Source organism: Hyaena hyaena, unplaced genomic scaffold (assembly GCF_003009895.1).
Source record: "Hyaena hyaena isolate Hyena2069 unplaced genomic scaffold, ASM300989v1 scaffold_38, whole genome shotgun sequence".
NCBI lineage: Eukaryota > Metazoa > Chordata > Mammalia > Carnivora > Hyaenidae > Hyaena > Hyaena hyaena.
The window spans coordinates 3,388,360-3,444,520 of NW_024080670.1; the positions used below are offsets into that span (position 1 = coordinate 3,388,360).

The following is a 56,161-nucleotide window of genomic DNA, read 5'->3' on the forward strand; positions in this document are numbered from 1 at the left end:
TGAGTGAGAGAGAGCACTCGCGTGTCCACGCACACACGAGCATGAGCAGGGGAGGACAGAGGATATAAAACTGGCTCTGAGCTGACAGCAGTAAGCCTGACACAAGGCTTAAAGTCACAAACTGTGAGATTATGACCTGAGCCGAAGTCAAAGGCTCAAGTGACTGAGCCACCCAGGTCCCCCTGCACTTTAAGATAATATACATTTGACTAGGCTGTCTCACAGTATCTCACCCATTCTCTGAAACCAGGAAACTCAATGTATAAAACAATTTGATAAAATTCTAGACATTGATCCTGTTCTATTTTTCTTAGAAGCTTGATGTCCAAACTAGAAACTAAGAAACATATAACCTAAACCAAGCAGGTACTGTTAAAAATGAGGATGGCCACCAAATATTAATGGATTTAAGAAGCCATCAACTGAAGGATACATAATTACGTATGTTCTATGAGTCATCAATAATAAAATGCACTGCAATTTCAGAAGTATTCAAGTATGCAAAAATGTGTATTTTAGAATTAATGAAATATAAAAATCAGTGAATTATCTTACATTTTCTATGCCAAGGCACCACTCCAACATAGCATTTTATTTCTACCTCATCTCTTCTCATTAAAATGTAGTGACCAATAAGGAGAATCTAAGACAGGGCTCTCTCCCTCTCCCTGCTCATTCTCTCTCTCTTAAATGAATAAATAAATAAAGGATATTTTTTAAGAACCTGTCTCTCAGGGGATGTATGGCTGGCTCAGTTGGTAGAGCGTGCAACTCCTATTCTCAGGGTTGTGAGTTCCAGTCCTATGTTGGGTGTAAATTACTTAAAGATAAAAATCTTTATAAAAAAATTGTCTTTCAGGATTTTCCCATCAAAAGAGGTCTGAACACACTTAAAATCATAAGTTTCCTTTCTAAGAGTTAATGCTTGTAAGAAAACAACTTCAGTTCTCCTAAGGCAACAGACCCCAACCCCGACAACTGCACTGTGGAATCAGTAATCATTTATCTGATGACAAGAGAGCATTCACTATTGAAAAATTAGGAGATTAGATCTAGTTAACAAAACAAACAGGACTCTTTACTGACAACATATATTAAAAGGTCTGAGTAGGGATGCCTGGATGTCTCAGTTGGTTAAATGTCTGGCTCTTGACTTGGATCAGGTCATGATCTCACAGTTCGTGGGTTCTGGTCCCACATCTGGCTCTGTGCTGGCAGTGCAGAGCCTGCTTGGGATCCTCTCTCTCTGCCCCTCCCCTGCTCGCATTCTCTTTCTAAATAAATACATAAACTTAAAAAAAATATTTTTAAATGAAAGGGTTGAGTATGGGCACCTGGGTGACCCAGTCAGTTAAGCGACAGGCTCTTGCTTTCAGCGCAGGTTGTGATCTCGAGTTTCATGTGTTTGTTGGGCTCTGCACTCAAAGTGCTTGGGACTCTCCTTCTCTCTCTGCCCCTCCCCCGCACACACATGCTTCTCTCTCTCTCTCTCACAATAAACTTAAAAAAAAAAAAAAAAAAAAGAGGGGTGCCTGGGTGGCTCAGTCAATTAAGCGTCCGACTTCAGCTCAGGTCGTGATCTCGCAGTTTGTGGGTTTGAGCCCTGCGACCGGCTCTGTGCTGACAGCTCAGAGCCTAGATCCTGCTTCAGATTCTGTATCTCCCTCCTCCCCCCCCCCCCCCCCCCGTTCATGCTCTGTCTGTTTCTCAATAATAAATACATGTTAAAAAAAAAAAGGATTCTCTCCCCCTTTGCCTCTGCCCCTCCCCCCTTCTCAAAAAATAAAAAACGGTATATACTTGAACTTTACAAAGGATAGCTTCTGATTTGCACAGAATGGACTGGATACCTACTATAAAACACATAGCTAACAATGGGGCTAACAGTACATCAAAATTAATGGAAAGAAACTTATCATTAATTGAAGGCATTTGTATGTCTGAGCTAATAAATCAAATCACTCTTGATCATTCATCTTTCAATTTCAAAAAGCCTGGGCATCACTGGGCCTTCATTTATCCACATTTGCTTTCAGAACTTAGGTCTCTAGCTAGCTAGGTAGCCCAGAAGAAACTACGAAGACCACTGCCCACACTCAAGGACCTGCTGACAGAGCCCAAAATTCCTGGTTTTGTTTAATTCAACCTGTGGGTTTTGGTTACACCAAAATCTGTAGTTTTTGCTTTAAAAAAAAAAAGATTTTAGGGCACCTGGGTGGCTCAGTCGGTTAAGTGTCCGACTTCGGCTCAGGTCATGATCTCACGGTTCATGGGTTCGAGCTCCACGTCGGGCTCTGTGCTGACAGCCAGCTCAGAGCCTGAGGCCTGCTTCTGATTTCTGTGTCTCCCTCTCTGTCTGGCCCTCCCCCACTCATGCTCTGTCTCTCTCAAAAATAACCAAACATTAAAAAAAAAAGAAAAAAAAAGATTTTATTTTTAAATAATCTCTACACCTAACATGGGGCTCAAACTCACAACCTGGAGATCAAGAGTCACATGTTCTACCAACTGAGCCAGTCAGGTACCCCATGCTTTTTTTTTTCTTTCTGAGAGAAAGAGAGAGAGAATGAATCTTAAGCCAGCTCCCTTCCCAGCTAAGAGCCCTCATGACCTCATGACTATGAGATCATGACCTGAGCAGAAATCAAGAGTCAAAAGCTTAAACAACTGAGCTGAGCCACCCAGGAGCCTCAACCTTTTTTTTTTTTTAAATAAAATGTCCTGTAAGAGTATTTCTCAACACATACTTGATACTCAGGTCACATACAACAAAATCACCTGGAAACAACATAGCAATACCACAGAATCCTGGTCACAACTTGGAGCTACTGTTTCTCAAAGAAAAGGCACTGGAAATCTGCATTTTATTTTATTTTATTTATTTATTTATTTATTTCTAGGAGAGAGAGAGAGACAGCGTGAGCAGGGGAGAGTCAGAGAGAGAGGGAGATACAGACTCTGAAATTGGCTCCAAGCTCTGAGCTGGCAGTCAGCACAGAGCCCGATGCGGGGCTCGAACCAACGAACCGCGAGATCATGACCTAAGCGAAGGTCGGACGTTTAACCGACTAAGCCACCCAGGCACCCCTGGAAATCTGCATTTTAAAATGACCACACAAATGAATTCCTACATCACCATTGCTCTAGGCTATCAATTTATTTCAGAGGAGCAGGTACAAGACTTGGTACAGACCCTCTCTGCCTTTTATGTTTGATATACAGTATTAGCCTTTTTTTTTGGTGGAGAGAGGGGGAGAGGAAGATCTGCTAACTAAACAAGATTAGAGAGCACTGTCCTAAAGCAGTAACTTTTATACTAAAAAAAAAAAAAAAAAAAAAAAAAAAAAAAAAAAAAAGGTGTCCCTTTAGAAATTAAAATTTTTATTGGCAAAAAAGAACTGTTTTTAATTGGCAAAACCATGTCATATGCCTTTTGTTATGTCAAAAAGAGGGGTGCCTGGGTGGCTCAGTCGGTTGAGCATCGGACTTCGGCTCAGGTCATGACCTCATGGTTGGTGAGTTCAAGCCCCACATCAGGCTCTGTACTGACAACTCAGAGCCTGGAGCCTGCTTTGGATTCTGTCTCTCTCTCTCTCTCTCTGCCTCTCTACTGCTCATGCTCTATGTCTCAAAAATAAATAAACATTAAAAAGAAACAAAGTATTCCTGAAGCCAAGACTACACTGTATGTTAACGAGAATAATAATTTTAAAAAGAAACAAAATACATACTCTAGTGTCTCTCATTTATTTGCACAATAAATAAGTCTGAGCTAAGTATTTGGAGGAGAAACCAAAGCACAGAAACTAAGTACTCTGCCTCAAAGTTAAAGTTTTAAAAATTTATTGAGGGATGCCTGGGTGGCTCAGTCAGTTGAGCATCAGACTTGATTTCAGCTCAAGTCATGATCCCAGGATCCTGGGATCGAGCCCCATGTCAGGCTCCACACTAAGTGTAGGGCCTGTGTAAGATTCTCTCTCTTCTCCCTCTGCCTCCTCCCCCGCCTGCACTCTCTCTGTCTCGAAAATAAAAATAAACAAATAAAAGTAAAAATAAAAAAGTTTATTGACTTTCAGCCTGATGTTCTAGCAGACAACATAGAGCTCCATTCCTAAAAGCACTGGAGTCCATGGAAACTGGAAATTCTCTTCCCTAGAGAGATCCATGTGATTGATTGGAGACCTTTGGGTGAAAGCTACTAGGAGATTAGGAAGAGCCTCTACGATTGATTCCTTTTGGTAGAAAACTGAGCCACAGCCAACCTACTCTGAAATAGTTCTCTTGAGAAACACAGCGATATTCCACAGCGACATAATAAATAAAAGTGGCCACCATCCCTGGATGCCCAGACTCCATGGACGAGGTGCATACCTCTCCCGTGAACTGAGATGTGAGCTTCACGATAAGCTTTTCGAATGGCAGCTGCTGTGTTTTTTTAGCACATGTTCGCCACTCAGACTTTTACAGACACACTAACCAAGGAACACAAGAGTGTTCAATATTCAAACGGTCTGCCAAACCCCATGACCTTCCCCAAACATTTGGTGATTTAAGCGTATTGTTCTATTTCTGGCCAGCGCCAGCTCTATCAACATACACAAGTCTACAGGCTTCAGAGCCACCTCAGTACGACTCTGAGAAGGACTCACATTTGGAGAAACAGGTCTGAAGGGTAAAGCAAACTGAGGTCACTTACAAATCAGCAGGCACCAGGCACAGACTTTAAGTTTTCTCTTAGTCCGGCCCTCCAGACATTTCAAACAGAAGGTTGCCGCTCAGGGTAATCCCAACTGTTGTAACGCGCTTTCCAGAAAAAAAAGGAAAAATTACTCTGACAGCCGCCCTGAGCAAAGCGCTGCCTGGGAACCGGAGCGTCATTCCTTCCATCTTCAGATCTGAGTCTGCTAGGTCCCCCAGGATGACCGAAGCATCTTCCAGGCAAAGCAAACCCTTTCCTTCCCTTGTTCCCGTTCACCGAAGAGGGTGCCTTACCTGGCGGGAGCTAAACTCTACCCAACCTCCACAGTGACTGTGAAATAAACAAAAGAAAAGGCAGGCAGGTGACCAGGACGCTGCCGGCCAAAACCTCTAAGGAGGAAAAAGCAAACTCAGAAGTCCAGGAAAAGCTCCAAAGGGGTTCCCGGAAAGGGGGGAGGGGGGTTGCTCAGTGGGTCAAGCATCTGCCTTGGGCTCAGGTGATGAGCTCAGGGAGCGTGAGCCCCACTTCTCTCTCCATCTCCCTCTGCCCCTCAAGGGATTCTTTCTCTCTGCCCCTCACTCACTTGCACCCTCTCTCTCTCTCTCTCTCTCTCTCTCGAGGAATAACTTAATAATAATTATTGTACATATGTATAATGACAAGCATATGTATGATAATAAATGTATGATAAGGGCGCCTGGGTGGCTTAGTCGGTTAAGCGTCCCACTCTCATTTGGGTCATGATCTCGCGGTTCGTGGGTTCCAGCCCCGCGTCGGGCTCTGTGCTGACTGCCAGCTCAGAGCCTGGAACCTGTTTCAGAGTCTGTGTCTCCCTCTCTCTCTGACCCTCCCCTGCTCATGCTGTCTCTCTCTCTCCTAGAAATAAGTAAAAATATTTAAAAAAATGTATGATAATGATAACAATAACATACATGTTTGGAGGAGGAAGAGGAGGAGGAGGAGAAGGGGAAAATCTAAGATGGGCCATGTCTGTGAACATGTACTGAGCGTCTAGCACACGCTCTTCGCGGTGCTGAGGCCACAGGAGCGCGGACGGCAGAAAAGTGGGGACGCCGGGCCGTGCTGGCACCGCAAGAGACACGGATGTTGAATGTCAGGACGGGGGAAGGCAGGGGCAGCTGGGAGTCACTTCGGGCGGGAACGCGGGGGACGGAGGTGTGGCGACACGGTTGGAGCTTCCGAGTGGGACAGACTGCGGTCTGAAAGCCCACGTTCCCACGCAGCCCTCGGGGTGGGGGGGGGGGGGGCCTGGGAGTCACATCCGTGAGCGAGACGGTGCCTCGGGGACTCGGGCGAATGCACGCAGATGACGCCTAGGGTCGGGCGCTACTCAGCGCTCCCTAAACTAAGAGCAGTCTCTCTCTTTTCGAACATTTCATCTTGTCGTCCCCCAAGTCCAGGACTGTGCCTGGGACCCCGGCATGGATTCGGGCCCGTCGCCGGGTGCAGTCCACGCCCGAGAAAATGGATAGATGGATGAATGAAAGGCTGCGCGGGGAGAAAGAGGGCAGGAACTGCAGGGAGGTGGCTCGGCGACACACGAAACAGACCGCCGAACGAGCGCATGGAGGAGCCCGGGAACGTCGCCCAGGCAGGGCACCCGAGGCCGCGGCGGGAACGGGGGTGGGGACTCCCCCGGGCGACCGCGAAGCGCCCCGTCGCGCCTCGAGGGAGCGTCACGCCAAGACGAGGAAGCGCGGGGGGAGGGGCGGGGAGCCGAGGAACGCACCCGTGGGGAGGGACGAGGGAGGGACGCCGGCGCCGAGGGAAGGGGGTGAGGCACCAGCCCCGTCTTGGAGAAGTCGCCTCAGATCCCCGCGCGCGCGGGGACCGTTTGGACGTAACCGCCTCCCGTCTCGGCGCCCGTCCCCCTGGCCGGGCTTCGCCCCGCTACCGCGGCCACAGCTCGCCCGCAAGTCCCGCCCGGCTTCCGCTCGACTTGGACCCCGCGCCTCACAGCCACCCCCGCCGACTCGGCCCGCTCCGCACCTCACACACGGCCCGCCGGCGGCCGCCGCCATCTTCGCGCGCGCGCGCCCCAGCCCCGCCCCCAGACGCCACACCCACGTGACCGTTCGCCTCAGGCCGGGCTGTGGGCGGTGCTTTTTCGTCACGTGACGGCGGGCGGGGCCAAGATGGCGAAGCCTAGAGAGGTGAGGATCCCGCGGCGAGGGCATTCGAGGTTGTAGAGAAAGCGGCCAAGTGGCAACGTCTACGCCCTAGGTGGGAGGCATTGGAGGGTGCCTGGGCGCCAGTTCTCAAGCCTCAACGAGGGGCCTGCCTGCAGTGGAGCGTCCCTCCTCGCAGCTGGAGAACGGAGAGGGAAGGTGCTGGCTGTGTGAAGCTCGTCGCTGTCGGCCTGGCGGGGCTTGAGGGACCCAGCAGCCAAGACGTCGCTAGTTACCCCGGTTTCCCCGGGGCCCCAGGTCTAGAGACATGACCCGAGAGTACGCTCCCCCGGCCTCGGGGACCGGCGCTCCGCTGAGCGGGTCGGTGCTGGCAGAGGCAGCAGTAGTGTTCGCAGTGGTGCTAAGCATCCACGCAGCAGTGTGGGACCGATACTCCTGGTGCGCCGTGGCCCTCACAGTGCAGGCCTTCTACGTCCAGTACAAGTGGGATCGGCTGCTCCAGCAGGGAAGCGCCGTCTTCCAGTTCCGCACGTCCGCAAACAGCGGCCTGCTGCCCGCGTCGATGGTCATGCCTTTACTCGGACTGGTCATGAAGGAGCGATGCCAGTCCGTGGGGAACCCATACTTTGAGCGCTTTGGAATTGTGGTGGCAGCCACTGGCATGGCGGTGGCCCTCTTCTCTTCAGTATTGGCGCTGGGCATCACCCGCCCAGTGCCCACCAACACTTGTGTCCTCTCGGGCTTGGCCGGAGGTATTATCATTTACATCATGAAGCACTCACTGAGTGTGGGCGAGGTGATAGAGGTCCTCGAGGTACTGCTCATCTTCGTGTACCTCAACATGATCCTTCTGTACCTGCTGCCCCGCTGCTTTACCCCCGGGGAGGCCCTGCTGGTACTGGGTGGCATCAGCTTCGTGCTCAACCAGCTCATCAAGCGCTCTCTGACTGTGGTGGAAAGCCAGGGTGACCCAGTGGATTTCTTCCTGCTGGTGGTGGTGGTGGGGATGGTGCTTATGGGCATCTTCTTCAGCACTCTCTTTGTCTTCATGGACTCAGGTACCTGGGCTTCCTCCATCTTCTTCCACCTCATGACCTGTGTGCTGGGCCTTGGTGTGGTCCTGCCCTGGCTGCACCGGCTCATCCACAAGAACCCTCTGCTCTGGCTTCTTCAATTCCTCTTCCAAACAGAGACCCGCATCTACCTTCTAGTCTACTGGTCTCTGCTGGCCACCTTAGCCTGCCTGGTGGTGCTTTACCAGAATGCCAAGCGGCCGTCCTCTGAGTCCAAAAAGCACCAGGCCCCCACCATTGCCCGGAAGTATTTCCACTTCATTGTGGTGGCCACCTACATCCCAGGTATCATCTTTGACCGGACACTGCTCTATGTAGCTGCCACTGTATGTCTGGCGGTCTTCATCTTCCTGGAGTACGTGCGCTATTTCCGCATCAAGCCCCTGGGCCACACGCTGAGGAGCCTGCTCTCCCTTTTCCTGGATGAACGAGACAGTGGACCACTCATCCTGACACATATCTACCTGCTCCTGGGCATGTCTCTTCCCATTTGGCTGGTCCCCAGACCCTGCACACAGAAGGGTAGCTTGGGGGGAGCGAGGGCCCTGGTTCCCTACGCAGGGGTGTTGGCTGTGGGTGTGGGCGACACCGTGGCCTCCATCTGCGGCAGCACCATGGGGGAAATCCACTGGCCGGGAACCAAAAAGACTTTTGAGGGGACCATGACCTCTATATTTGCCCAGATCATTTCTGTAGCTCTGATCTTAATCTTTGACAGTGGAGTGGACCTAAACTATAGCTATGCTTGGATTTTGGGCTCTATCAGCGTCGTGGCTCTCCTAGAAGCGTACACGACGCAGATCGACAATCTCCTCTTGCCTCTCTACTTACTGATATTGCTGATGGCCTAGCTGCTGTGCAGCAGTGACAGAGGAAGCAGGGACATGGGGGACAATGAACGGTCCCTGCAGCACCCAGCCACTCGGGCATGAAGAGCCAAGGGGTGAGAAGCAGATTGGGTTTTTCAGTTGATTTGGATTCAAAATAAAAATCAAAGCTCTTCTAGTTTTAGTTCTTCTGATATTTAAAAAGAAAACAAGTCTTTTTTTTTTTTTTTCTTTTTAAAGAAACTGACTTTTTTTTATGTTTGTTTTTGAGAGAGAGACAGCAGGGGAGGGGCAGAGAGAGGGAGACACAGAATCTAAAGGAGGCTCAGGCTCTGAGCTGACAACAGAGCCCAATGCGGGGCTCAAACCCACAAACCATGAGATCATGACCTGAGCTGAAGTCAGACGCTTAACCGACTGAGCCACCCAGGCGCCCCAGAAAACAAATCTTAAAGGATAGCACAACAACCCAAAGAACTTGTGTGTGCTGTAGGACCCCCTCCCCCTACACACACACACACACACAACTTCACCTTGTGATCCTCGGAGGGGACCCGAGTAGACACTAGACGCAGTAGAGAGTAAAGGTTACCACTTAAGGTTCTGGAGTCAAACTAATCTGGTCAGAGTCCTTGGCTTCGCTACTTAACTGTGTGAGTTGCTTAACCACTTGGGCCTCAGTGCTCCCGTCTGCAAGATGGGAACAGTAAGAGCCTGCATCTCACAGGCTGTTGTGAGGATCCAGTGAGGCAAGGTGTGGGAAGGGTCCAGCGCACAGCCCATGCATAATGAACAAATAGGAAGCAAAGGTGTTGCCGTTCCCCAAGGCCAGTCCTTATCCCACCAAAAAGCCAGGCAAGCCAAGAAGTGTTATGGGCTGTAGTTGGAGACAAGAGTGACAGTATTCCCCACCTACGTTTGGAGGAGAAGCCAAGAGAGGGTAACCAAGCACATGTGCTTTCTCCGCTGCGGGCTCGGAAGCGCTGAAGGGAGGTGAGACCCTCTCGTTGCAGGCCCGGAAGGACTGGAGGAAGCGTATCAGCCCTGGGCCAACTTCCCGTGTCAGCCTGCTCCACCCCTGCCTCACAGCCTCTGCTGCCAGGCTGAGTGGTGCTGACGAAGGACAGGCTGGATGGCACGTGGTCCTTATCAGAGGGTCCCTCTTGAGACTCTCCCACACTCCAGTCCTGTCCAAACCCGTGTTTCTTCTCTTGGTAAGAAACGGGAGACTGGCTGGCGGGGTTTGCTGAGAGTTCAGGATGGCTCTCCCGTGGGGCCCACGCCGCGTAGGTGCCCGTCTGTGAGGGCAGAGTCCCCGGGCCGCCTGGCTCCCCACCATATCCCCTGGGGCGGGCCTGGCATCGCAGCGGGAACCCAGTGGACATTTGCCGCGTGGGTGAATGTTTCCCATCAATAGGAAGGTGGCATAGTGAGTTGCCCAAGGTCAGACAAGGCTCTCCCCACACCCTTCTCACTCAGCCCAACGGGGAGGAGCCTAGCAGGAAGACATGAGAACTCTGACCCACCAAGGCCAAAATCCAGGAACACAGCTGTCGCAAGCTCGCACCGCAGGCTGGGGAACCCCGCCAAGCCCTGTCCCTCAGGGGAAAGGATTAAGACACTCCTTTGGGGCTCAAAGGAGACTTAAACCCTTCCCTTCTCTCGTGCTCCCATCCGCTTGCTAAAGAGGCAGCAAAATGCCAGGGAAGAGCTTTGCCTCCCTGATTCCTTGGGTGGCCTTGGGGAAGGGCTCTGTCCATGAATTCAGAGCAAGGGCTAAAAAGTAAGGTCACAAATTCATACAGCTGCCGAGGCCAGGCAGGTAACGCAGTGGAGGACGGGGGACGTGGGAAGTGAGGACTACAGGCACTTCCGAGGAGGGTGCTCTGCTGGGCATCTGGGCATCACATGGTCCACGGTAGGCCCAGTGTGGCTGACCTGCTCAGGAACATTCAAGGAAGTTTAGAACTGTGCACTGTTAGGTGAAACCTCCTGATTTTCAAAAGTTGTTTAAAAAAAAAAAAATCACTGAGGCCCAGACAGAAACACATCCGTAGTGTAGAATCATCCAGTGGCCCCCAGTGTGCAGCCTCTCGGCCAAACCCCCACGGTGCAAGTTCTGGGTTCGGCAGTTGCACCCTGGGTCAGGGTGGCCACCAGGCGCTCCCACTGAGAGGGGCCGCAGAGGCCTGATCTGGCCCCTTGACTGTCTAAGTGGCAGACCCGGCCCAGAGAGAGGAAGGGCCTGGCCTGAGACCGGAAAGCAAGTTGGTTGCAAAGCCAGGACCAGAATCTGGGACTGTATTCCAGAGCCCTGGGCTTCTCGCCTCCCCCAGCAAGGAGCACTGGGGAGCACGGAGGTCAGAAGCACGGGCCCTGGATCAGGCTGACGTCACTGAACCACTCAACAGCTGTGCGACAGCAGGTCACTTGAACCTCCCACCCCACTGTGTCAGCTTCTTCGCCTCTAAGGGCAGATGGGGAGGGCACCCAGCTGAGCGCCTGGCTAGGAGGCGTGGGGACACAGATAAGGCGGGAGGCTCCTGGCACAGTGAACTCCCACTGAATGTTACAGTTACTAAAATCATGCAGACCTCTCGGCCAGGCAGGGCTGGGGCACCTGGGGTGATGTCACCAGGGCTCTCATCTTGAAAGCAAGGTTGCTCGGGAAAGAAGGATCAAGAAGAAGCTATATCCAGAAGTCGCTTTTATTGAATGTCCTGCACTGTACTCATCAGAATTCCATCTGAGGAGAGAGAACGGTGAGAAGCTGGCAGAGAAGCAGCCAGAACCCTCTCGCAGTAACCGGCTGCCTCGGGGAGGGGGAGGGGGGGAGTGGCGTTGGGTTGGGGCAGGGGAGAGGCAGAGGAGACAGAGGTCTCTGGAAAGCCTTCCGGTGCCGGCTGCTGCTGCCCACCTGCCCCCTCTCGCCTGCCTGTCTGCAGGGCCGAGGGGCACAGACCCTGGCAGGGAGAGAGCCTGGGAGGGGAGACTTGACTTCCCCTTTGCAGCTGGGCAGGGGGGCGAGGTGCTGGAGCTTTCCAGGCTGCAGCTTCACCCGGAGGCTCGAGGCCCGGCCCTGAGAAGGCGTCTAGCTGTACAGCGGGGGGAAGGGGAGCTCAGCTGTTGGCTGGAGCCTGCGGAGGTGGAGAGGACCTTGAGGCTCCGGAGTCACTGCTCTCGGCCTCCGGGACCTCTTCAGGAGCCTGTCCTCGGCACGGACGTGCCCTGCCACCTACCAGTTCTCGGGGCTCCAGACGGTGTCCCAGGTCTCCATGAGGTGGAAAGTGTAGGCGTGGCGTGAGCGGTCCGAGAGGTTCTTCTCACTCTTGTGCACCACTTCTCCGTGGATTAGGATGAGGGCCCCTGGAGGGAGCGCAGCAGGTCAGTAGAACATTCGGCCGAGAGGGACAGAGGGCCCTCCTCCCTCTAGATGTTCTGTGGCCTGTTGTTCGTCCCCGTTCCCAGCCCTGAAAGCTCGGGGTGGCCTGCAGCCTGCCCCAGGGTCAGAGGCTGTGCTGTGGGTCAGAGGTTCCCCTGGGATCAGGTCCCTCCTGCCCTGACTGGGTGCCCTCAGCAGGCCTTGGCAAGGGCCTCCCCTTCTGTGGTGTTTGAAGGACCAGGCAGAAATGTCTGCACTGCACCAGCCAGCTGGGCACAGCTTGCTATCAAATGCTGGGCTGGGCGTCCATGCGTTAAGCATCTGCAGCGTGCCACATCTTCTATACCTCATGCACCGCACTGACTTCCCCACAGTGCATGTGGGGAAACCGAGGCTCGGAGAGGTTCAGTCATTTGTCCCAAGAGACGGCGCAGGAGTAGCAGAGTCTGGATTCTAGCCTGATCTGGGAGGCCGTCCTGTTTTGTTTTGTTTTGTTTTTGAAGTTTTCTTTCGTTAGGTCATCTCTACCCCCCCGCGTGGGGCTTGAACTCACAACCCCAAGATCAAGAGTGGCATGCTCTCGGGGCGCCTGGGTGGCTCGGTCAGTTAGGCGTCCGACTTTGGCTCAGGTCGCGATCTCGCAGTCAGTGAGTGCAAGCCCTACGTCAGGCTCTGTGCTGACAGCTCAGAGCCCAGAGCCTGCTTGGGATTCTGTGCCTCCCTCTCTCTCTCTCTCTCTCTCTCTCTCTCTCTCTGTCCCTCCCCTGCTCACGCCCTGTCTCTCCCTATCTCTCAAAAATGAATAAACGATTAAAAAAAATTTTTTTTTTAAGAATAACATGTTCTTCCGACTGAGCTAGCCAGGCACCCTGGGAGGCCTTGCTGTTAATCAGGCGGCTGTCAGACACCCCCTGGCCCCAACAGTGCCTGTCCAGCCCAGCCTCCCATCCTGTGACTTCACAGCCCTCGGGTGAGCTGCATGGTCAGAGCATGTGCAGACCCACCAGCATGGCCTCAGAGCCTGCCTCCCTGTCCCCTGGCAGCCCACCTACCTCTCCGCACAGGCGTGGGCACGAAGAGGCTGTTATCCCGGGCGGGCTCGGACCCAAGGAAGCTGGTGACAGGTTCGGAGCTACCAGGGTCCCGGATCAGCCTTCTCGACACCCCACCTGCAGGTCAAAGTGGAGCCTTTAGCCTCTCTTTTTCTCCGAGTCTCTCCGCCATGGGGGGTGTGGGGATACGAGTGGGCGGGGCGAGACCGGTGTCCTTACCGGTGTGGGAGCCTGGGATGAACCAGAGGCAGCCATTGTCCAGCGTGGCGTCCTCCAGTGCCATCCATATGCCCAGCAGCCGGCCCAGGGGCTCCGTGTACAGGAAGGTGGCGTCCTGGTGAGGATTGACTGCAGCGCCCACCCCCCGGCCCCGCCCTGGGCATGAGGAACCTGGCCCGCCTCACCTTGGCCGTGTTCCTCTCTCCCTGGTGCTCTCAGAGCCCCGCAGGCCGAGCCTTCCCGTGGTCAGTTGGGATCCCCACCACTGCCTGACTCAGGGCACGAGATTTCAGCTCTCAGAACCTCACCCTCCTAACCTTGAAGCGGCCTCGACAATAAGCTACCTCACAGAGTGGCTGGAGGATCCCACGACACAACGTATAACGTGTGAAAAGTGCTTCGTACGAGGCCTGGACCCTCTACTGGCTACAAAGTGGCTGCGATTGCTTCATCCCAGCCGGGCAACTAAAACCCTAAAGGGACCTGGACAATCCAGGCAGTGTCCGGAAGAAAGCACCCTAGTAGTGGGCGCTTCAAAGCATTTGGGGGAGGAGCCACTGAAGGAAGTGGGGTGCTGAACTCAGGAAGGGCCAGCAGGGAGTCTCCCTTCAGTGAGACTGCCCTCCGGCCGAATGGTGGGGAGGAGCGGGTGGTCACAAGGAGGCTGACTTGGGCTCACGTGGGGAAGGAAAGCGGTGGCTGTGAGGGGATGAGCCCCCTGTCACTGGAGGTATTTAAGCAGAGGTAGATAATTGCCCACAAGGGAGGCCACAAAGGGTATCTGTGCATCCAGAGGGCTTTGAAATTAGATTGGCAATGTCTCTGTTAAATCAAACCTCCAGGAAGGGGCGCCTGGGTGGCTCACTCAGTTAAGCACCCAACTTCCGCTCAGGCCGTGATCTCACAGCTCATTGGAGCCCCGAGTCAGGTTCCACGCTGACCACGCAGAGCCTGGTTGGGATTCTCCCTCTGCCCCTCCCCCATGCATGCACACACACTCTCTCTCTCAAAATAAATAAATTTAAAACAAAATACGAGCTCACAGGTCTTTGCGGCCCTACTGACTAAAGACCTTAGAGCCTGGGGCCCCAGAATCTGTGTTTTTAACCAGCTGGGGTTTGTTCCCGGGCTCAAGAACCACTGTGCCAAGCAAGGGCTCCAGAACACCCTCCCGATCGACTCTTCCACAAAGGTGGCTTCTCCTTCCTGCCCCGGGCTTTTGCCCACGGACATCTCCACAAGCACCAGCCCTCCTGAGCGCTCATGTCCCAGATCTCCTGCAGTGGCCTTTGGTGGCCCCCACAGCCTGTCCTAGGCTTACCTTCGCCACCGAGGTGAGGTTGCTGCAAGAGGAAAGTAGGGCCAGTGAGGCCAGGGCAGGGGGAGTTGGGGGGGAGCAGAAGCCGCTCTGAGTTTTGAGGGATGCTCTGACCCGGCCACAAGTGTTTACCTCCCAGGATTTGATACCAGCACAAAGTACCCACCATGTGGCAGGCCCAGGAGGGCTGCAAAGAGGAAAACCACCCTGCCTGGCATGGTGCTCTGAGTCTGAACATGCGCATGCCTACCAAGAACAAAGCAGAAGTGAGGGACGGCAAGAGTGGTTGGGGCCCAGGCCTGAGGCTGAGCCTCTCAGCCCCAGCCAGGGTCAGCGATGGGTCCCTCTCTTCCCAGGGAAACCCTGGAAGACTTCTTGGAGGAGGTGGCACTGAGCTGGGCCTCGAAGTTGGGAAGTGAGCATTTCAATGGCAAGAGAAGGGAGAAGAGAATCCTGGCTGGGACGGGGGGGGCGGGGGGGGAGGGGGTGTTCCTTCTGCCACCGAATTTTAACTGAGCACCAACAAAGTGCGAGGCACCTTACCCAGAGGAGGTAGATTTTGCACGTTCTGCTCAAAACTTAGTAAATTCTTCAGGGAAGCAGCTTTGGGCCCATCGTAAGGAAGGGCTTGATATGAGTACTCTGCATACATTGCAGAGGGTAAACTGAGGTCTGGGGAGGACAGAGAGCTCACCTTGAAGATGTACATGCTCTGCACCACCACGGGCATCTGGAGGCCCAGACTTTTGGCTAAGGCCTGGAAGGGGGCAGAGGTCAGACTTCCAGCCAGCTCTCACTCACATCTGGGGCCTCCCACCTGCCCACTCCCCTCGCCCTCACCTCTGCTCACCTGCACTTTGGGGGAGTGTGTGACACTCCTGAAGACAGGGTCACGGGCGTGCAGAGCTGCAGGACAGAGGCAGGCTGACAGGCCGGTCCCCAGCCCTCGCTCATCCCTCCGTGCCCGGTCCCAGGGAACTGAGATGCAGGCCTCACTTTGACTTCTCACCTATTCGCATGCATTAAGCGTTCTGCTTGCTTATAACCAAGGGGTGGGCCCACGATGCCTGCACCTCATTCCACCCAAGACCTTATTCTTGACCTTCCAGCCATCTGGGAACCTCACTCCAGACCTGATTCAACGGGGCCCGGAGCTTGGTGGCAACCTCAGTACTGTTACTTAATCTGCGCTACTTTGAGTAACCATGTGTCTCCTGAAGCCTCCGTTTTTCCTCTGTGCTGCAGAGCCCTGCCTCCCAGGCTACCGCAATGTATCCCAATTCGATGGGCAAATACATGTGCGACCCCAGGCCAGGGCCTGACACAGAATCCCTGATGTCTCACTATCTGCTATTATTGTTATTGCCAAGAGTGAAAGCTGAATACAGTTAATGCCACTGGATTGTACACTTCAAGATGGTGATGATGGTAAATTTTATATTACATGTATTTTTTTTTTTACAAAGCTCCCATGATATAACCTCAAGCTTAAAAATAAGTGGTCTGCAAAATAAATCATAATGTATGATCCTGAAAAAAAAAAGAGGGCCTTGTAGCTTTCTGTTCGGGTTTCTGCATAGGGGCCATGTCGATATGTTAGGTGCTCCTCAAGGAGGCTCCAGGAAGCGGTGGGACCCAGGCGCGCCCCCCCACCCCCCGTGCCCAGGGCCTGGATCCTCCCTCCCCAGGCCGGGCAGCAGAGAGTTGAGGGGTCTGCATGTGCCCATCCGCGTGGGTGGCTCGGACAGCCCCTCCTCCCAGTGCTGCTTGGCCATGTCATGTGATTAGTACCATCAGGGCCAGAAGAGCAGGTCCAGAGGGGAGCTGCAGCCAGAAATGGCATTTGCTGGGCCACTAACTTACTGTGAGCTTGCTCTGGGGTAGGCCCCTACGTTCTTTGGGCCTCAGTTTCCCCGTTTCCCTTCCCCCGCACACACCTGCTTACCATGGCCAATTTTGTTGATGGATTTCTCAGGAGGGACCAGGAAATTTCCTGTAGCACAAGGAACAGATAAAGGCAAAAAGGTTGGGGTCCACCCTCCCTTGGGCAGCTGGCCTCAGCGCCCACCCAGCCCTGGGGTGGGAAGACCCCAGTCCCGCCCATCCCACACCCCTGGGGCCCCAGCTCTGAACCTTTCTCGTCAAAGACGCCTTTCTCAAAGAAGAATCGAACCTTGTCGCCACTGTTCCAGAAATAGTCTCTGTGTTCCTGTGGAGAGGGGACATGAGAGGGACTGAGAGCGCAGCACGGGGTCCGAGCTGGGTCTGGCAGAGGGAAGGGGACAGTCGTGCTTCCTAAACCCGCAGGGCTACAGACCCTGCTGGGGCTTCTCAAACTCGCCACCGAGGCACAGACAGTGAGCAGGAACCCCGAGTGCCTGCAAGCATACTTGGAAGCCACCAACACAAAATTTCTCGGAAACCTCTCAAGTCACATCATTCCTACGCTCGATAGAGTATGATTCCTAACAGAGGCACTCTGATCGAATAGGCTTGGATCCCAGGTGGCGTGGGGTCACCTGGTTTTACCTTTCAAAGCCTCAGTTTCCTCATCCGTAAAGGGAAATAAGACTAGAACTGACTTCCCCTGGATCGTTGGTGGCTTCAGGTAGAGGCTGAACAGTAGTTGAGAGCACAGACCCTCAAGCTAGAATCCTTGGGTTCAAATCCCAGCTCTGCCACTGAGGTGCTGTGTTACCACAACCACGTTACTGAACCTCTCTGGGCCAAGTTTCCTCATAGAATATAGATGCTATTAAAAGTATCCCGTAGGGTGTAGAGATTATGAATTGGCATATATAAAGCACTAGAACGGTCCTTGGCACATGACTATCTGCTTTTATTATTATCATTATTCCCGATGCTGCTTAAGGGAAGATACTCAGCAAGGGCAAGGCCAAGTGCTCCATGAATATAAACTATCACTCATCTTTTCCTGTTTTCTTAATAGCCTTTCCTTGTTAATGTTAATATCCTGTTTCAGATTTCTTAGCATCATAAGAAAATGACGCTTCAGGAAGATGCGTGATTTTTTTTTTCCTTATGGTTTCAGCTACCCTTGGCTGCCATCATATAGATCTCCCTACCTTCCTAGGGGGCGACTCAAGTGGAGTCGAGGGCGCCGACCACCCTACCTGGATTCTCCACGTTCCACGGCATCCCGTCCCCCGTCCCTGCTCCCTCACGTGTGCACATCTGCTCTCACGCGAGCCTGTGGGGCTCCGCTGTGACTTGCCTGGCCCTTTCCAGCCCTTCCCACCAAACACTGTGTTTTATTCCCCCCCAACATTCTTAGCTGTTCCATATCAGGACCAGGGTGCGGGAAACAAGTCAGGGAAGTATAACTGATAACAATAATATTAAAGATAATGGGGGCACCTAGGTGGCTCAGTGAAGCATCCAACTTTGGCTCGGGTCATGATCTCATGGTTCGTGGGTTCGAGCCCTGCATCAGCCTCTGCGCTATTAGCTTGGGATTCTCTCTCTCTGTCCCATTTTCTCTGGCCCCCTCCTAAATAAATAAATAAGTTTAAAAAATAAAGATAATGAAACTAAACATGTCAAAGGTTCTACTTAACTCGTTAATTCACAGGGGAACCAGTAGGATGTTCAAAGAATCACATACAGATAGGCAATAACAAATACTGAAGTCAATTTGCATATGGATGTGAAATGGATCGACCGATAGGTCAATGATTGCGTTCTTCTGGACCCAGTTCATACCCATTTCTGTGGACGTTATTGCGAGTTTTTTAAAAATATTTTATTTTTTAAAAGTAATCTCTACACCCAACATGAGACTTGAACTCACACTCTACCCACTGAGCCAGCCAGATGCTCCTATTATTATCAGTTCTATACAACTCACAAAGTTGGAAAACTGGATGGGACATCCACTGATCTTTTTCCTTTTAATGCCTATTTCAAAGTCTTTGACAGTATCAGTGGTGAATATCAAGGGTTTACCAAGTCCCAGGAACTGTGCTGAGCTCTTGGCAAGTATTATAAACCAAGATACATACACTTTATTCTCCCATCCTCTCCAACCCTTCACCAGTCTCTAGGACATTCTCAGAAGGCAGCTTGGAGGGCACAAGACAGGCCCCCCTCACTCCTTGGGAGTCTTTTGAGTGACCTGTCCCTGGACACTGGACCCCCACCTCCGCTGTCCCCACCTACATGGCTGGAGTGTGGTCAAATGAAACCTACTCTTTGGAGGAAATGATCATTCTGTAACCCTTTGCCCTTAAGTCCCCACCCATTGTAATTCCGCATATGTCCACCAGATGGCAGGAGCTCCTCAGTGTAAATGAGCCTTGTTAATGGGCCTGGACCACAGCTGTGGCTTAAGGACCACAGCTGTGGCTTAAGGGCCACAGCTGTGGCTTAAGGGCCACACCACAGACAGGTTCCTGAAGGGTTAAGTGAACTGTGTGGGAAGTTTCAACTTACCCATCTCAAACTGCATTGAGTCCTAGTAAGTCGCAAGGGATGGTGGGTGAAGAAGTGGAGTTTCTAGCCTCATTGGCGGGGTGGGGGTGGGGGATAAGGCTTACACAAGTGTGTTCATCAGAGTCACTTGGCTCATTCTGGGCTGCTGGCCACAAAGGAGGCCCTTGCGGCAGGAGGACTACTGAGAAAGTACAGCAGAGCAGTGAACAGCAGGGACGTGGTATCGGGCAGATCTGGGTTCTAATCCTCACTCCATGAATTGCTAACAACACGGTTTGGGGCAAGTGAGCCAAGCCTCATTTTCCCCACCTGTCAAATGCGGGTAATAATACCAACCTTATAAATCCATGGCGAGGAGCAAAGGAAATATGCGCCTAAGGCACTTAGCCTGGTGCGGGGCCTGATTGGTCATCAGAAGAAGCCCAGGGGCCTGGGGGCCCTTCCTTCCAGGCCGCTGTTGCTGGCTGGAGACTGAGTCCCACATCAAAGACCAGATCCTATTCTGGCAGATCCTAAGCCTCAGACACCTACCAGGATCTTCAGCTGCTCTTCTTGGGTGGAAAAGATGGTGCGGCAGTGGAGAGGGATGTCCATGTTGGCCACCAGCTCGCCAATCCTCTGTTGCATGGCTACACATTCATCCTCAGACAAAAATCCTTCCAGCACCAGAAATCCATCCTCCCGAAACTGAAGGCAGGAAGGAAACTCAGGCTACTCCCTGCCCTTGAATGCTCTTTTTTTTTTTTTAATTTCTTTTAATTTTTTTTTTTTAATTTCTGAGAGAGAGAGAAAGAGAGAGATACAGCATGAGCAGGGGAGGGTCAGAGAGAGAGGGAGACACAGAATCTGAAACAGGCTCCAGGCTCTGAGCTGGCTGTCAGCACAGAGCCCAATGCGGGGCTCGAACTCACGAGCCATGAGATCATGAGCTGAGCTGAAGTCGGATGCTTAACCGACTGAGCCACCCAGGCACCCCATGATGAACTTTTCAAGATTCTAGGGGTGTATACGAAAAGTTTCGGCATAGGAAATTACTGGTAGATTTTCATTTTCTTGAGCTTTTCAGTTTTTTCCGGCATTTGTCTCGTGATCAGGAACAAACAAGGGCCAAGATTTTAAGCCTGTGTCACTCTTAGTCCCAAGGGTTAGCCTTTTGTGTTTGACCATGCGCAGACGCCTGGCTGGGGGAGGGGGGCGGGGATGACCCCACCCCCATGCAGAGATCTGGTTCCGCCCTTGACCTTCTGCCCCCAGTCCCCAGTTCCTCGTTTGGCTCGCAGAGCCCTGGCCTGGCCTGGCTGATCTTTCTTCTTCTTTTTAATTTTTTATTTTTTAGTATAGTTTATTGTCAAGTTAGGTAACATACATTGGATACAGTGTGCTTTTGGTTTCGGGGTAGATTCCCGTGATTCATCGCTTACATACGACACCCAGTGCTCGTCCCAACAAGTGCTGCCCTTTATTCTGGTTCCGGTCACATGTACACATGGCCACCTCACCCCGGCCCTGTGGCCCTGACACCCCAGGCTGTGTGTGCAGAAGTTAGGGGTCCTGGTTGGAAACTGACTACTTTGGGCTTCAGTTTCCTCTTCTGAAAAATGGAAGGGGGTAGGGGTGAGTTCCCAGGGTCTACTACATACACTTTTTTTTTTTTTTTTTTGCGTAACAAGACTTTACTGAAAATAGAAAACCGGACGAACCAAGGATTACAAACAGCAATGTGGACTCTTAGCAAAACAAAACAACAGAACGAAAAGACGAAAAGGGCGGGAGGAGGGGTTTCGGAAGGACAGAAAGGGGGGGGAGCAAGAGCAAGGAAAGGGAAGGGAGTTTTTTTTTTTTTTGTCTTCCCATTTCTTTAAAAAACCAAGAAAACACACACACACACACACACACACACACACACACACACCCAACGTTTGTTCCCGAGTAGAAACATAAATAGGGCTGAATCAAACACTCTGTTCTTCTCTCCTCCAAAGGCCAAAAAAAAAAAAAAGGAAAAGGAAAGGCAGGGCTTGAGGCTGCGCCCCCTCGGAGCCCCCTTAGGCAGCGGTGTGTACAACGGAGGGGCCGGGGCCGCGGGTTTGTGCAACACTGGGTGGCCGCGCTTGGGGAACAGAGGCAGCGCGAAGGCGGGGGGTCATGTGCTTGCCCCCCCCCCCCGGGGAGTAGGGGGTCCAGCTTGTCGAGTCTGAGGCGCCCTCTAGTCCTGGGCACCCTCGTGGGGGGGGTCCTCAGGGACCGCGCCCTCTCGGAACCCTGGCACCCGCGGGGTGCGGGGGTTGTCTCCGGGGCCGCACCCTCTCCGAGTCCGGGGCGCCCACGCCCCCCCCCCACGCGAGCCTGCTTCGCGCGTACACGTTGCCACGTGTGTACACGTACACACTGCCACCTCACCCCGGCCCTGTGGCCCTGACACCCCAGGCTGTGTGTGCAGAAGTTAGGGGTCCTGAATGGAAACTGACTACTTTGGGCTTCAGTTTCCTCTTCCCGGGGTCTACTACATACACTCCAGAGGCGCTCCCAACACTTACCTGACCCTCTCGGACCCCCACCCCACAGGCCCCTACCTTCTGGAGCTGTGAGGGGCTCAGGCAGGCCATGAGGATGAGGCAGGGTGCAACTGGTGTGTCTGTGCTGTGCCCCAGGCTAGAGAGGCGGAAGTACAGAGGTGGGGAGGTGGGAGGGGCGATGGAGGGCAGGCAGAGTAACTGGAGCCCTGCCCTTCGAGGCCAAGGAGGATTTAATTCTTGCCTATCTAAAGGAAACCCAATCCCAGCTCCCAGCCCCCCCCCCCCCCCCCCGTTTCCAACTTCTGGGCCTGGATGAGCCCCTTGCCTCTGACCCAGCTCAACACCCTGGGTCCATCTTCCCAGTTAATCCAGGATTAGCCCTTTTCAATCTCCTCCATGCTTTTTAGACAGCTCCCTCCCAGTTTCTTTCCAGAAACCACTCCGCTGTGACTGCTTCCCTGGTGCCTAGAAATTGTATTCCAGGAGGTCAGGGCAAGGAAGCTGGGTAGGCAGGGCCCCCAAGTCCCAGACCAGGCACCACTCACTCACTGTGAGCTCTGATGGATGTCAGCCTCTCCCCAGACTTCACGGGGATGAGAGTGTCCTCGGGCTACCAGCATCAACATGGGGGGAGGGGGTGCAGGGCAGGCCTGGGGGGACTTGCACGTCAGATTGGTAAGACTGGGCCAAGTGGCTTTCCTTTCCAAAGGTGGGAAAGGTCCTCAGAGAATTATCTGGGCCTCTCCCAGCTCTGAGGCTCTGAAATTCTCTCAGTCTTGGAGGATTAGAGGAGGGAGTAGGGAGGGGCCAGCCTATGGCTCAGAGGAGGACAGCAGATAAAAGGGAATCTTAGAACGCAGAAGGGGCTATAGGGGCTCCTCGATGGCTCAGTTCCAAGAGCAGGCAACTTTGATCTCTGGACTCTTGATCTCTGGGGTGTGAGTTCGAGCCCCACACTGGGTGCAGAGATCACCTAAATAAATACTTTATTTATTTTTATTTAAAAAAATTTTTTTTAATGTTTTATTTATTTCTAGGAGAAAGAGAGAGAGAGAGACAGTGTGAGCAGGGGAGGGTCAGAGACAGAGGGAGTCACAGACTCTGAAACAGGCTCCAGGCCCTGAGCTGGCAGTCAGCACAGAGCCCGACGCGGGGCTCGAACCCACGAACCGCGAGATCATGACCTAAGCGAAAGTCGGACGCTTAACTGACTAAGCCACCCAGGCGCCCCAATAAATACTTTTTAAAAATGTTTATTTATCTTTGAGAGAGAGAGAGAGTCAGACTGCAAGTGGGAGAGGGGCATAGAGAGAGGGAGACACAGAGCCTGAAGCAGGCTCCAGGCTCTGAGCTGTCAGCGCGGAGCCTGACGCGGGGCTCGAACTCAAGAACCTCGAGATTGTGCCCTGAGCCGAAGATGGACACTTAACTGACTGAGCCCCCAGGCGGCCCCCGAAATAAATAATTCTTAAAAAAAAGAAAAGGAGGGTGGAAGGGGCTATGGAGTGGGGGCCTGGGTCATCAGAACGAGGGAAGGAAAAGCTCTGTCCCTGTTCCCCACCCCCAGGCCCAGGATGTGCCATGTCGTAGGTCTGGCCGGCACAGCGGAGAGCAGCCGTCAGAACGGCACCCACCAGACCTGCTCAGCATCAGATGGGGCCATTCTGGCGGCAGCTGCTGAAAACTGGCCGCTGGACTTCCCTGAAATGACGCGTTCCCGACTGGTAAAGGGACAGAGAGTCTTAGGAGTGAGCAGGGGACATGAGCTCAGCCCTTGGGAGCCTTGTCCCCAAGTCACGTCGTGTTTTCTGGGCCACGGCATTGAGAGTAGCTGCTTGGTGCCGATTCCTGAGGGCCGGGGGAGGGTGGCCAGGCTCCCGAGAAGGGAGAAGAGCTTCTGAGGAGTTCGGCCGGGTGAGCAGGGCAGGAGACAGAACCACGCGGGAGATACGGGGAGCGCGTTCCCCGCTGTCCTGGCCCCGTGGGGCACAGTGGCCCGAAAACACGGGCACCGGCCATGTGCCAAGAGCACAGTGAAGGCCCCATGCTGGGCTAGCAGTTCCCCTGTGAACCAACCCCCCCCACCCCCAAAGGCTTATAGTGGAGGCTCAGGGAGGCAGACTGGACCTGAGTCCAGGCCTGGGCCTTGCATTCCCCATCTGTAATTTGGGGATAACATAAATACCTCTTGTAAGGAGCAGGCCGAATGCTTTACCTCTGATGAAGAGCTTGGCCCAGGGCCTGGCATTCACGAAGTACCTACCAGCTGTTCCGCAGATGTTAGCAGGGGCCGTTCTGGGTGGAAAGTGAGGATATTTTTGTTTTATTTTTGAACTTCCCCCAGTTTTTCCGAACTGCTGTTGTAATCGGAGGGAAGACTACCACTGAGGTTTGGAGCGGAGAGCCCTGGCGGCTGGGGGAGGGAGGGGTGGGGGGAGGGGCTGAGCCTCCCAAGATTCGAGATTTGTTCCTTCGTTCTGCTCAAGCTTTGGGAAGTGGGTTTGCGTTGTGTTTTTTCCCCGAAGCTAACCAGCTCCAGATCCAAGATTCCTGTTCCCGGCGTTGCTGGGTGGCCCCAAGGCTGGATGGGGGTGGGGGTGGGGCGGTTGGTAGGGAGGTACCAGGCCAGACAGGAGGGGGAAACATCTCCACTGTGGAGATACAGGAGGGTCTCCGAGGGGATCAGAGCCCACCAAGCAGCAGCTAAGGCCTCATGGCTAAGATCCAATGGCCCTTCTTCACCAAAAGCCCCTGCCCCAGGGTCCCCATGTTAGCCCAGCGCCGAGGCTCACTGGTTCAGGGGGACGATGTCAGTTATTGGGTACTAAAAGCAGGTCCCCTGTTCAAAACTCCACCCGCCACATAATTGTCACCAGTCAGCCTCGGAACAGTCCTGCAAGGGGGCCAACACGAGCCTGATTTTATGAACGAGGAAGCTGTGGCCCCACTTCCCATAAATGGCAGAGCTGGGATTTGAAGGTCAAGCTGCCCTTGACCCCTGCCCCTTCAGCAGGCTCCCAAGGGGCTAGGAGCGGGTCAGGTTCTCCACAGCGACTGGCGGCCCCTCCTCTGAGGAGCCCAGGGGAACGGGTGTTAGGAATTACTAGGGACCCTATGAGAGCACAGAGTGGAAACGCCCATTCCATAGATGGGGGTATGGAGGCCCTGGGAGGGAAGGGATAGGGCCGCGCCTCATGCAGCGCACAACGGAGCTGGGGCAAGGATGGAGACTACTGGCTCCCATTCCAGTGCCCCCACGCCTTCCCCCACCAATCAAAGCTCATGAAGGCCCAAACCACAGGTGGCTGGGTGACTGGGTGGGTGGGGGGGGGTGTCCCTGACCTGGGCCACACCAGACATGCAACAGGTCCTGCCTCTATGGGGCTTGTGGTCCGCAACTCCCCCCCGCCGGCCCACAGGGAGACGGACAGTTAACCACCTTCTAGGTGGCCGTTCCACAAACGAGTCCACGGGGCCCAAGCCAAGGAAAGGGTCTCCCCCACGACACAGAGACCTCCAAAGGCTACTTTCTGTTATAGATTTATTTGATATTTGAATCGAGTCTACAAGTTCAGACCCTCATGTAACGGATTGCTTCATGGTCATCAAAGGCTAGTGTGCATTATTTCTGAGGGTTACATCCGCCGACGTGACGCAGGAAACACAGAGGGACAGACAAATGGACATACTCATTACAGACAAGAGACGCTAAAACGTGCCTTAGTGTCCAAGTGATTGATCTAAGGTGTGTGTGTGGGGGGACCCTTCTGATGCAGGGACCCCGGTGACTGATCTAAAGTGAGGTGGCTTTCAGCAACCGGGCGCTGAGTGGGTTGTGTGCGCCAGGCGCTCGGGGACGGAAACTGGGGAACCAAAACCCGGGGAGCCTGCCCTCCCAGCAGCGACCTCCCCACCCACGGCCCCGCCTCCAAGTGTCTCTTCTTTAAGACCAGGGGGCGACAGGGCGGATGTCAGCAGCCAAGGCTAGTGGTGGCACTAGGCAAAGTCATGACACATGAGGCGAGAAAGCAAGAGTCCGGGCGAGGTAGCTCCTCCTGGCTCTTTAACACTGAGACGAGGGGCGGGGGGGACGGAGCACCGTTCATCTGGGGATTGGCCGACCCGTGTCTCCTCCTCTCTTGGCAGCTCCAGAACGTTCCCTTTGGCCAACGGCCACAGAAGTGAGCGTCTGCCAAGACACACGGAGGAGAGAGAAAACAAGACACCGAAAAACAAAACAAAACAACAAAATTCCCCGTCCGAGGAGAGGAGAGGAACAAACAGAACTCCTGGACCGAGGTCACACCAGACTCGGAAGACTTCCTGCAGCCTGCGCCCCGGGCCGGGCGGGGAAGGAAACACAGTTCAGTGTCTCGCTGCTCTGCTCCAGGGAAGCTGCCATCCTACCCTGAGACCCCAACTCACTGGCCTTCGCTGTCTGTTGTTTTTTTGTTTTTTTTAGTTTTTTTCTTTTTAATACCTAAACCATCCATTTTCAAAGCTTTAAAAAATTTTTTTCTTTTTCTTTTTCTTTTTTACTTAAAAAAAAAAATCTAAAACGGATGAGGCGAGCCCCTGGCCCTTCCACCTGGCCGTCCCCTGGGCCGTACCGCCAGAGCCCAGCCCCCACATCACTGGGGCGACTGTCCGCAGCTCGTTCTCCCTGGGCTGCTCCGCTCAAGTCTCGGTGGGTACCGCCAGGGGCATCGCCAACAAAGTCAACGGGACACTGCCCACCCTTCCTTCAACGCCTCCCCCATCCTAGCTGGACTTTCCTTGGGAATGTAGAAGTCATCTGGAGGGAGGGAGGGGAAGGGGAGAAAAATAAATACCGAGAGCTAAGTAGGTGTCCCTGGGCCTCTGGCGTCAGCTTGGCCTCCCCACAGAGATGGCCTCCAGGGAGGAGGCCCTGATTGTCCAAATACTGCTCTTTAAGTACTTAAGTCTCTGGTCTCCCCACAGGCGCCCGCCCTGGGGGGCCCGAGTCTCAGAAGGAGGAAAGGGGCCAGCCCCTCAGGTACGTCCCGTAGCCACAGCGCAGCCGACTCCAGCCCGGGGGCTCCTGCCCTGGCGCAGCGCTGGCTGGCTGTCCCTGGGCGTTGGGGTCCCTGGGCGCTCAGGCCTGCTCCTTGTCCGCCCTCCACAGCCGCTCCTTCACCTCGGGCGGCAGCGTGCTGAACAGGTCCTCCTCCACCACCAGGCCGCTGCGCTTGAGCAGCGGACACTCGCCCAGCTCCACGGGCAGGCACTCCAGCCGGTTGCCCCGCAGCTCGATCTGGGTCAGGTTGGTCAGCTCGCCCACCCTGGAGGGCAGTGACTGCAGAACGTTGTTGCCCAGGTGCAGGGCCCGCAGCTTCCGGCACTGGAAGAGCTCTGGGGGCAGCGCCTCGATCTGGAAGGGGGCGGAAGCGGAGCGCCGAAGTGAGGGACACGGCACGGACCTGCGGCGCTGGCCGAGGCTTCTCCCCGCTCCCCCGGCCCAAAGCCTGGCTGACACCCCCCTGTACTTGAAGACTCATTCTGTAGTCACCTCTTCCGGGAAGCCTTCCCGGGCCTCCCCGGTAACCCATGGCACGTCTGGCCCGCAGCAGCACTGATCCCTCCGTGGTGAGGCTACTCAGACAGTGGTCACTCCCAGACCATGGGCTCTGAGAGGGCGGGACGGGGGCCTCCTGGCTCCCTGCTGTCGCCCAGCACCCAGTACCTGAAGAAGCGTACCACAGCGGCCGGGCCAGCGACTCTACCAGCAACTCCACGCCCCCTCCACTGTCCAGGCTCCACTTGAGGGTCGTGCCTGATTTAGAACAATTTACGAGGGGCGCCTGGGGGGCTCAGTCGGTTAAGCGTCCGACTTCAGCTCAGGTCATGATCTCACGGTTCGTGGGTTCGAGCCCCGCATCGGGCTCTGTGCTGACAGCTCAGAGCCTGGAGCTGCTTCCGATTCTGTGTCTCCCTCTCTCTCTCTCTCTCTCTCTCTCTCTCTCTCTGCCCCTCCCCCACGTGACTCCCTCTCTCTTTCTCCCTCAAAAATAAAAAACACTAAAAAAAAATGAGAACAATTTATGAAAGAGAGAAGCACCCCGAGAAAACTGCACACCTTGAACCGTTGCTGAGAACTGGAGAGAGCGTCCCAGTCTGGGCAGGGACCCTAGCTGGGTCACTTCCCTGTCCTGGGCCTCAGCCCCCTCGCGTCAAGTCACACCCTGATCATGAGCGCCGGGAGCCCAGTATTGGCTATTCCACTCCTGATTTTGCAAAATTTGAATAATGGGCAACAGCCACGTGCAGCTTCCTGCACACCAGGCTCAATCTGAGCACTAATACTATTTTTTTTAACGTTTGTTTTAGAGAGAGAGAGCACGAGGAGGGGAGCAAGAGAGAAGAGGGGGCAGAGGATCCTTTCCAGGCTCCACGCTGACAGCAGAAAGCCTGACAGGCGGGGGGCTCAAACCCATGAGCCCTGTGAGATCGTGACCTGAGCCGAAGTCAGGTTAACTCATTTAACCTTCAGAAGTACCTGTAAGTACTTCATAAACACTCTGCGTGTTTTACAGATGGGGCAGCATTTCACAACGAGGCCCTGCGGGCGCTAACTTGCTCAGAGGTTCACAGCCGGAACCCGGTTGAGCTGAGACGGGAGCACGTGTGTCCACACCGTCGGTGGCACAAGGAGCGAATGGTGGGGCCCGCGTGGGGACCTGCTGTGTCTCTAGGTACATCGGAAAAGCCCCAGAAGTGCCACCGCCCTCCCCGCCCTTCTGTGAGGAATGGGCTATAAACACGCTTCCTGAGGAGTGAGGGGCAGGGGCCCCCGGCTCGGTCCCCGCGTGAGGATATGGAAAGGCTGTTCAGCGCCCTCTCTGAGGCTGCTCTGTCACCGTCCCCAGTGTCCTGCGGAGGCCTGCAGTGTCCAGGTCTGCGCAGCCAGAAGGGTCAGAAGAGGGTGTTCCCCTGAGGCAGAGCTTGTAACGAGCTCCCGCTGTGCCAAACGCGGCACCCACGGCCAGTGTCACCCTGGGAAAGTCCCCTGCCCTCCCTGGGCCTCAGTTTCCCCCTCTGTATAATGAAAGGGTAGGACCAGAAATGCGTCTCGCCTTCAGTGCTCTGTGGCTGAGGATGTGTGGGCAGACCTGGGCCTCAACCCCGTGGGCTCCTGCTCTCTCCAGCCATTTTTGGAAAAGGACCCTGGTTCTGGGTGCAGAGCTTGGCCTTCCGGGAAGGGAAGGAAAAATCAGTGTGGCCCTGGCGGGGCAGAGGGACAGTGTGGATGTTTTAAAAGAGACTCCTGGGGGCACCTGGGTGGCTCAGTTGGTTAAGCGGCCCATTTCGGCTCAGGTCATGATCTCACAGTTCATGGGTTCGAGCCCCACGTTGGGCTCTGTGCTGACAGCTCAGAGCCTGGAGCCTGTTTAAGATTCTGCCCCTCCCCCACTCACACTCTGTGTCTCTCTCTCTCTCTCAAAACTAAATAAACATTAAAAAATTTAAAAAAGGGGCGCCTGGGTGGCTTAGTTGGTTAAGCGTCCAACTTTCACTTAGGTCATGATCTCGCAGTTCGTGGGTTCGGGCCCAGCGTCGGGCTCTGTGCTGACTGCCAGCTCAGAACCTGGAGCCTGTTTCAGAGCCTGTGACTCCCTCTCTCTCCGACCCTCCCCTGCTCACGCTGTCTCTCTCTCTCTCCTAGAAATAAAATAAAACATTAAAAAAAAATTTTTTTTTAATTTAAAAAAGAGAGAGAGAGAGAGAGAGACCCCTGACCCGGGCCTCTAAAGCCACAGCCACTGTGTGCCCAGCGGTCAGGGATGGGGCCAAGGGGGCTCCCAGGTGAGCAGGGCTGAAGGCGATGGGCATGACGGTCAGAGGGCATGATGGGAAGTGGGCTCTGGCAGGACGGGGGGGCCTGAGCCCCCCCGAGAGTCCGCTCTCCGCCTCGGGGGCCTCTTCTGACGATTCAGACAGTGGGCAGGGCAGCATGAGAGGCCTGGCCCAGCAAGCGGCCCAGTTGGGGTTCATGTGCAGGGCTGTTTCCCTAAAACACCCTGTCCCCAGAGCACCCCTGCCCCTCCCAGGGAACCCTCTCCACGTCCCACAGAGAAAGGGAAGGTCCCTCCAGGGGCTCAGTGCCCCACCACAGCCAGCCCTGTCCTTTGGACCCGTCCTTCTTCCCGAGGCGTCACTTAGCTGCTGAAGGATCGAAGTCCCTTTGCATCACCCCGATCCTGCCCTCTTCGGTGGCCCAGGGACCTCTGTGGCTCCGCGATCAGCACTGAAGTGGCCTCATGTCCGGCCAGTCTTTGAAAGAAAGACAGCCCCTCCCAGAAGCCTCTGGGGCTGCTCCACGGCCCCCCACCCCTGCCAGCAAGCCATTTGGACAAACACAGCCTCTTGCTTCAGCTGTGATCCAGCTCCTGCCTCTGTCCACCCCCGGAACTAGCCGGCCAGAGTCACCAACGGTCCCTTCTAATCCCCTGGACCCGAACCCGTTCTTTTTTTTTTTTTTTTTTTAAATGTTTTATTTATTTCTAGGAGAGAGAGAGACAGCGTGAACAGGGGAGGGTCAGAGAGAGAGGGAGTCACAGACTGAAACAGGCTCCAGGCTCTGAGCTGGCAGTCAGCACAGAGCCCGACGCGGGGCTCGAACCCATGAACCGCGAGATCATGACCTAAGCGAAAGTCGGACGCTTAACCGACTAAGCCACCCAGGCACCCCCCCGAACCCGTTCTTTCACCCCACTGTCCCCTGCGCTGCCAGCCCACTCTCTCCTGCCCCGCCTTCTCTTTCGCTTCCACCCCAAAGGCTTGAGCCAGACTCCCTTCCCCCTCCGTCTCCTTCCTGGTGATCTCGACGAGGACCCCTCTTCACGCAGGAGCCTGGGTGGGCGTCGGGGGGGGTTCCTTGGGCTTCAGGCTGACTCAACATGTACATTCCTTGGATGTCCCAGGGGCCCCCACAGGGGACATACGCTCTCCTCTCTGGAAACCAGCAACTCCCTCCATCCCATTTCAATGGCCCATCTTCCCAGGCAACCAAGGGAGCAACCCGGAGTCACTCAGACCTCTCCCCTCCCCCCCCACTCCCCCCTCCGATCCAGCTCCATCCTACGGATTCTACTGCCAAGGTCTCTCCACCCACAGTCTGTCACCTCCCCCCCCAGTGGCTCTTGACCTGCTCTTGACCCCTCTAGTCTTGTCCCCCAAACCCACAGCCTCTCACTGCAGCAAGAGCAGCCTCTCCTGGTTCTAAGTTAGGTGGTTCCTTCATCCACTCCATCAACAGGTATTTGGCAAACATTTCCTGTGTGCCAAGGCCCATGTCACCAGATGAGGGGAACAGGGACTCTCCTCCCGATCCTGCCTCAGGCTGCTCCTCCCCGATGGACAGAACCTACTGGACTCTCCCTTTCCTTGTCATCTGGCTGACTCCTCCTCGTCCTCAGAGCCAGGTGAGATGTCCCTTCCTCCAGGAAGCCCACCTGGCCTAAATCTGGGTTGAGGCCACTCCTGTGTGTGCCCAGGAGCCTCTAGATGGGAAGCCAGTGGGCCCTGTTTGTCCCTGTGTTCCCAGCCCCTTGTCCCATGCTAGGGGTGCTTGAAAAATTTACCAAATCAATGAGAGAAGAATAAATGGATCTGTGGACGGATGAATACCAGTCCTGCGTGTCCATTCATGAGAGTGTAAACCTGGGAAAAGAGCAGCTAAGGGCTGAGCCGAGTCACCCCCGGGGTGGGGGTGGGGGGGCTCATAAAGGAGGAGGAGAGGTGCTCCAGCTTGAAAGGATGGGCTTGACAGGGATCCTGCCCAAGTGAACTTTTCACGGAGGCCTCTGGCGTTCCAGGGGCGGAGACAGGATGTGATTAAGCGTGTGCTAAACAGGGCAAGCGGAGGGTCTCCTTCCTCGGGACAGCGACAGCGGGCCTGCCTGCCTGTCGCCAGTTCCTTTCCTGAGGGGTGACCTCAGCCAACAGACATGACCTAACAGGCCTGCTGGGGGCAAGGAGAGGGGGTTGGGGGTGGAACTTCGAGCCAGGCTGAGCACCGGCTGCACCCCCATCAGGGGAAGGGCCTGGCAAGTCGCCCCACGCCAACCCCCAGACAAAGGGTGGTGAGACGCCCAATTCCAGGGGCAATCTGGCCCCACACTGTGCCCTGGGGGAGTCGCCCTCCCCAGCGTACTAAAGGAGGGGCTGGGGTCTGTCTGGTGCTGCCCAAATGTGGCTTCTCCCCAGAGGGCCAATTTTGCTGATCAGTGGCCTGTCAGCGAGGCAACCTGGGATCTGGGATCTGACCTTCGCCCTCGTCCACCAGTCATAATTTGGGGGAGGAAGCTAGGATTTGTCACCATCCATGATGTAAGGTTGGTTTGTACTGAGAGAGGCTTAGGGGCGGAGGACAGGGGAGCCCAGACCCTCCAATCTGAGCGACGCTGGAGAAGGGGTGTCCTTTCCCGGGGCAGGGGCTGCCTGAAATGAGGGAGAGTTCCTGCGGGAGCTGCGTGCCCTGCACAGGGTGGGCCGCGGGGGTGGCGCAGGGGTGGAGTCTGAACCAGGTCTCCAGAGTCTGCACCCCTGGCCTTGGGCTCCCACTGCCACCTGCCTCACTGTCAGTCTCCACCCTGAAAGCAGGGACCGGGAATGTGTCACCCTTCTGGCAGGTGCCCAGGAGGGGAGGGCAGGGGGAGGTCCTTCCGGGTGCTAGGGCTTCATTTGCACCACAGAGGCCCAACCACAAAGCCACAGGAGCACCCTGCCCTCCACCCCACCTGCCTGCCTCTGACAAGGGGCCCTTGGGTGGGGGGCTTCCCTGGCCAGGCAAGGGGCTAGCACACAGGGCCACCAAGGACCTCCAGGGCCTCCCCAGGGCGTGGCCTCCCACACTGCTGGCCTGAAATGGCTTGCACAGTTTCCTTTCTAGAAAGGCACATGGAGACAGGCCCAACTCTGCCCTCCACCACCCCCAAAACACAGAGGGGGAAGGGCGTGAGCAGTGCGAAGAGCTGCAGGGACCACCCGGTTTCGCCTCAGTGAGCGCCAGCCACCAGCAGTTTCTGTCCCCAGCGGATCCAGATGGGCCCCTCGGCTCCAAGTGTGATCGAGAGGCAGCTCCGGGCTGGGTCCTGCCTCTCGCAACCCAGCCCTTGGACCTCCTGCCCCCGCACCTCCCAGCCTAGAAGGAACGCGCCCCGGGTTCCCTCTGGGGATAGACCCCGTGTCACCACACCATCCCTTCAGACAGGAGGACTCTGCAACATCCTCTGGCAAAGACGGGCTCTGGAGCCCAGGTCAGCAGGACTGGGCTGGTGTCCGAGTATCTGTATTCCCCGCAAGTCCTCCCCCCTCCACCCACGGGTGGTTCTGGGAACCACGGGAGAGGACCCCCAACCCGGGAGCATCAGGCCATCCTGACCACCCCGAGACACAGAGCCTCCTGAGCACCCCCCAACCCCCCCAGGCCTCCGCCGGTCCACCCGCGGAGCCACGGCCAAGCCACTTACCCGGTTGGCCGTGACCGCCAAGTTCTGGAGGTTCTGCAGGAGGCCGATGTCGGCGGGGAGGAAAGTCAGGTTGTTGTGGCTGAGGTCCAGGTAGCGCAGCTTTCGGCAGTAGAAGAGCTGGGTGGGGATCTTCTCGATCTTGTTGCGGTTCAGATAGAGGCGCTCGAGGTTGGTGAGGTTGCCGATCTGGATGGGGATGTAGGCGATGTGGTTGTACCACAGCTTAAGGCAGGTGAGGCGGTGCAAGTGCTGGAAGCTGATGATCTCCTCGATCGTCTTGAGGTTGTTGTCCTTGAGGTCGATCTCCTGCAGGTTATGGAGGCTGAAAATGGAGTGCGGGATCCGCTCCAGGTCACAGCGGATCAGCTCCAGCTCGGTCAAGTTCACCATCTTCTTGAGGCTGTTGAGGACGATGAGCTTGGTGCCCTCATTGTTGATGGACAGCTTCTGCAGGTGCACGCCCACGTCGGTGACCACCTGCGGCAGCTTGCTGAGGTTGCTCTTGAGCCGCAGCACCTTCAGGCGCTTGAGCTCGCGCAGCCCGTCGATGACGATGTAGCGGTTGTTCTCTGCGCTCAGGTTGCCGGTCAGATGCAGCTCCTCCAGCGTCTTCAGGCTGTAGATCCACAGAGGGATCTCCTTGATGTCCGTGAACTTGATGTGCAGGGCGCGCAGGTTCTCGCGCAGGAAGGCCAGGGCGGGCGCCTCGATCTTGGCCGCCGTGTGGTACAGCCACAGCTCCTTGAGGCCCGTGAGCTGGGCGATGCTGGGCGGGATGGTCACGTCTGGGATCAGCTCCAGCTTCAGCACCTCCAGCTCCACCAGGTCGAACACGGTGTCGGGGATGCCGCTGAGCATGAAGAGGTGCAGCTCCAGCTTGTCCTGCGCATTCTTGGTGAGCCGCTGCCGCAGCTTGTCCAGCGTCCACTCGTTGTTGAGGTTCAGTTGCCGCAGCTTGTTCTCACTGACCTCCGAGAGGAAGACAGCGAAGCGCTTCGAGTAGAGCGGGTCGTACTGGTCGATGAGGTGCAGCATGAAGGCGAAGTCGTTCTTCACATCGGGGATGTCGCTGTAGCTGCTCTCCTCACGGATGGACTCGAACGAGTACTTCTTGAGGGAGCGCCGCAACATCCACCACAGCGTGTACATGCAGATGAGGCCGTAGAAGATGACCAAGCTGATGTAGAAGGACGCCAGGATCTTGAAGAGCGTGGCCAGCGGGTGGGCGCAGCGGTAGGTGCGATAGCCCGTCAGGCTCTCAATGTCCACTGTGCAGTCCACGTCGAACTTGATGTTGTGCACGTAGTAGACAGTGTAGCATATGATGAGGATGAACTTGACCACCTTGATGATGGTCTGCCGCATGTAGAGGCGGTACACGATGTCCCCCTCCTCCACGTGGGTGCGGAACTTCTTGACCTTCTCGAACAGCGCCTTGGCCTGCTCCCCCTCCTTCTTGTCCAGCACGCCTGTCTCTGAGCGGTCCACGATGCCCTGCTCGATCCGGGACTTGGTCCGCTGCAGCATGGGCACGGTAGCCTCCACGTCCTCGCTGACCGTCGACGACTTCTTGTCCATGGAGCCGTTCATCTTGCTGAAGGCCGGCTTGGGGTCGCTCTCTTCCACCACCGTCTCCGACAGGGCCCGGGTGGTCCAAGGCGAGTCGAAGCACTTGAGCAGGATGGACACGAAGTGCTCCAGCTTCGAGCTGGTACGTGGGAACTTGAACCAGAAGTTGCTGCAGGCCAGGAAGATGAGCGTGTGCAGCAGCACCAGGTAGGGGAAGTACTTGGCGAACCAGTGCAGGCGGTTCTCGTAGCACACGGCGTCCACATAGTTGTACTGGTGACGGTCCAGGTCGTACCTGATGCCCGTGGGGCCTGCGCCAGGGGTCGGCAGGACTGTGGAGTTGGGGTAGGGGGGCTCGGGGCCGGGGGCCGCCCAGCCCCGGAAGGAGTCATTGCAGGAGTCCCTGGTGACCCACTTACAAGGCAGGCAGATCATCTTGTCCTGGGTGACCTGCAGCGTGCCCCCGAAGACGGCGATCATCAGCATGACGATGGAGATGTAGTCGGTGAACACGTCCCACCATGGCTTCAGGATCCGGTATGCTGGCTGTGTGTCCGCAAAGTAGCGGAGCTCTGTCACTGGAATCATAGTTCAACCTGCAAGGGACCCATGGGAGGGGGTTACCATAGGGCGGCCCAGCTGCCTGGGGCCCAGGAGACGACGCACCCATTGTCCAAAATCCCACCTTGAGCTGAGCTGGGAGTCACAGCCTTGCCACTCCCGGGGCGGCCCGCCAATCGGCCTCTGTCCAGAACTGTGTGTCACCCCCGGTGGCTGGGAAACCACCACAGGGGAAGGCAGACAGCCTCCCCATTTTACAGACGTGAAGACTAAGCACTGAGGTCAGGACCCACACCGACTGATTGCTAAGGTGGCCTCCCCCTGCATTCTGGCAAGACTATTTGGGAATTCCTGTCCCCGGGCTCCATCCTATTAATGATCAGACCAACCAGAGGGGCTTGTTGAAAACCCAGTTCACTCAGAACCAGTGCCTTGATGCTGCCCCAGGGACCTGAAGACGTTTCCTCCAAGTGTGGTGTGAGAATCCAAATGCAGAAGAGGGGGCTTGATGTGAACTCACTTTTTTTTAAGTTTATTTATTTATTTTTGAGAGAGACAGAGACAGTGTGAGCAGGAGAGGGTCAGAGAGAGAGAGAGAGAGAGAGAGAGAGAATCCCAAGCAGGCTCTGCATTGTCAGCACAGAGCCCAATGTAGGGCTCAAACTCACAAACAGTGAGATCATGACCGAGCTGAAACCAAGAGCTGGATGCTTAACCGACTGAGCCGCCCAGGCGCCCATGAACTCACTTTTGTAAAACAAGTAGGGAAATTTATAAAATTTTATGAGGATGCATGTAATTCTGTCCCTACTGGATCCTGGCGGGGGGGGGGGGGTCTTTCTTACACACACACACAGAGTAGGGGGTGTAGCCGAGCAGAGAGAGGACAAGAAAACAAGACCGACCTCCACCCCCATGCTGGATGGTATCACACGTTATCATCATCATCTCTGGCTGTGTGGATCTACACGTGCATGTATGTAGCAGCGGATTTTCTCCCTGAAGGGTTGAATTCGGCAGGTCTTAGGCAGAGCTTGGAATCTGATTTGTAACACTTGACTTTGGTGACACTACTGATCGGCCAAGTTTGGGGCACACTGCATCAGAAGCCACATTCGGGAAATCCAGCCAGGGACATACAGGGGAGGAGCACAACAAAACAAAGGTGAGAAAGGATTCCTGTCCTTGGGTTGTCCGTGATCACGCTGCTCTTACAACGACTGGTCTGCAAGACTAGCAAAATTTTATTTTATTTTTTACATTTATTTTTGAGAGAGAGAAAGACAGTGTGAGCAGGGGAGGGTCAGAGAGAGAGGGAGACACAGAATCCGAAGCAGGCTCCACACTCTCTCTAAGCTAGCGGTCAGCACAGAGCCCGACGTGGGGCTCGAACCCACAAACCGTGAGATCATGACCTGAGCCAGTCACACGCTTCACCGAGTGAGCCACCCAGGGGCCCCAAAACTAACAAAATTTTAAAAAGTACTCTAAGTTTGGGGCCCCTGGGTGGCTCAGTTGGTGAAGCGCCCGACTTTGGCCCAGGTCATGATCGCACAGTTCATGAGTTCAAGCCCTGAAGGGCTCTTTGCTGTCAGTGCAGAGCCTGCTTCAGACCTTATGTCTCCCTCTACTCATTCTCCGGCATCTCTGTCTCTCAAAAAGTAATAAACATTAAAAAAAATTTTTTTTAAGTACTTTACATTCACCGGAGAACGCTTGGGGGAAATATAAAAAAGCATAAAGGCAAAAAAGAAATCCTTTGAAAGAGCACCACCAGGGTTACCCGCTATTAACTTTTCAATGTGTAATAACCTTTCAGGCTTTTCTGTGTATACTTTTTAAAATAAAATCGTGAATTTTACTTTACTCCTTATTTTCCCAATTGGAATCCAGTTGTTTTTTTTTTTAAGTTTACTTATTTTGAAAAAGAGAGAGAGGGAGAGAGCAGGCTCCATACTGTCAGCGAGGAGCCCAATGTGGGGCTTGAACCCACTAACCGTGAGATCATGACCTGAGCCAAAGTCTGGAGCTCAACTGACTGAGCCACCCAGGTACCCCTAGAATCCAGATTTTAAACCAAGGTTTAAATACCTATATTTTGGGGCATCTGGGTGACTGATCTCACCAAGTGACCTGATCTCACACTTCATGGGTTCGAGCCCCGCGTTGGGCTCTGTGCTGACAGCTCAGAACCTGGAGCCTGCTTTGGATTCTGTGTCTCCCTCTCTCTCTGGCCCTCCCCTGCTCACTCTGTGTCTCTCTCTCACTCACTCTCTCTCAGAAATAAATAAAACATTAAAAAAAAAATACCCGTATTTTGACAAATGGGTCTGTTTCTCTTGGGAGAGGAACCGGGGGGCCCCGACTATGGGACTGGCCGCCGTATTCTGACTGTCGGTGATGTTAATAGTGGCCACGGTAACGACACATAAAACAGGCCCAGTGCGTCCCATCCTGTCTTTCCAGGGCACACTGGGACGGGTGGGAAGGGCAGGAAGCAAGCCAGGGCCCTGAGAAAGAGTCGGGGCCCTCGGGGGGACGTGCGCCAGGCACTGGGCTAGCCCATGCCACGGGATCGGCCTCAGGGAATCCCTTCGATGCCCGCAGGCAGGGCCTATCTTTGGCCTCATTCCACAGACAGGGGGAACCAACCTCAGGGAAGTGAAGTCACCCGCCAAGGTCACTCTACGACTCAGGGCAGAGTGGGGACTGAACCCAGGCCTGTCCCTCCACCTCCCCACCTGGGTCGTCACTGCTATGTGGGCTTGCTGTCAGCGCCACCAAGCCAATAGGATCAAGGGACCACCCCTGGGAGTCCTGCCCTTCCCCCCCCCCCCCCCCCCCCCCCAGTTCCCAGAACTCAGGTCACCACGGGGCCAGCAGACGCCACCACCCGCCCTGGGCCACCACTCCAGCCCAGGGGTCAGCCCTCCTGGTGAGACCAGGATTCAGGCCAGGGTGAGCGGCCACCCCACAGGAAGGCCCGGGCCTCTAATGACCGGCTGGCTCCTGGCACCACCCACACCCCTGGGGAGGGGGCACCCAGGGGAGGGCCCGCTGAATCATGCGGCCAGCCTCCAGCTGAAAGAAACCCGGACGCTCATCCCTCCCTCGCCAGTTTCCCAAGCCCACATCCAGGCAGGCACCCAAGGACTGGGGACGGGAAGGGAGGAGGGGCCGAGCCCCAGGCCTGAGGGCGAGCCTCAGCCTGGCCCCGAGATTCCAGAGAGAGACTGCTGGGCAGGATGCCAGATGCTGGGGGCGGTGCAGTTTATGACCAGGCAGGATGTGGCTGCAAACGCGCAGTTTTGGAGGGGGGTGGGTATGGCCGCCTGGTGGGGCACCCGGGCTCCGGTGGGGAGTGGCCTCTGGGCCCTGCTGTCCCTGGGCTTTGCACATGTCGCTTCCTGACCTCTGAGGTGGGAACTGTTCACGGCTCCGTTTACAGGTGAGGGAACTGGAGGCCGACAGAGGGAGGAAGCAGCCCAGGCCGGTCCAGACTGGTGTGTCGGGCTCTTAGCGCCCCCTACCCCCCGGCCCCCAAGCGCCTGGTCTCAAGCACATCCTAATGTTGCTGCCATCCAGCCCCTGGCTCAGCCTTCTGGGGACAATGAAAGGGACCAAGATGCGTCCACGCCTCAAGGGCCTCTGCCTCCAGTGTAGGCGCATGGGCAGCGGTGGGAGAGACAGATGTCACCTCCCTGCCGAGAAGACCTTCATGGAGGCTCAGGGCGCAGAGCCAGGCAAAACGGTGCAGGCCCAGCCTCATGTGGGTGCCCCTTCTGGCGGGTGGGGGTGACCCTCTAGCTGCACCCAGTTCCGGCCTCACCTCTGCCCCCAGCTCACTGTGGAACTCTGGCCAAGGCTCCGCCCCTCTCTGACGGGGTTCTGGGAGAAGTCTGGAAAGAAGGTGCAGGCCCTGAACCCCAGGGATGCCAAGGAGGGGCAGGCCCCCAAGAGCAAACTGCTAGCCCCCTCCCGAGCAGCTCTTGCTGAGGCTGAGGGGCAAGCCAGTGGCCAACGAGGCTGAGCTGGGATCCGCCGGCTTTGACCTCGCTGCGGGACTTTGGGCCTCAGGATCTGCACAAACACCTCTCAGGGCTGCTGGGAAGAGTCCACAGAATTTACAGTGCTGAGCGCAGAGCGGGGCAGGCAGGCAGTTGGGACACCTAGGTGCTCCATGCAATCCGTGCATCTCCAAAGAGGGCCCAAGAGGCCAGGGCATGAGTGGGCAGGGCAGGGCCCGGGCATGGCGGGGAGGCAGGGCAGCAGTGAGTTTCGGGTGGATGTGGGCAGGGCTGCACATCCTGATAGGGAGGAAGCAGAGGCTCCGAGGCCCTCCCTGCTCCGCCCAACCCCGAGGGCCCCTGGGGAAGGAGACCGATTTCTCCCCCACCCCCACCCCAGGTAGGGATCTCCAGTGCAGGGACCCGCCCCAAGAGCCAGTGACTCAAGAGCACTGAACATGTGCTCCCGTTCCCAGACTGAAGACTCGGGGCCAAGTCCAGAATGAGCACATCGTCCTGGCACCCACTTTATTATTTTTTTTCATTTATTTATTTTTGAGAGACAGAGTGAGCACACAAGCGGGGGCAGAGAGAGAGGGAGACACAGAATCAGAAGCAGGCTCCAGGCTCTGAGCTGTCAGCACAGAGCCCGATGTGAGGCTCAAACTCACGAACCACGAGATCAGGCCTTAAGCCGAAGTCGGACACTCAACCGAGGCACCCAAGCGCCCTATTTTTTTTTAAAGTAAGTTCTATACCCAACGTGGGGCTTGAACTCGTGACCCTGAGATCGTGAGTCATGTTCTACTGACTGAGCCAGCCAGGAGCCCCCCACCCATACACCCATTTCTTTTTTTTCTCAAAATTTTTATTGTGGTAATATACACATAGTATAGAATTTACTGTTTTAACCATTTTTAGGTATATAATTCAGTGGCAGTAAATACACTGCCGTTATTGTACAGCCACCACCACATGGGTCTGCAGAACTCTTCCCTCTTGCTGAACTCAAACTCTGTCCCCATTAGACACTAACTCCCCATTCCCCCCGTCCCCCAGCCCCTGGCAACGGCCATTCTTTCTGTGTCAAAAAAGCTGACCATCCCAGGGACTTCATAAAAGTGGACTTGTAACAAAGTTTGTCTCTTTGTGTCTGCCTTATTCCATTTAATGTGGTGCCCTCAGAGTTCATCCAGGTTTTACCAGGAGTCAGAATTCCTTTCCCTTTTAAGGCCGAATAATATTCCCCATAACCATTTTACAGATAGGGAAACTGAGGCTCAGAGAGAGAAGCCATTTGCTCAACTTCACACTGGCTATAAGTGACTGAGGCCACCTTCAAAACCAGATGTGCAGGGGAGCCCGGACCTGCAGCACCTCCGGGGGGGGCCACTCAGGTGGAGCAGGTCCCTGTGGTCAGGAGGGTGCCACAGGGAGAGGGGCAGATTCAAGGAAGTCGGGATCTCATTTCCGGTTCAGAAAGGTCCCTGCCCAGGACGTTTCCTCCAGGCAGCGTGTTCATCCCCTCCCTGCGCTGAGACCTTCCTCAGTTCGAATGGCCTCCCGGCAGGCAGAGACTCTGTCGCGGATGTGCCCAGGTCTCGTAAAAGGTGGTCGAGGTACCAAGGGGCACGTGATCCCAGGCCCCTGCCTGCCTTGGACGCCTCCTTTCCCCCTGACTGTGGCCCACCCTGAGGGCAGCCAGCGAGGCTTGGCTCTAGAACTGCTGATGCCACCAAACTCTCCCTGGTCCTGGCCGCCCCTGCAGCCGGGAGGGCGGGGCTCGAGTGCAGCCAGGACTCCTGCCCCCTGGGGCACGCAGGGCCCCCCCCCCCCCCCCCGCCCCGCCCCGCCGCCATAAAACGGGAGGTGGGAACAGACTCCTGCCAAGCTCTCAGGACTATCAGAAGTCACAGAAATGGGTTTTCCCAAACCGCCTGTGGATGGCCCGTGGGTCAGGTGGAGAGCAGGCCCCGAGGCACATGATGTGGGCTTAGAGCTGGAGGGACGGCCGGCCAGTCTGGGCTCTCCTGAGTGGCGGGGTGACCCTGGGCAGGCACCTTCACGTCTCTGAGCCCCAGTCTGCCCCCGTCTGTGGGACGGGCCTAACGCACACATGGGCCTGGCCCTCCAGAGCAACCCCGACTTCCATAGTCTGGGGTGACTGAAAAGTGCACAGAATAGGGGCATGAAGGAAGGAACTGGAAGAAGGAAAACCACCAGAGCGCTAGCAGATTTCCGGCAGACACCTATGGGTGGGGCCCGGCCCACAGTGGGCGGGCCTGGGCTGGCGTGGGCGGGGCCTGGAGCCGTGTGGGCGGGACGCGGCTGTGACTGACCTTTTCAATGGAACGAAGCAGCTCTGTATGTAATGCCATTTTGGAAAAAAGCAAGACCCAGAAAAACAAATTAATATAATCTCATTCTGATAAACCCTTGACCCATTGTACCTGCACTAGGAGAGGGGCTCCCTCTCAGAGTGGGAATAAGAAACAGAATGAAAGGAAACTGTAATTTTTTACCAGCGTGCATTATCTTTGAGATTGAAAAAATAGTAGAGTTCAAAAGAAACAGAGCCTTAAAAAAAAAGGGGGGGGGAAGAAGAAAGGAAAAATCAGCCCTTGTATGGGGATCAGGTGCTCTTCTGAAGTTCTGGGAGTGCATTTTGGGGAGTGGGTCAGATCAGGTCAGGTCTTTGCCCCGAGAGATGGACAATTTGGAAAGAATCCTGAATAGAGGACACAGATGAACGGTCTGACCTCGGGCAGCTGACAAAAGACAAAAAAGCAATGTGCCTTGCTGTCCTCTGAGCTCTGGTCTGGCTACTTCTTCCAGAACAGAGGCCTCACGCTGAGCTGGGGCTGTTGCCCTCCTAGAAGTCAGGGGTTAACACCCACCAGTGAGGTGGGAGACCAATGGCCGCACCCAAGTAAAGCTTCAGAGGCAGCGGGCAAGAGGCCGCCCAGGGGCCGGGGGACAAGGAGGCAAGGAGTTCCCCAGGACAGGGGCCCCCCCCCAGACTCATCCGGGGTCCTTATGCAGAGCCCAGAATACAGCAGTGGAGAGAAGACCCGCTGACCTGGGCGGAGCTCAGGAAGGAGGCGGTAGGAGGGAAGATGGCAATTGTCTGGGAAAGAAACTAGGACAAAAGTCAGTTACCGGAATGTTCATCACGGTGTCACTTATGCCCTAGGAAAATTGGAAACAACCCAGATGCCCATTATGGAGTAACTGGTTAAAGACTCATTAAATGATCAGATGATAAAACACTATGAAAGAGCGAAGACTCGTTAGGGCAAGACACCTGACGACTTGATAAGAGGAAAAATGTCAGAAGTATGTTACCTGCAAAGAGTAGGTGACAGAACTGTGATGGAGCAACTCTTCTGTTACAAGATTTATGTAAACAAATAAAACTTACACATACATTTGAACCATCTTGGCAGTGACCTTAGACCTCTGTTTATAATCTTTTCTTCACTCCAAACTTACATCTATTTTCTATTATGCTAATCAGGTAATGAAGTTTTTTTTTTTTTAAGTTTATTTATTCTTTTCAGTAATCTCTACACTGAACATGGGGCTCAAACTCACGACCCGGAGATCAAGAGTCACATGCTCTTCTGACCGCACTGACCAGGAGCCCCAAAAAGATTTTTTAAATTATTTTTTTAAATTTTTTATTGTTTTTTATTTATTTCTGAGAGAGAGAGAGAGAGAGAGAGAGAGAGAGACGGTGTGAGCAGCAGGGAGGGTCAGAGAGAGAGGGAGATACAGAATTGGAAGCAGGCTCCAGGTTCCGAGTTGGCTGTCAGCACAGAGCCCGACGCGGGGCTCGAACCCACGAACCGTGAGATCATGACCTGAGCTGAAGTCGGACGCTTCACCGACTGAGCCACCCAGGTGCCCCCGAAAAGACTTTTTAAAAATCATAATTCTAAAGGCTCAAAAATAGGGAAGACAATTTGGAAGAACAAGGTGAGAGGAGACTGACTACAAAGGTACAGGAATTCAGCCAATGTGGTGTTGATGTAGGGATAGACGGATGGACCGAAGGAACAGAAGGGTGAATCTAGAAACAGACCCTGAAGTGTCTGGAAACAGACATGAGAGTGTTAGCTTTGCATGTCAGGGGGAAAAAATGGGCGTCCATGAATGGAGCTGGTGCTCAGTTACTCACATGAAAAAAAGCACAGCCTCGTCTACTTCCTTATATGAAAATAAATTCCAATAAACCAAAGGCCTCAGGCAGAAGCTCCACGGAGCCCAGCATGGACAGGGCTCAATCCCACGGCCAGAGGATAATGACCCAAGCCACAATCAAGAATCAGACCCTCAACTGACTGGGCCACTTAGGCGCCCCAAAACTTGAAAATGTTTAAAGAAAGGGGTGCCTGGGTGGCTCAGTTGGTTAAATCTCCAACTCTTGGTTTCGGCTCAGGTTATGATCTCATGGTTCATGAGTTTGAGCTGTGCATCAGCTTGGGATGCTACTTGGGATTCTCTCTCTCTGACCCTCCTGTGCTCCCTCAAAATAAATAAGTAAACTTAAAGAAGCAGGCTCCAGGCTCTGAGCTGTCAGCACAGAGGCCGATGTGGGGCTCGAACTCATGAATTGTGAGATCATGACCTGAGTGTAAGTGGGATGCTCAACTGACTGAGCCAGCTAGGTGACCCAAAATAAATAAATAAACTTTAAAAAAAATGAAAGAAAGGTCTAACAGATCAACTTAGGATGGAAAAGGATTTCCTATCACAAAGAGTACAAATCCTTAGAGGAAAAGATGGATATTTTGATCACATGAAGTTAAAATGTATGCATATCAAAGAACATAATAATAAACAGTAAAAAAGAACTCACAGACTTAGAGAAGAGATATTTACAGTGTGTGTAATCCCTACCAAAGGATTACTATCCAGGGCAAATACAGAACTCCTACAAACACAAGAAGGAGACAATCCATTAGAAAAAAAAAAATGGCAAAATACACAAACAGACAATTTTCAAGAAAAAAATGCAAATGGGGAAATTAATGTATGAAATTAATTCCTAACTTCATTACCGGTCAGGGAATGCAAGCAGATGCCACTTCACTCCCCTGCAACTGGCAAAAATGCTGAATACCTAGATGAGGAGTTAGGAAGCACATATCCTACAATCCAGCAACTTCTCTTCTAGTTATAGATCTCAGAGAGTTGTTTGACACACACGTGAGAAGTCACAGACAAGAATGCTCACTGAAGAGTTGCTCCCAACAGCTCCAAATCAGCAGCAATCCATCCATCAACGGGAGAAAGGATAAATCAGTATCATCATACGATGGAATGCTAAAGCCATGAGTTAATGATCTACACCTAACATGTACTAACAAGAACAGACGTCAGAAACAATGCTGAGCATGCGGCGCCTGGGTGGCTTAGTCGGTTGAGTGTCCGACTTTCGCTTAGGTCATGATCTCACGGTTCGTGGGTTCGAGCCCCGCGTCGGGCTCTGCGCTGACAGCCAGCTCAGAGGCTGCACGGAGGCACCTGTGATCTGAGGACCCTCCAGAACGCATACTGCCCCTGCCTGATCCTGACCTGTGCCCAGGGGGCTGCAGAAGCAGGTGGGATGCAGCCAGACCTTTCCCACAGCACAGCAGACGCAGGTGGGGAGGAGCAGGAAGGTCCCTGTGGCAAGGCTGAGGTATCCCTGCCCCTAGGGAGTCCCTATTTTCCCCCCTGGGGCAGGCAGATCTCAGAGAATGCAAAGAGCAAGAGCTTTTGGAGCTGGGAAGACGGGTTCAAAACCAGCTCTCCTCTGAAATCATCCCATGACCGCAGCAAAATTATTAGCCCAAGCCTCTGTTTTTACAGCTTTAAAGAGAGAATAACAGGTGCTTGGGGGCGCCTGGGTGGCTCAGTCTGTTAAGCGACTGACTTTGTCTCAGGTCATGATCTCATGGTTCGTGAGTTCGAGCCCCGTGTCTGGCTCTGTGCTGACAGCTCAGAGCCTGGACCCTGCTTCAGATTCTGTGTCTGCCTTTCTCTCTGCCCCTTCCCATGCTTATGCTCTATCTCTCAACAATAAGTAAATGTTAAAAAAAATTTTTTTTTTAAAGAACAGGGGTACCTGGGTGGCTCAGTCAGTGAAACTTAAGCGTCGGGCTTCAGCTCAGGTCATGATCTCATGGTTTGTGAGTTTGGGGCCCGTGTCCTGTGTCAGGCTCTGCACTGACAATGAGGAGCCTGCTTTGGATTTTCTGTCTCTCTCTCTCTCTCTCTCTGCCCCTCCCCGACTCATTCTCGCATGCACTCACTCATGCACTCTCTCAAAAATAAAATAACTAATAAACTTTTAAATTAAGGGGCGCCTGGGTGGCTCAGTTGGTTAAGTGTCCGACTTCAGCTCAGGTCTGATCTCACGGTTCGTGGGTTCGAGCCCCGCGTCGGGCTCTGTGCTGACAGCTCAGAGCCTGGAGCCTGTTTCAGAGTCTGTGTCTCCCTCTCTCTCTGACCCTCCCCTGCTCACGCTGTCTCTCTCTCTCTCTCCTAGAAATAAATAAAAATATATATATTAAAAAAAAAAAAAGAAAAGAAACAATGCTGAGCCAAAGAACAAGCCACAGAAATAATACGTTACGTGTTAGGCAAGATATTATTTTCTATAATATCTACATCCACGTGTGGTAAAGCTACAAAGACATGCGTGGAGAGCCCCCAAATCAAGATAATAATTTCATCCAGGGGCACCTGGGTGGCTCAGTTTGGCTCGGATCATGATCTCATGGTTCATGAGTTCGAGTCCTGTATCAAGCTCTGTGCTGACAGCTTGGAGCCTGGAGCCTAATTCCGATTCTGTGTCCCCCTTCCCCGCTTGTGCTGTCTCTCTCTCAAAAATAAACATTTAAAAAATTAAAACAAACAAACAAACAAGCACAGAGTTTCAGGCTTGCAAGATGAAAAAAAATCTGGGGCTCAATGCGGGGGGTGGGGGGGGGTGAGGGCCGCAGAACGGTGTAAAGGCGTGAGTGCCACCGAACTTTGCGTTTAAAAGTGGTTAAGAAGATGGTAATTGTCAAGTTATATGTACTTTACCGCAACTTTTAAAAATCAGGGCAAAAGAAGCATGATCCTATTCTTGTTTTTTTAAAAAAACTGTATCACTAACTTATTGCCGTATGCATAGAAAAATCTGGAGAGCGGGCGCCTGGGTGGCTTAGTTGGTTGAGCGTCTGACTTTCACTTAGGTCATGATCTCGCGGTTCGTGGGCTCAAGCCCCGCGTCAGGCTCTGTGCTGACTGCCAGCTCAGGGCCTGGAGCCTATTTCAGAGTCTGTATCTCCCTCTCTCTCCGGCCCTCCCCTGCTCACGCTGTCTCTCTCTCTCTCTCCCTAGAAATAAAAAAAAAAAAAAAAAAAATCTGGAGAGCTATACATAGAGCTATATGTCGTTAAGTCTGAGGGCGGATCAGATTGTAGAGGGTTGTCTATACCATACGCTCTTCTATTACTTAAATTTGGTATTTTTCAGAGCAGGAAAAATACCGGGGAGGAAAAGAAAAACCAAAAGGCCGTCCTCACCGTGCGGTTTCTGAGGACTGTAAATGTTTACGAGAGGTACCTGAAGTACCTGCCGTGTACTATGTTAGGGAAAGGTTAGCCTGCCCCCGCCTACCCCAACCAGGTGACAGACACTCCACGGGGGGCTGTCCTCATTGCAGGGAAGCAGCGCTCCAGGCTGGGTCAGCTCAGACCCTGTGGACAAATGACTTTTCCTCTGAGCCTCAGTTTCCTCAACTGTAAAATGGGAATATTACCGTACCTACGTCAGAGGCTTATCGTGGCTACTTAACAGACCGTACTGTGTGGCCCAGAAGGAGGTGCGCACGACCCACCTGTCACTGCAGGGCTCAGTGGGGGAAGACACCCAGGCGAGGGCCGAGCCGCAAAGAATGGCACCTCCAAGTACAAACCAGACCCCCAGAGCCCTCCAGGACCTGCCCCACCCCCTTCCCGGTCTCACAGACCACACTCAAGAGCCTTGAGCTTCTGGAGCCCACTCCCAGGCTCTGGACCCCCGGGAAGGACGGACGCAGAGCGCTGGCGATGTGCTCTCAGACCCACCCCTAGGGTATCAACCCAAGTGGCCGATTTCCTCCTGATGCTTCTTACAGAGGGGGAAGGGAGTCGGCGAAATGACCCGCCGCCCGCTCCATCCCGGAGGGTGACCACCCGGCCCCGACGTCGCCTGCAGAGACTTGGCGTTCGCGCCCGAGCCCTGGCAGGGCGGCCAGGCCGCGGGTAAACAGGGCACAGAGAGCCTTTTGTTAAAGCCCAAACAGAGATGCTGGGCAGGCTTCCCAGGCGAGAGGGGAGGCGGGAGGCTGGCGCCCCTGCTCGCACCCCGCTTGGGAAGCCTGTCTCTCCCGCGCTCTCCCAGGGAAGGGGGAAGGGCCGTTCCCAAGAGGCCCAAGGAAGACAGTGGGTCAATGGCCCTGTCCCCGGAAGGGCCCCGGGCCTGTGAATCTGCTCCTCGGTCAGCAACCCATGGGCCTCCTCTGGTCCCAGAGCTGGGGGAGGGGGAGGGGGGAGAGGTCCCACCTCGCCATCTGGCGCACACAGCCCCCACCCACTAAAGAGCAGGGCACTGCCCTCCGGGCCCCCACACCCACTTGGGGTGAGTCAGCAGCGGGCCGGGGGCACTGCCCGGCCTGGCACGCAGCCTGCGGAGCGAGGCACACCCTCACTTCCTGGGAAAGGAAGAGGGGAGACGGTTCGGGGCGGGAAGGGGAGGGAACAAGTTTCACTTCCAAACTGCTGGGCTGGGCCTCCCCAAACAGGTCGGTCCTCATGCAGTCTCGTGAGGCTGTGGGCCACCTTACAGGGTGAAGGGTGACAGGTGAGGGACACCCTCCCTGAGCACAGAGAGACAGCAGGCCAGGCTGGAGGCTCCAACCGTACCCTCACCCCACCGGGAGGGCATGAGAGCTCCCGGCCGCGGGCAGGGACTGTGTGCCAGCACCGTGCCTGGCACTTCCTGCGCCTCAGCTCCCAATCTCCATGAAAACCAGTGGGTGACCTTGGGAAAGTCCCCTTTCCTCCCAGGGCTCTGGGTTTCCTCACCTGTAAAGTGGCTCATGAGCTGTGAGCACTGAATGAGGGAGTCCATGGTCGGCTTTTGGCCCGGTGCCTGCCACGTACTAAGGGTTTGTGACATTGGCTGCTGTTATCGTTATGGGAGGCGTCCTCATCGGTCGCTTTACGGGAGAGGGGGTAAGTGACCTGCCTGAGGCCACAGAGCTAGAGGATGGTGGGAAAGATCGCCGCCATCTGACCTTCCATTACGCCAATCTGCCTCAAAGGCCGTAGTGGGGCTCCTGACCCTCCCTGGGCACCCGGGACCCTGGAAATGCTTCCTAAGACAAGACCCCCTTTCCCTGAGGGGCACCTGGAATCACGGCCTCTGCGGGGAACCTGAGCAGAGCATTCTTAGGTGCCGCTGGTGTCTCAGGTGTAGCTTTAAGGAGATTCTGGAAGGGACCCTGCTCTGTAGGGTCTGATGCCAGATGACGGTCCATGGCGGCCACGGGGCCTTAGAGATGGGCCTTGATCTGCTATGAACACCAGCACTGCCTGCCTGGACAGGTTACAAAATAGGGACAGGAGCACCCAAAGGAGGCTGCAGACACATCTTCTGCTGAGGTCCCAGGGGACTGAGACTGAGGCCAAGGTAAGTGCCTGTGGCCCGGCTCTCTGGGCTGGATGGGGGAAGAGGGGGCTGTCCCCAGAGAGCCTAACACGGAGCGCCAGCCGGGAGGTATGAAGTGCGGGACCCCCCTGAGCCCAGCCCTCCCCGCCCCCCACCGCCGGGAAATCTGCCCAACAGCGACTCCCCATCAAAGGCCGTGAGTTTGGCGCAGGTGCCTCTGAGGGTGTCCAGGCGGCACGTGAGAGCTCTGGAATTCTACAGCCGCTTGCACTCCGGTGGAGGCTGCTCCAGGCAGGAGGCTGAACTGCAGCAGCCTATTTAATTTTGAGGTTTTGGGCCCTCAAGAGACAGTAAAACATAGAACTTACTACGAGATGCAGCAGAAACACATCAGGAGAGAAAGCAAGGGATGTTTGTGGCTGGGAGTAAAAGCAGTTCTAGAAACCTCAGTCCTACATATCCTAACGAGGGATGGTTAAACTCCCCTGCCGGCCCCACCCCCCCACCAAGTACTGGGAAGTCACTAGAATCCCTGGGGCTCTGCCTCTATGCCAAGGGGTGTCTGATGGACTCCCCTGCCAGCGGCGGGGGCCAAGGCTGAAGGCACTACCCTGCTCAGCGTCTCCTGGGATGGTCCACAGACTGCCAGCCTCACGACAGCCTGGGAGCCGCCTCAGAATGCAGATTCCGGACACCCCCGCCCCCCCACCTCACACACAAACCCGGTGTGTGGCGGTGGGTCCCCGGGGAAACTGCATTATAAACAAATCCCCCAGGGCAGCTCGGAAGTACCGCCAAGCCTGAGAAGCTGGAGAAAAAGAAAAAAGGAAGGTGGGGTGGAAAGAGCACAGGCTGCAGATTCGAGTCCCAACTTCAGCCTCTGACCCTGTAGAACAAGGAGCCACCTCACAGAGGAGACCCTGGCTGCCGCATGGATGCGGTGACCCGGCATACCGCCCGGTGCTCTGACTGCGGCCACTGGGAACAAGTGGGAGACAGGAAGGCCCCGCTGCTAGAACGAGGGAGGAGGCAGAGAGGCTAATTCCTGGGGCCAAAGTGTCTCCCACGAGAAGGAAAACAGACTGCAGGGAAAGGCCGGGAGGAAGGTCAGCTCAGGGAGCCTGAGGTCAGGGTCAGCTCATTCCCAGCTCGACCCTGCCAGACCACAAAACCCGGCCGCCAGGCCTGAGCTCCCTCCTGCCCCAACTGAGCATCTTCAGACCCAGGTCACAGGGCAGCCCCTCTGCCCTCTCCTCGCCTGCCCACCCTCCAGGATAAAACCTGAAAGGAGAAGGGCGCCTGGCTGCCCACGTGAAGCATGTGACTCTTGATCTCGGGGTTGTGAGTTCCAGTTGGGTGTAGAGTTTACTTCAAAACAGAATCTTTTTAAATTTTTTTTTTTTAATGTTTTATTTATTTCCAGGAGAGAGAGAGAGAGAGACAGCGTGAGCAGGGGAGGGTCAGAGAGAGAGGGAGTCACAGACTGAAACAGGCTCCAGGCTCTGAGCTGGCAGTCAGCACAGAGCCCGACGCGGGGCTCGAACCCATGGACCGCGAGATCATGACCTAAGCGAAAGTCGGACGCTTAACCGACTAAGCCACCCAGGCGCCCCCAAAACAGAATCTTAAAAAAAAAAAAAAAAAAAACTTTTTTAATATTTATTTTTGTGAGAGAGCGCGAGCGCAAGTAGGGGAGGGGCAGAGAGAGAGGGAGACACAGGATTGGAACCCGGCTCCAGGCTCTGAGCTGTCAGCACAGAGCCCCACATGGGGCTCGAACTCACGGACTGCGAGATCATGACCTGAGCCGAAAGTTGGATGCTTAACCGACTGAGCCACCCAGGTGCCCCAAAAGTAAAATCTTTTAAAAAAAAAAAAAAAACCACAACAGGAGCATTCCAAAGAGACCAACACTTCCCCCTAGGAATTGCCAGGGTCAGTGGCCAGACTTAGGCAACATAGCAATTCGTGCATGTCCCTCCCAACCCCCCAACCCGGCCCCTGCCCTAAGCAGACGGCGGAGGCCGAAACCTCTCAGGCCGGCCCAGGCCATTCCCTCCAGGCTGTCCCTGGCACGGAGGAGGATTTCTGATCTCAGATAAGTAGGACCTGCTGCTTCCTACTCATCCCTGGCCAGAAGGACTTCGGCTCAGGCTTCCCTTCTCTCCAGGAGCCAGAGTTCCTCAAAACCCACAGGAAACTCCTACAGGGCAGGGCTGAGGGTTGCTGACCTTGTCCCAGGAAACAGGAGAGTCAACAAAATCACACACCAAGTATTTCCTACCCGCCTCGGCGCCGCTGTCAATGCTCTAACAGCTTGGAGCCCCAGGAAGGTGAAGACAGGGGCAGTGAGGGGGGGACCTCACACACAGATACACCCCTGCCTGGGAAAGAGGTCCTGCGGGAGGCAGGAAATGAAACAAGAGCAAAGCTGTGAACCAGCAGCCCTAACAAGACTCATGCGAAAAATAAGCAAATAGTAATACTACACGTGGAATGATACCCTCCTCCCCATTCATATCTCTGGAGACGGGACAGCGGGGGACTTGCGCTTTTCATGACATCAAAATCAAAACATCGTAAGAACATATAATGAACACGCAGCTTTGCTGATAAAAAAAAAAAAAAAAAAAAAGATTACTATTTCTTTGAAAATCCAGGCTGGGGAGGGCCAGGCCCTCCTTAATGCAAAGCTGAGGGGACAGGTGGATGCAGGGAGGCCTCAGGCGCGGAATTTAAAGGACCCTGGCCCGGGATTCCAGGATCCGGCTCCAGCCCCACATCCCTGCCTTCCTTCCTCAACTCTTGGGCAAGTTGCATCCTCTCTTTGAGCTTCAGTTTCCACATCTATAAACGAGGGATGAAGGTCAGTGCCCGAGTTTCCTCAAATGATCAGAGGCAGTCACTGACCAGGGTGGGTTTTACAAATGATACAGCAGTCTATCCACATACCCGCTAAGGTTACGGAACACGCTCTGTTAAGCGCCTTCCCTATATCGACATACTTAATGCAAGATAAGGTACTAAAATTATCACCTTTTTATGGCTAAGTAAACTGAGGCTCAGAGAGGTACAGCAGCTGGCCCGCAGTCACTCACCAAATATGTGACAGCTAGGACGCAAAACCCACATCTGACTATGAAGTCTGGGTCCCAAACCGGCTCACTCTCCCACCTTGGGGAACTGTTTTCCAGAGTGTGGGCCAAAGGAACCCCAGTCCCCAAAGATGCCCATGGATCCAATAAGCGTGGCGACACACGACCTGCCAGCCCCCCTCTCAGAGACTCATCGGGCACCCTCCAAGGTAGTCAAGGCTGAGAAGCCCCACAGCAAGGTCAAGGTGTTTCCCAGGGTTATCGAACCACTGTGATCACAGGCGCCGGCGTTGCACGGAACACACCTTGGGAAAGGTGGTCACAGGACAGTCTGGTTAACAAGTCAGAGCGACAAGATCTGGGCTGGGGGAGGAAAAAACACAGAGGTTCGCAAGAAAACCTAACGTTGGCGTTTGAAGTGCAGCTACCACATGCTCCTCAGCTGGACGCTGAGGCAGGAGAAGGAAGAAGAATTCTGTCTCCTGCCACCTTTCCCCTAGATGCCCTGGGCCTGCAGTAAAAGAGTGAAGGACCGCAGAGATGTAAATACTGCCCTTTGGCCCCGCGGCCGGGGCAGGCCCCTGACTGGAGGCTGGCCTGGAGCAGGGAGGGGCCCAGTCCTTACCCCGCGCACGGCTCTGCTATCTGCGTGCTGGCTGTCGGTGCTGAGGCTGGCCCGCGTCCGTCTGGGCAGGGTCCTGGCATTCCTCTCGTTCCATGGAGGCTGCCTCCCTGTGAGGAAGCAAGAGCTACCGTCAGCAGGGCCGTGTGCGCCTGTCGGAGTTACCTGCTGTGCTGCCAACATTTTGTGAGTGCCTGCTCAGTGCCAGGCCCCGGACGGAGCTCTGGGGGTGACAAGAGAGAACCAGACAGCCTGCTGGAAGATGCCAAGGCAATGATTACCGTCGGCTCTCGGAAGCCCAGGGCTGTGCTGGGGGTGCCCGGAAACTACGGGGACACGGAGGAAGCAGGGGACCCAGACTGGCGGGGTCAGAGAAGGCTCCCCGAGGAAGGTGTCGCCCGAGTTGACTTCTGAGGAGGAGCAGAGGTTGGAGAAAGAGTACAAGTTCGCCTGGAAGGGAGAGAACGTGACCTCTAGACAGCGCTGAGTGGTTCAGGCTGGCTAGATCTAGGACCGGAAGCGGGAAGTGGTGGGACGTGAGTTGCCGTGGGGGCGAGCTGGGTCCAGGCAAGGACACAGCCTCAGTCCAGACACTCGAGTTCAATGCAAACACAAAACCCAACCAGCACCGGCTGGTCAGGAAGCATTAGGTGAGTATGTACTACGTGCCAGGCACTCTGCTCACAACCACTCACAAGGCTGGGAAAGACAAGTGAACAGTGTGGGGACAGAAGTGTGATCAGACTACAGTAGGGGTAGGGGGGGTATGCAGACCACTAGGAGCTGGGATCGTGGCCACCAGTGGTCAGGAAAGGCCAGAGGATACCCAGGAGTTAACAGAAAGCAGGGACTGCAGGTGGGGAGTGCCCGGACCGAAAAAAGGACACGAATGGCTCTCAGAGGGACTGTGGAGCCTTTGACCCACTTATGCCAGGAAGCATTTAAGCACACCTACTCAGGGGCACCTGGGTGGCTCAGTCGGTTAAGCGTCCGGCTTCGGCTCAGCTCAGGATCTCACAGTTTGTGAGTTCGAGCCCCGCATCGGGCTCTGTGCTGAGAGCTCAGAGCCTGGAGCCTGCTTTGGATTCGGTGCCTCCTCTCTCTCTGACCCTCCCCACTCGGGCTCTGTCCCACTCTCCCTCAAAGATAAAATAAACATTAGAAGAAATTTTAAAAATAAGTAAATAAACACACCTACTCAGTGCTAGGCACCGTGCTGGGAGGAAAGAAGCAGGAGACGGTCTCCAGCCCGGAGGAGAGAGAAAGAGAGGTCAATAACCCCAGCAAATCCGTACAAGGGCGATGGTAATGAGAAGTAAAGGCACAGAGGCCACTAAGCCAGACACTACCCCCTCCCCCGCCCTCCTCAAGGACAGGAGACCCACTGAGGCTGGGCAGCCCAGTCACTTGCCCGTGGCACAGCCCGGACCAGAGGTCAGGCCTCAGGACTCCGTCACTGGTTCTTCTAGTCTTACCTCTTCCGGGAAATACACACTGCACACCCCCAACCTATTACCCTGAGCTAATGCCTCCTTCCTCTGTAATATTTCTATTATTATGCCAGCCATTGTATCAATGTACCAATGTTTCCTGCCCGCCTCTCCTCCCAGACTGCAGCTTGGGGAGGAGGCTGGGGACAGCGTTCTCTAGCATCATTTCTGGTCCAGGCCAGGCACTTACTAAAGAATACTTATATGGATGGATGGATGGATAGCTGGATGAATGAATCAGGGGATAGAGAGATGGTGTGCTGGGCTCTAGGGCCCCACATCCATCCCACCTGATTTCACATGAGGTCTTAGACCGTTAACTTGTGCTTCAGTGTCCCCGTGTGAAAATCTGGAATCACTTCCACTCTCAGGAGAGGCAGTCAGGAACCAGGCCGCTCCCTTCCCTCCAGCTCATACAGGTGAGGTTCAGGCCAAGTCAGATAGCAACCCAAGGCCCAGCCGCTTCCCCACACTCTGCCCTAGTGGGGCAATCCTCAGGTCCCCTTCCGTCCAGAAAGGCCTCTCAATGTCTGCAGAAGAAACTGCTTTCTAGTGGCTGTGCCCAAGGTACGGAGCACAAAAGCATATGGTTGAGTTTGGGGGAGGGGGCAATTTGAGGGGGAAGAGTCACAAACATTTCTTGGGCCCCTGCTGTGTGCCCTGGACGGCAGAGAGATACCAGATCCTACCCCAAAGCACTTCTAAGACTGGGACGTCAGGGAGGCAGAGGCCCTTCATTCACGCCCCAGCATCTCTCTAGCCCTCTGGAATAAGTCATCTGTCCTTGCCTCCCATCGGGAGCCAGAGGAAGGCTTGACCTTCACGAAGGCAATGCTGGTGTGACTGAGCCATGGGCACTGCCCAGTCCCTCTCAACAAACTCCCACTCCCCCAACCCCTCCACAGCAGACGACCTCCTCCTCCTGCCTCCAGTCTGTCTGCCTGCCGGTCTATCTGCTCAGAGGGGTTAAAGAAACTCCTAATGGAAAAGGTGGGGGAGACCCATGGGAGCCTTTCAAGCAAAACCAAATCCCTCCTCCACAATTTAGGCCCAAATTCCCTTTCCCTCCCCAAGCTCTCTCCCTCCTCATCCACACACCTCATCCTCAGAAGTCTTCCCGGAGTAGAACTGGGGAAGAAGCATCAGGGGAATGTAATCAGCCCCACCCTTCCAGCCAAGTCCAGATCAGAAGGCTGTCGGACAACCCCCCCGCCCCCCATCTCTCCTCCTTCCCAAAAAAGGCAGTAGTTGCATCAGCTGAGAACCAGCCGAATCTTGGTTCACTCCAGTCCAGACCAAGGGAAAGAAGCAGTCAATAAAAGAAGCAGAATCATCATGAATCCCAACCATGCTCCTTCAGCCTGGTAACCAACTTTGCTGGGTCTCCAGCCTGGACCGCATCAGATCTGGCCCTCAGGCCCATATGGATGCACAGGACATGGGCAGGGCCTGGGGTCTCACACCCTGAACTGGTCGTCCCAGGAACCCCAGTCCACCCGGGTCCCAAGATCTTGGCCAGGGATCCTGCCCCCCAAGTCAGGGCACTATTCCCGCCGGATCAAAGGGAGGGAGGGAGGGAGGGGTCCAAGGGAAGAGGAAGGGGCCAGGGGCCCGGGAGAAGAGAACAGGGGAAACCTCTGAAAACGAAAAGACAGCTGCCAAGCAGAGAGCTCAGAGGTAGAACCTCTAGCACCGGGGGAGTGTGTGCGTGGAGGGGTTAGGATCTGGGGGAAACCCAGGGGATGACAAGGGGACCTGGGGGAGCCCAGGCGGAAACTCCCGGTCTGTAGAGCACAGGGAGGCACTGGGGTGCCTGGGAGGGGGCTCGCGCGCCCCGGCGCCGGGGAGAGGGTGGGGTCCCGGAGACCTGGAGTACGGACAAGCCTGGAGGCAGGCCAAACTGAGCTGCCGCGGGGGGCCCCCAGGGAGCCGGCCACGGGGGGCAGA

At 55.0% G+C, this 56,161-nt stretch overlaps 4 protein-coding genes across 8 annotated transcripts in view; 1 reads left to right on the forward strand and 3 right to left on the reverse strand.

Moving 5' to 3' along the window:
* The window catches only part of NUP188 (nucleoporin 188), a 51,899-nt gene extending 45,135 nt beyond the window's left edge, over window positions 1-6,764 (reverse strand). For all 4 annotated transcript variants that reach the window (XM_039229609.1, XM_039229608.1, XM_039229607.1 and 1 more), the window contains exon 1: window positions 6,710-6,764. In XM_039229609.1, coding sequence (XP_039085540.1) covers window positions 6,710-6,741 — 32 coding nt within the window. In that variant the 5' untranslated portion in view covers window positions 6,742-6,764. The remainder of the gene's footprint in view (window positions 1-6,709) is intronic.
* Window positions 6,765-6,815: 51 nt separating this feature from the next.
* Window positions 6,816-8,927, forward strand: DOLK (dolichol kinase). Its single transcript, XM_039229620.1, has one exon. The coding sequence runs from the start codon at window positions 7,157-7,159 to the stop codon at window positions 8,771-8,773; it is 1,617 nt and encodes a 538-aa protein (XP_039085551.1). The 5' UTR covers window positions 6,816-7,156; the 3' UTR covers window positions 8,774-8,927.
* Window positions 8,928-11,441: 2,514 nt separating this feature from the next.
* PHYHD1 (phytanoyl-CoA dioxygenase domain containing 1) lies at window positions 11,442-21,829 on the reverse strand. Of its 2 annotated transcripts, XM_039229652.1 has the most exons (11): window positions 21,746-21,829; window positions 19,704-19,859; window positions 16,854-16,929; window positions 16,666-16,713; window positions 15,571-15,626; window positions 15,415-15,477; window positions 14,724-14,745; window positions 13,403-13,531; window positions 13,184-13,300; window positions 11,989-12,115; window positions 11,442-11,886 (listed from the first exon to the last, which is right to left on the reverse strand). In XM_039229652.1, exons 1-11 carry the CDS (start codon window positions 21,776-21,778, stop codon window positions 11,841-11,843), a joined length of 873 nt encoding a protein of 290 aa, XP_039085583.1. In that variant the 5' UTR covers window positions 21,779-21,829; the 3' UTR covers window positions 11,442-11,840. The 2 variants fall into 2 exon arrangements, with proteins under 2 accessions (XP_039085583.1, XP_039085584.1); XM_039229653.1 differs by lacking the exons at window positions 14,724-14,745; window positions 15,415-15,477; window positions 15,571-15,626.
* Window positions 21,830-25,212: 3,383 nt separating this feature from the next.
* Window positions 25,213-52,834, reverse strand: LRRC8A (leucine rich repeat containing 8 VRAC subunit A). Its single transcript, XM_039229647.1, has 3 exons — window positions 52,728-52,834; window positions 33,181-35,345; window positions 25,213-27,080 (listed from the first exon to the last, which is right to left on the reverse strand). Exons 2-3 carry the CDS (start codon window positions 35,335-35,337, stop codon window positions 26,805-26,807), a joined length of 2,433 nt encoding a protein of 810 aa, XP_039085578.1. The 5' UTR covers window positions 35,338-35,345; window positions 52,728-52,834; the 3' UTR covers window positions 25,213-26,804.
* Window positions 52,835-56,161: the final 3,327 nt, after the last annotated feature.

Bases quoted from the DNA above. Each gene is read 5' to 3' on its own strand.
- DOLK (XM_039229620.1), top strand. From the start codon at position 7,157: ATGACCCGAGAGTACGCTCCCCCGGCCTCGGGGACCGGCGCTCCGCTG.
- PHYHD1 (XM_039229652.1), bottom strand. From the start codon at position 21,778: ATGGCCTGCCTGAGCCCCTCACAGCTCCAGAAG. The intron at 12,116-13,183 runs GTAGGTGGGCTG...CGCTCCCTCCAG, and splicing joins GCCCACGCCTGTGCGGAGAG to GGGCCCTCATCCTAATCCAC. The intron at 11,887-11,988 runs GTAGGTGGCAGG...CCACCTCCGCAG, and splicing joins GTCTGGAGCCCCGAGAACTG to GCTCCAGCCAACAGCTGAGC.
- LRRC8A (XM_039229647.1), bottom strand. From the start codon at position 35,337: ATGATTCCAGTGACAGAGCTCCGCTACTTTGCGGACACACAGCCAGCA. The intron at 27,081-33,180 runs GTAAGTGGCTTG...GCCCCCTTCCAG, and splicing joins TGGCGGTCACGGCCAACCGG to ATCGAGGCGCTGCCCCCAGA.